The following is a 72,089-nucleotide window of genomic DNA, read 5'->3' as shown; positions in this document are numbered from 1 at the left end:
AAATTATCATTTCAAACGAAAATTTTAGGTTAAATTATACAATTGGTCCCTTTTTTTTTGTTTTGAGCAAATTTTTTTTTTCTTTTATGATAAAGAGGTGGAGAAGGGAGAAGTAGAAGAGAATGGAAAATGAAGAGAAAAAAAAAAGAAAGTTGAAAGAACATAAAAAAAAATTAAATTACTCAAAATGAAAAATATGGAGACCAATTGTACAATTTAACCTAAATTTTATATTTGAAATGATTATTTAACGTGTCATATCAACTTATCATTAAACTGTTAATGGAAATTAATGGCTTAATGACTAAAATACAACATGAGATAAACAAAAGTAACTATTTTGATAGTTTATCTTAATATATATATATATATATATATAGTTATCTACCATCGACGTGAATGTCAGCTATAACTTTCCTCAACATCCCTGGAAGAAGATTTTCTAACCTAAGTGTTTCATTAATCACCTGAAAATAGCAAAAAAAAAAAAAAAAAAAAACATGAACAAACATGGCCTAAATTTATTTATTAAAAAAGTTAGCATAATCAATCAATTAACTCACGTAACGAGTGAACGTCATGGATTTGTATTCCTCCCATACAAGTCCAGAATTGGCATCTTCTCTGTTCTTTAGAATTTTCTCATGCTCCTCCTGGTTCATTTCTTAAAAACTAACATATTAATATCCAAATTTTTTCAAAGAAATTTTTTCTCATTTTATCTCAACATACAATCTCAATCAATTAGTACGTGACACACAGCATACGTGACACACATAACATGTTCTTACCAAATATTGTATAAATAAATTAAGATGAAATTGAACAGCATACGAGACACACATAACATGTTCTTACCAAATATTGTACAAATAAATTAAGATGAAATTGAAGATACCATTTTTTTTTTAAAACAAAACTCTCTAAATAACTAAGTGAGGAAAACGATATTGATTGGGGCTAATTTTATAGTTAAGACCTACAAAAATTGCATATATTCATGTACACTCATATAAAATCCGAATATATAACATAACCCCAAAACTCAGATTATATTATTAAAAATTATATAAATAAACCCTCCAATTATCTAAAATATTCACCTGGCAAAAAGAAATATAAATGCTTAAGTATATATTAATTTAATTAAAAGCAATAATAGTAAGTTAAAATCATATAAAGGAAGGAACAAACTGTTAATTGTTGCAAAGCCGATGGGTTGTCCAGTAGATACATGGTGGCCAAAGTGATAGTGGGTGAAATCGTCTCGACAGTAGCAAGGAGTAGCCCAAACAGAAGGAAAGGCACGAATTCCTTCGTCAAGAATGCTTCTTTCCCAATGTCTCCTACTATTTCATCCAAATAATCTCCCTTTTTATTGCAACCTTCTGCTGAATTATCACAAGAGTACCCCTTCATTCTCTCTTCTACAACCCTACTTGTCAGCTTTATTGCTTTTCTTTTCTTCTGCAGTCAAAGATATAGTCATTAGTGTTTACCCTAGAAGGATTCATGATGAAATTCATATCTAATGGCATGTTTTTACCTGTATACATTTGTAGAAAGTGGTCCCAGGGATATATAAAGGAAATGTCATAATTGATTGCAACATGTTGTTTAAATCTTCACCTAAATTTTCTTCTGGTTTATGGCTCATCAGGATCTGTGACGCTAAATCAAATAACATCTGCAAATACCCAAACCAACAAGCTATATTTATCTTTATTACAATATTTCATTCTTGGATCATCTGGTTATGTATATGCTATAATTGCTTACGGGAACAGTTTGGCGTTTTACATCGACCTCTGGCAGATTGGTCCACTTATGTAATTCATGGTTTATTACATCCTCAAACTCAGACAACAGCTTACGTTTGAGTGGCTCATGTCCGAAATGACTGAGAATGGAGCGCCGTAGATACCTGTGGAAGTAGCCACCCACGTTACTCATGTTATCGTGGTGTACCATCTGTGAAAAGGAATCCATGTAATAGAGTTCGAGGAGTTTCCCTTCTTGTTGCAGCAAGAAGTAGTTGAATTCGGGATCTGATGACACCGCCACCGGTCGACCCGCTATGTTTGTCTTGAACAACGGACCGTATCTGAAACCATATTTGAAAAAATGAGATAATGGACTGACCTACGCAGATGAAACGGAATTTAAAGGGTTATTTTATTACCTTTTCAATCTTTCATTAATGAAAGGATGCATGTCAATGGAGTTGGAAGTGGCAAAAAAGCTAAGGGTCTCGCCTATAAGAGGGAATCCCATGGAACCAGGAGGGAGTTTGCCCTTGCATTTAGGGTTTCTCCACCTATAAATCCAGTTGCCTACACTTACACTCAAAAAAGATATTATGAAAACCCAAACATACCATATTTCCATTATTATTGGACCAACAATGAAATGGGGAAGGAGTTTAAAAGCAGAATTTGATTTCTTTCTTTAATGTTGCTTCCTTATATAGAAGCTTTAATAAATAGTCAACTGGATAATAAATATTAATTCGACTGTGTTTTTATCTTTTCAAATTTTTCAATTTTTAATAAAATAATATGACGTTGACTTTTGAACTTTAAATATATTAATTTTAAGATTTAATTGGATTTTATAATAAAATTTTTTCTCACATCGTGAATGTGTCATAATTTAGTATAAGATAATATTGTTATTTGAGTTATATGTCACAAATTAACTTGACTTATTATATATGTGTTATTAATAGTTTCAAATTATACGAATTGTTATTTAATGGTTTTCACACAAATATACGTATAATAGAATTACTAATATGTATATAACAGTTTAAATTATATTAACAAGGTTTTAAATAACTATTATTTTAACAAAATATCATTTTAAATATTTATTAAATAACATATTTATATTCAATTTTCCGTGAGCTTTAACTTTATCACCAAACCAAAGTCTCATGTGCCAAACTTAACAAGGGTTAAAGGGTGGTTATGTATGTAAGATGTTATTTATGACACTAAAAAATTTGTATAATATGATATGAATTGTAAATTAAAGATAAGAATTTAATATAAGTCAATAGTAACCTTTTGGCCTAGTGACAAGTATATTGTGTTATAGGTATTAGAATTTGGGATCAATCCTAAGCAATTACACTCCTCATCTTTGATTCTAAAAAAGATTAAGCATAATGAATTATTTGGCCCTTCACCTTCATAATATAAAGTTGTTTATTTTTTCATTTATTTTTTCATCTTTTTAGCTCTTGAATTTGCATGATTTGTCAAATCACCAAAAAATAATAAAAAAATTAATATTTATTAATGTTTTAATTGATTTCCAACTGTTTAATACTTAAATGCCTTTTTTATCATATAATAAAAATAGAGAGGAAGGTTTTTTTACCTAAATAATATAAAACAAATAAATAATTACCAATGTAGGATAGGAGAAATTAATTACTAAAATAGGCATTTGCTATAGTAATCCGTTGGTGTCGCCTGACCAACTAGCGGCACCACTCCCGCTTTCCCCAATCATTGCGGCATGATTAATTTTTTTAAAATAAAAAGAATTTTTTTGTGCCGCTAATGTGTCAAGTGACACCAGTAAAATATTTTTTTAGTTGATAAATTAATAATTTAGCTTTTTTACTTTTATCATTGAGTTCCAGTGAGTTACTAATCATGCTGCAATAATTGATGGACGTGGGTTGGTGCCACTAGTGAATTAGTGTAGCAAATGTCTATTTTGATAATTAATTTTTTTTAGTTAGTGGTTTAAATTTGTATTATAGATTTTTACTTATATATAATGCCTTGTTTGTACTAGTTGAAATACACTAAATTAATAAATCTACTAATAATTATATATATGTATGTGAATAAAATTTTAGCCTAAAATTGAATACATATAGTTTCTGGTTACAACTACCTCATCAGACCATTTATGATTGACTGCTATAATAATGTCAAAAGTAATCTTCATTACGTTTGGTCCCTGACAACCGGATAGGATGAAGATAAACCTTCATATATTTATAATTTGATATTTGTAATGATTCAATTTTTTTTGGTAATGAAAAAAAATTAAATTTTGAGGTCGAAATCTTAAACTAAGCTTTTCCAAGAGAAAAATAAATTGAGAGATTTTCAAGATGAATATGAAAATAGAGAAGAGAATTATAAAGTAAATTATCAGAGAAGTTAATAATTAATGCATAATGACTAAATTATAAAGTAATTGGATTAGAAGGATTAGATAAGGGATTTAACTAAGGACATGTGAGTAATTAAATCAAAACCAAGTTAGAATAACATTAAAATTATAATTATAGATTAATTATAATTGATAATTAAGTGAATTAATAAAAGAGAGCCAGTGGAGATTGATGGGTAACATGTTAAGTAGATGATAATGGAGCATTGAGATGGGTTGATATAATCATATTTAGAATAACATTTTATTAGATAATTGCAAGTTAGGTGGTCAAGCAAATAAAAAGTGAATATGTTATGTGTGTGAATTAAGAAAAAGATGTTCATATGTGCATGTAAAAGTTATTGCTATTAAGCAAATAAAAGATAATTGAATTTTTGCTATTGTGATTAATTGTTTGTATTAATGAATTATTCTATATGCTTATTGTAGTATTAATGTTATTTAGAATAATATTTTTGTTCATTTTGTATTAAATTGATAAAAAATGAATGGTAAGTAAATAAATTCAATTTGGTATTTAGTAAGTTATTCACATAGTTTAACGTATTTATTTTAAACACATAGGTAAAAGGTAAAAACATGAAAGATTTTAAGATTTCTACTTCAGTTTGAATCACATCACTCCTCAAGTTATAAGTTCAAACTTCTTAATATATAATTATGAACTTAGAAATGGAATGTACATAGGGTGATTATAGTCTTTATATGTATAGAAAAGTTGAGAACTATGAAAATTTTAGTTTATTTTGTTGGGACAAGTTTTGATTTTATGATATTATATGTGATATTTAGAGATGTTTAATGATTTAAAATGATCTTCAAAATATTATGTAAAAATAAAACATCGGTAATGACAATATATCGCAAAGAAAAGAGAAATAAAAATAAAGAACACACAGATTTTTTACGTGGAAACCCTTTCGGGAAAAAAATCACGGGCAGAGGAGAAGGAAATTCACCATGTCAAATTCGAATGATTACAAGAGGAGTTTCGACTACATCTATTTATAAGTTGAAAAAACCTAATTCTAATCAAAGTCAAATATATTATGTTAATAAATGTTAAATATATTATATTCATAAGTCATAAATACTAAATCTTCTAGAAAGAAGATATATTTTGTAACACCCCAAACTCGACCCAGACGTTATAGCTGAATCTAGCGATGTCATATGTTATGGAGTTTGAAATCGGAGTTGACGAGTTAAAACTGTTCTAGTTACTTAATCTTTGTTTTACCACGAAGTAGAAATACATGGTTTTTGTTGTGATTAAAACGTAACTCTTTTACGCAGAAGCTTTAGAATCATTCTATTTTACGAAAAATCGTTTTTTATTTAAGAAAACCTTAATTTTTAGGAAAACCGAGTTTTGATGAGTTGCAGTTTAAATAATCATAAAATCGTATAAAGTCCCGAGTTAAAACTAAACAGTCCAAGTCCAGAATTACATCAAAACCCTAAATAAATAATAAAAACTGGAAGTAAACGTTAAGTCAATCTAAAATTTTATGTGTCGCCACTGTCGAGCCCTCCGCTACATCGATCCGTCAAGACTGGGGATTACGTGTGCAGATTAAACAAAAAAGGGTGAGTTTTCGCAAACTCAGTATGTAAACCCCACAAAAATATACAAAATAATCATCAGATGTCATAAATAAACAGTCTGGGGCCGAAGCCCATTACAGAATCAATACGGGCCTTAGCCCATTCAGATGCAGAATTAGATATAAATTAGGGCTTTAGCCCAATCAGATACAGATACAGGATAGAATATCAGAATCCTACCCGCCAGCCTCTACACACCATCTCCGTCCAGCCCTACACACAATGTGGGGATAAAATCGACCCACCCATCCCTACACATCACACTGTACCGTAATACAGTATATAATCAGATAATTGTAGCTGAGCTATCAGATATCAGGCTTAAGAGCCTTTCAGAACACTTCTTCCAAATAACATCATCCTACCCCGATGCAATGCAACATACAAAGATGACATGCTAATATGCAATTTATCAGATTATCCAAACAGTTCAAATTTACATGCTGAGTATTACATACTTGAGTCACGAAATTAGGGGTCAAGTAACTCTTACCGACCATACAGTAGGTCCCAGTCGACTTGGGCGACCCGAGCAACCTTTTCAAAGTATTTCAAAAAATTGGGCTGACACGCCTATGTGGCCCACACTGCCCAAATTGGCCTTGGTCGTGTAGATCACAGGCTTGGCCCAGAATTTCACACGCCAGTGTTTCACCCGTATAGGCCCACACGACCTAATAGGTTGCGCCCATGTGTCACACATGGCCTCTTCGGTCATCACGCGACCATGTTATACGCCTGTGTCTTGTGCGCACGGCCTGGCTCGTCGAATAGACGCCCGTGTACTGCCACACGGCCTACCACACGGGTAACCACATGCCCGTGTGGCGTCTACAGATTCATTTTTTGGCTTTCGTCGATTCTTGATTTTTGTGGTTTCGAGTACACACCTGGTTCTGATTCGATGCTAAGGCAATCACGAACACTCTAGAACCTAAAAATTGTCAAATTAACACTTAGAAACTGTTTCCATACACAATTAAACACAAATCTATGGAACCCACAACTAAAATAACACTTACTCTACAACCTCAACTATTCTGATTACGATTCCGTGCGAAGAGAACCCCTTTCTTCCTAATTCACAGCTTCCAAAATAGTTTTTACAAGACTCCAATCAATACTTTAAAAATCGAATTAACAAAATGCTAAAATCACTTACTATTATCAGAGGAAAAACGTGCGGACTCCAGAAAAGTAACGAGATTAAAGGAAAAGGTGAATTGAGAGGAAAATAAGGCAGAAAAACTAAAATTCAGTGAAGGTTCGACAGCAAAAGAGAAAGAAAGATATTCGGTAGGAAACGTAGATGAATAGAAAGGGAAAATGCCAAAAAAATTGGGAGAGTGAGAGGGGAGAGTCGAAATTTGCAACCTAGGGTCACTCAATAACTCCCCAAATCCCTTATTTTTCTCCCCATATCCCCACTACACTCAACCACTCAGAATCCAGTTCCCTTCAAACTCTTAACTGACGCACATTGCAAAAATAAACCATTGCTTATGTAGAGACTCGAACACAAGACCTCTAACACAACCAACACACCCTTTAACCACTAAACCAGCAGACCCATTCTGATATATTTTCACAACAATAAAATATAAGCTTAATGGACCAAGTTCAAGCTTTATTCATAAAAATACCAATATTTTCCTAAGTCATGGCTTGAATATGGAACCTCTTACACACACCCAGAACACTTAACCATTGAAGCAGATACAGATTTGTGTCACACATTTGCAAAAACAAAATTTTAAAAATTTGGGGCATTACAACTCTACCCCCTAAAAGAAAATTTCGGCCTCGAAAATTACCTAATTAGAAAATGTGAGGATATTGCTGACGCATCGAATCCTCCGGCTCTCACGTGGCCTCCTAAGTGCTATGATTTCGCCATAGCACCTTCACTAAGGGAATAGACTTCTTTCACAGAATCTTAACGTCGCGATCCAGAATCTACATTGGCTTCTCCTCAAACGTCAGATCTAGCCTAACTTCAATGTCTCAATCGAAACAATGTATGTGGGATAAGAGGAGTAGCGTCTCAATATAGAGACGTGGAACAGGTCATGAATCCGATCCAACTTCGGATGTAGCTCTAACTGATAGGCGACTGGCCCTACTCGTTTGAAAATCTGATACGGCTCAATAAATCTAGAGCTCAGCTTACCCTTGCGACCGAACCTCAAAATCTTCTTCCATAGTGAAACCTTGAGAAAAACGAAGTCCCCTATAAAATACTCTATCTTTTGACATTTCAGATCTGCATAAGACTAATGCCTATCAGAAGCTGCTTTCAGTCGATCCCGAATCAATCTAACTTTATCCTCAATTTCAGAAACCAATTTCAGACCCAAAACACGCCGCTCATCCAACTCAGTCAAATACAAGAGAGTGCGACACATAGACCATACAGAGCCTCATAAAGTGCCATCTGTATACTAGATTGATAAGCAAACTCCGCTAAAGGCAAGTACTCCTCCCAACTGCTTCGAATCGATAACACAGCTTCTCAACATATCTTTCGTACTTGATTCACTCTCTCCGACTGACCATCTGTCTGAGGATGGAAAGTAGTACTGAAGTCTAACCTCAAACTTAAAGCCTCATGAAGTTTCTTCTAGAATCGAGACGTGAAACGTGGATCCCTATTAGAAATGATCGAGACAGGTACCCCATGCAACCTCACTATTTCAGAAATGTAGAGTTTAGCCAATTTTTGTAGAGAGAAGTTTGTCCTAACTAGGATAAAGTGAGCAGACTTGGTCAATCGATCCACGATGACCCAGACAGAATCCTTCTTAGTAGGCGTTAGAGGCAACCCACTAACGAAGTCCATCATTACTCGCTCCCATTTTCACATTGGTATCTTAACCGACTGCAGAAAACTCGAAGGTAATTGATGTTCAGCCTTAACTTGCTGACAAGTCAAACAACGAGCAACGAAGTCAGTAAACTCAAGCTTCAACCCTCGTCATAAGTATAATTCTCGCAGATCTCGGTATATCTTGTTCCTTTCGGGGTACGTAGCATAAGGACTACTATGCTTTTCCCTCAGGATCAACTGTCTTAAGTCCTCATCATTCAGTACACAAATTCGACCGTAGAAGCACAATACCCTATCGTTATTAATCCCAAAATCCGTAGAAACACCACTCTCAACTTAACGGAAATACAACTTTAGAGACTTGTCCCCCAACTGTTTATCTCTGATCTGATCAATCCATGTCGGTTTAACCTGAAGTTTTGCCAAAAGACTCCTATCGAGACTCAGTCAAGCGAACATCGCTCTCAGATCGGTCATAGCCCTACGGCTTAACGCATTGGGCACCATATTGGCCTTACCAGGATAGTACTCGATAGTGCAGTCGTAATCCTTAAGCAGTTCAACCCATCTACGTTGCCTAAAGTTTAAGTCCTTCTGAGTAAAGAGATATTTGAGGCTTTTGTGATCAGTGTAGATAACTTCTTACCGTACAGGTAATGCCTCTAGATTTTCAGAGCGAAAACAACTGCTGCCAACTCCAAATGGTGTGTAGGATAGTTAGCCTCATGAGTCTTGAGCTGTCGAGATGCGTAAGTAACTACCTTCTCGTCTTGCATTAGAACACAATCCAGACCCACATGTGGCACATTGCTATATACCACAAAGCCCTTACCAAGCTCAGTCTGTATCAGAACAGGAGCTTGAGTCAGAACAGTCTTAAGCTTATCAAAACTCTCCTGCTGTACATCAATCCAAATGAAGGAAACTCCCTTACACAGTAGCTTAGTCATCGGAGCCACGATCAAAGAGAACACTTCTACAAAAAGTCAATAATATCCCGTCAGCCCCAGAAAACTACGGATCTCAGACACATGCTTTGGCCGCTTCCAATCCAACAATGCCTCAATCTTACGAGGATCAACTCGTATCCCCTCGGTAGAAACTACATGTCCCAGAAATGTCACTTCTCGAAGCTAGAACTCACACTTGTTGAATTTTACATACAACTGTTTCTCACGAAAAATCTGTAAAACCACTCTAAGATACTCATCGTGCTAATCTTCTACCACCACAAATTGATCCAAATAAGGCTGGAACACACGGTTCGTCAAGTCCATAAATACTGCTGGTGCATTAGTCAAACCAAAAAGCATAATTAGGAACTCGTAATGTCCATATCGAGTCCTAAATGTCGTCTTAAGCATGTCAACCTCCTTAACTCTCAACTGATGGTAACCCGATCGTATATCGATCTTAGAAAATACAGAAGCTCCTCTGAACTGGTCGAATAAATCATCTATTCTCGGAAATGGGTACTTATTCTTAATCGTTAGCTTGTTTAGCTGTTGATAATCGATGCATATCCTCATCATTCCATCTTTCTTCTTTACAAATAAAATAGGTGCTCCCCACGGAGACACACTAGGATAAATGAATCCACAGTCTAGCAGTTCTTGAATCCGAACCTTCAGCTCTGTAAGCTCCTTCGATGCCATTTGGTAGGAAGCAATAGACACTGGAGCTGTACCCGGAATTAGTTTAATCCAAAATTCTACCTCTCAATTCAGAGGTAAACCCGGTAGTTCATCAGGAAAGACATCTAAATTTTTTTTTACCATTTTGATTTCCTTTACAGTAGAGTCCACAGAAGCAGAAACACTTACGTAGGCCAGATATGCCTTACAACCTTTTCGAACCAACTTTTCCACAATCAACGCAAAAATCACATTACTTATAAAATCCTGAATTCCCCAATCACAATTACCTCGTCATCCCCCTCGGTTCTCAAAACAACCCTCTTAGATGTACAATCCAGACTCACTCGGTGCTTGACCAACCAATCCATCCACAGAATCAAGTCGAACTCCCCAAATGGAAGCTCCATCACATAAGCTATAAATATTGTCCCTTGAACCTCTAACAGTACTTCTCTATACAACCTATTAACCCAGATAAATTACCCTGAAGAACTCATAACAGTCACCTCACTAGGAGTATTCTCAACCGAAATCCTCAAAGTTTTCGACATAGTGCTAGCATGTAAGAGTGTGTAGAACCTATGCCTATCAGTGCAAGATAAGGTACATTATAAATTAAGAACGTACCCGTGATGACGTCCAGTGCATCTCGGTCCTCACGGCGGCGAGCAGTGTCGTAACCATTTTTATATTTCAAAAAACGGGGATCGACTTTTAAAATAAAATGTGGAGTCACCACCAATATTTTTGTTTAGGTGTGATTGGATCACCTACTAAAATATTTTGTTCCATTTAAATCAATTTTGGTCCACGTAAATTTAAAAATGGGTTCGGGAGCCGATTACGTATGAGGAAGGGTTAGCACCATCACTACGCCCAAAAACTGGTACCAGATTGTTAGTCTAGGTTTTTTTTTAAAACAATTTAAATATGGTTCCTTTTAAAACATTTGAGTGGTTCAAGTGGGTCGTCAAAACTCTTTTGTTTCAAAGGTATACAGCATCACATCCAGCACGATAGGACATGATCCTTTATACCTTTGAAAACATGATTGATTTTTGACTTCCAAAAGCTCTTAGTCAAAAATTACAAAAGGATGTTCAAATATTTAGTCCAATGAAAAATCGAAACACAGCACAGTAGGGCACGATTTTCTGAATTTCCAAATATTGAACATTGCCTTGTTTTTTAAAAAAATTAAAATAAATGATTATAAACTAGCTAAAAAATGCCTTAATCTTATTTGAAATAAAATGAAATAATTGATTTTAAAGAGTTGAAAATTATAAAGTGATCATTTGTAAATCAAAAGAAAAATAATAAACATGAGATAATATGTACACATAAAATACAATACTTGATGAATGCAGATAATATAACCTTGTTTAACCAACTAGCAAAACAAACAATCAACTATAACTAATCCAAAATATAACCAAATTCATAGGCATGGGTGAACAACAATGAATTTAATAATACATAGAAAAATGAATAAATATGGTGTAACTAATATATATGAAATAGCATAAAAACCATTAACACATGAGATGCCAAACAACATAAAACTAATATGACACAAAACAATTTCTGAAAAATATGGTACATTGATGAGCACGTAACACATGCTAGAACTTGAAATAATTTATAAAGGAAAACTAATAATAGACATATAAATACTTTAAAGTAGATGTTGCACAAAGAAGACGTTTAAATCAGATAACATGCAAAGTGTTAAAAACATTTGTTGAAATACATACAATAAAGGAAAATTTAAATAATATATAAAACATGAAAGGATAGCAAAAATACATAATAAAATATAATCCTAAGAAATACACATAATAGGTTTACAAAACATATATCTACATAAATAGATTTAGAAGTAATTATTTGTAAAAAATAGCATGAGATTAATAATATATATAAAATTAAATTAATTTTTCCATAAATTATATAGGTAATGATTTTAAAAATATAATTATGTATACAAAGAAAAAACTATATGTATTAAATACATAAATTTAGTGATGTATATAGATCAAACATATGTTCCAATATATATATGTATGTGTAAAAAGAATTTTGAAATAAATAATGTATAAAATAATTTTACATGAAACAAATTGATTTGGATTAATGATACATATAGATAATATATACATAAAGATAATAATATATGAAAGTGTATAAAATAAGTAAATTGTACAATTTAAAATAGGGTCATTAAAAGAAACACATTGTACACATAAATAAATTTAAAGGAAAATATATATACATACATAGAAAAATATTTACATAGAATAATATGAAATCAATAACGTGTACTATAGTAAAAATAATTTAATATAATTTATGTATATGCATAATAGTATGAGGTTAAATATCATATAAATCTTCAAACGTAAAAATATATAAGAAAATTTTAAATTTATAAATTGTAGATAGAACAAATTAAAATATATACATATATGTATACAATAATGAAAGTGCTTGAACAATGCAAGATTAATGAAACAATCCATGATAATATGTTAAAAGATGAGTAACAAATGAATTTTAAAAATAAAAAATTACAAAGAATAAAAACATAAGCTGAAATACAAAAACAAATATACTCAATTGAAGCAAAAATAAAACTAAAAGGACAATTTACAAATAAATAAAGCAATAAAACAGATTTAAGGATTAAAGCTTGACGGGCACAAATGTCCGAGGATTAAAGAGGCAATTATCGCAAATTCAAAAGCGTAGCGTTTTAATATTGGTTAAATTAAAACTATGTACAAATCTTAGGAACAAATTTAAAAAACGAAAGAAAATAAAAAGGATACAATCGAATAATAGTACGAATAGGAAGAACTTATCTTGAAAATATTCCCTCTCCGCATAAACACGTGGATCCCAGGGGTGATCGGGTCGGGTCGAATTGGGTCACTCTATGCGACGTCGTTCTGAGGCCACGGAAGAAGGCCCTAAACAGCGTCGTTTCTTTCGTCTTATAAATATAACATTTAAAGAAAAAAATGAAACAATCAGCCCCCTTTTTCTAAAGAAACCCTAGCCCCCCATTCTGTTTCCCTCATCCGAACCCGAAATTCCCCTCCTAAGCGCTAATCCGCCACCATAAACGGTGACCAGCAAACTTGAGCCTTGGAGTTACTCTTCTTTTAGCCTTAAGATCCCCTTATACTTCGATTTCAACGAAGGAGAAGGAAGCTTATGGCATCAAAAACGCAGATAAGTCCTTTTTATTATTATGCAATAAAAAGAATCATGAAGAAAGTAAATGAAAACCAAATCGAAAGAAAAACTAAAAATCACCTTTTAGGATTTGTTTTTTCACCTTTTCGGATTTGCTTTTGAAATGCTTTTTTTTTATGTATTCAGTGTGCGTAAGTCCAAATTACAAAGTACAAGCAAGGGCTTTTTATAGCCCAAATTTACAGAGTAAATAGCGAAAAATAAAATATTTTCCTACTGTCATTTTGTGCATTATGTTAGTCTATTTCTTCTCGTGCATTCTTTTGCAGGAACAATCGTACAGAGGAACGAGGGGAGGCGCGCGTTAAGGAGGCCGTGCGGGGGGAAACCGTTCGTGGGAGCCCGACCCTCTGGCGCTATTCTGGCATATTCCAAAAGTTTCTGGTGTTCTCGTCTGCTGAGTTTCTTTGAGTCCTGTTGGGTCTCGGGTTTGGGCTATTGGAATCGGGTCTAGGGTTTGGGTTTATTCAATTGGGTCATGTTGGAACTCACGCCTCCTGGCATCAATGTAGCTGGCCCCTACATACTTACCCTGGAACTCTGTCTTAAAATAGTTCCAAACCAATCCGTCAGGATGAGTTTCCTCCTTAACCGTCAGCCACCACTGAAATGCCTCATCGCGAAGTAGTGAAATAGCCCCCTTAAGCTTTTACTCAGCGGTACAATCTAGATCGTCCATAATTCTCTCCTTGACTTCCATCTAATACTCGGCCACGTTAAGGGTGACTTCAGCGACACCTCTGAATAACTCAGCCTCATTGGACTGGAGACGTTTAGTAGCCGACCTTTTGCCTCCAATTCCGGTATTGGCCTTAGTAACCCTCTCTAATATCCTGAGCATAGACTGGGACAGTGCGTCATCCCTAGCCATGCAGTCCTTAGACCCAGTCTCAGCAGCAGGTGACACTGGCGTCTCACTCGTGTCCAAATTCGGTATATTATCTATGAAAGAGAACTCAACTCGAACCCCTCTACGACCTCTACCTCGGCCTCTAATACCACATCCGCGGATACCTCGTGCGCTCATTGTCTAATTGAATTTATTTGTATTACAAATTTTATAGATCAGTTACGGTTTCAGTATTTATTAACGAATGTTTTATGCAAAACAGTATCAAAAGTTCAAAGTTTGTTTTCGTAAATCACAGTCTCACTACAGTTTTTAATACGGTTTACTACCTATAGTAGTTTCAGAATATACTATCTATAGTATTGTGAAATAAATAATAAAAATTTCAGAAAACTTACAGAATCGGCGCTAGAGACTCTGAGAACCACACACTTAACTAGAATATTTTGAAATAATTTCTTCAAAAACAAATTTTAGAACCCAGAAATCACAACTGAGTTTTAAACCTTGCTTTGATACCACTAAATGTAACACCCCAAACCCGGCCCATACATTATGGTCGAATCTGGCAATGTCACATGTTATGGAGTTTGAAATTGATTTTGATGAGTTAAAACCGTTACAGTTACTTAATCTTTATTTTACCACAGAGTAGAAATACATGGTCTTTGTTGTGATTAAATTGTAACTCTTTTACGCAAAAGTTTTAGAATCATTCTATTTTAGGAAAAACCTTTTTTTATTTACAAAAACCTTAATTTTTAAGAAAATCAAGTTTTGATGAGTTGCAATTTAAATAATCATCAAATCGTATAAAGTCTCGAGTTAAAACCAAATAGTCCAAGTCCAGAATTATATCAAAACCCCAAATAAATATTACAAAATGGAAGTAAACGGAAAGTCAGCCTAAAATTTTAAGTGTGGCCACCGTCGAGCCCTCCGCTACACCGATCCATCAAGATTGGGGATTACCTGAGTAGATTAAACAGAAAAAGGTGAGTTTTCGCAAACTCAGTATATAAACCCCACAAAAACATACAAAATAATCATTAGAAGTCATAAATAAACAGCCTGGGGCAGGAGCTCATTACAGAATCAGTACGGGCCTTAGCCTATTCAGATACAGAATCAGACGTAAATTAGGGCTTTAGCCCAACCAGATACAGATGCAGAACAGAATATCAGAATCCTACCCACCAACCTCAACACACCATCTCCGTTCAACCCTACACACCATATGGGGATAAAATCGACCCACCCATCCCTATATAATATGTTGTACCGTAATGCGGCACATAATCAGATAGCTGCAGCTGAGCTGCCAGATATCAGGCTTAAGAGTCTTTCAGAAAACTTCCTTCAATAACATCATCCCACCCCGATGCAGTGCAACATACAAAGATGACATGCTAATATGCAATTTATCAGATTATCCAAAGAGTTCAGATTTACATGCTGAGTATTACATGCTTAAATCAGACATCACATAATCAAATCATTAAATTAAGGGTCAAGAAACTCTTACTGACCCTATAGTAGGTCCTAGTCGACTTAGGCGACCCAAGCAACCTTTTTAGAGTATTTTAAAAAATGAGGCTAATACACCCATGTGGCCTGCTCGTGTGGGCTCACACGCCTGTGTGGCCCACATGGCCTAATAGGTCAATTTCGTGTGTCGCACACAATCTCTTCGGCTATCACACTGCCGTGTCATGCGCCCATGTCTTGTTCATACGGCCTGGCTCGTCCATCACACGCCTATTTACTGTCACATGGCCTACCACACGACAACCACATGCCCGTGTGGCATCGACGGATTCATGTTTCGGCTTTCATAGATTCTCGATTTCTATTTTTCGGGTACAGTTTTGATTCGATGCTAAGGCAATCACGAACACTCCAGAACCTAAAAATCGTCAAATTAACGCTTAGAAATTGTTTCTATACACAATTAAACACAAACTTACGGAACCCACGACTAAAATAGCACTTACTCTATAGCCCCAACGACTTTGATTACAGTTTCGTGCGAAGAGAACCCCTTTATTCCAGATTCAAGGTTACTAAAACAATTTTCACAAGACTCCAATCAATACCTTAAAAATCAAATTAACAGAATGCTAAAATCACTTACTATTACCGAAGGAAAAACATGCGGACTCCGGAAAAGTATCTAGATTAAATGAGAAGGTGAATTGAGAGGAAAACAAGGCACAAAAACTGAAATTCAGTTAAGGTTCGATAGCAAAAGAGAGAAAGAGATATTCGGTAGGAAATACAGATGAACAGAAGGGGAAAATGCCAGAAAAATTGAGAGAGTAGGAGGGGAGAACCGAACGTGTGGCCCACACGGCCCAAATTGGCCTTAACCGTATGGATCACACGACTTGGCCTAGAATTTGACAAGCCCGAGTGGTTCACCCGTATGGGCCCACAAGCCTGTGTGGCCCACACGGCCTAATAGGTCAAGCCCGTGTGTCGCACACTGCCATGACATGCACTTGTGTCTTGTGCGCACGGCCTGGCTCGTCAATCACACACCCGTGTAGTGCCACACGGCCTACCACACCCCTTAACTACAAGACCAATATACCTATTCTGATATATTTTCACAACAATAAAATATAAGCCTAATAGACCAAGTTCAAGCTTTATTCATAAAAATACCAGTATTTGCCCAAGTCATGGCTTGAACTTGGAACCTCACACACACATCTAGAACACTTAACTATTGAAGTAAATACACATTTGTGTCACACATTTACAAAAACAAGATTTTGAAAATTTAGGATGTTACATATTTTGTTTAACTTGACTTGCAAGCAATCTCTTAGAATTTGGGTCACACAACTCTAAGAATCTCCACTTTGACACAAATTCTCAACGAACAAGTTTTTCACCTCTTTCATAAAACCCCTTAAGAGTTTAACTTCAACAATGAACACCAACCAATTCTAAGCAATGCTCAAACTTGGTTATAGGAAGTGACTTAGTCATCATATCTGCAGGATTTTTATGAGTATTAATTTTGCTCACAATAATATCACCACGAGCAATAATATCGTGAACAAAATGATACTAAACATTAATGTGTTTTGTTGTCTCATGAAACATTTGATCTTTTGTAAGGAATATGGCACTCTGATTGTCACAAAATACTGTACTAATTTGAAGGTCTTTATTGAGTTCACTAAAGAGTTCCTTTAACCAAATAACTTCTTTACAAGCCTCAGTAATTGCCATGTACTCAGCTTCAGTGGTAGACAAAGTGACTGTAGTTTACAAAGTGGCTTTCCAACTGATTGTATAACCTTCGATTGTAAAGATATAACCTATGAGAGATCTTATTCTATCAAGGTCTACAGTAAAATCAACATCAACATACCCAATGACTCTATCTCTAGTTCTTCCAAATTGTAAGGAAACATCAATAGTACCTCATAAGTATCTTAAAATCCACTGAACTGCTTTCCAATATTCTGTACCGAGATTCACCATGTATCTGCTAACTGCACTGACTACATATGATAAATCTGGATGTGAACAAACCATAGCATACATAAGAGATCCCACTGCACTAGATGATGGATCATGTGACATGTACTCAATCTCATCATCTGATTGTGGAGACAAAGCCGATGAAAGTCTGAAATGGGCTGCTAAAGGAGCACTAACTAGCTTAGCACTCTGCATATTGAACCTGTAAATAACTTTCTCAATGTACCCTTTCTGACTTAGATAAATGTACTTGTTTTTCTATCTCTAAGGATCTCCATACCAAGTATCTTCTTTGTTGGTCCCAAATCTTTCATCTCAAATTCTTCACTTAGTTGGGCTTTGACCTTTCTTATCTCTCATTTATCTTTTGCTGCTATCAACATATTAACAACATAAAGGAGTTGATACATAAAAGAACCATAATTATTTTTCTTACAGTAAAAACAACTGCCAAAACTACTTTTTTTTAAAATCATGAGAATCATAAAGGAATCAAACCTCTTGTACCACTGTCTTGGTGACTGTTTCAAACTGTAAAGGGACTTTTTCAGCAAGTAAACATAGTCCTCTTTTTATGAGACTGTAAAACCCTCTGGTTGTTGCATGTAAATATCTTTCTCAAGTTCTCCATACAAAAATACAATTTTTACATCTAACTGCTCAAGCTCCAAACATGTATGGCCCCAATACCAAGCAAATCTCAAATCAAACTATACTTCACAACTGGGGAGAACATATCTGTGAAGTCCACTCCTGGAATTTGACTATAACCCTTTATAACAAGCCTTGTTATATATCTGAATTCTTCAACTTCTAGAGTCCCTTCATTCTTTTTAAACACTCATTTACAACAAACAACCTTATTACGTTTCGGAAGTTTCACAAAATCTCATGTTCTGTTTTTGTCGAGTGATTCCATCTCCTCTTACATAGCAAACATCCACTTTTCTAAGTCTTCACAACTAACCACCTCAGAATAATTATATGGCTCTTGGTTTGCATCTATATCTTTAGCCAAATTTAAAGCATAAGCAATTAGATCAACCTCGGCATACTTCTTTGGAGGTTTAATTTCTCTTCTAGTTCTTTTTTTGACTATAGAGGATTGCGGTAAAAAACAAATCTATTCTGAATTTTTGTACTGGCTTGAGAAGTCGACTTTGTTGTAGATTCTAGATTAATCTGATGCTCCACCTACTTTCGATTTTCTTTATTAGAAGAGTCTTTAAGAGATAAGTTAGGTAGCATAGCAGTTTTCATCAAAAACATCTCTGCTAATCACAACTTTTCTATTTTCAGGACACCATAACTTATACTCTTTTACACTAGCTTTATAACCAAGAAAAACACATTTAATGGATCTCGATTCTAATTTTTCATTATCAACATGAGCATACGTAGGACACCTAAAGATCTTTAAATCAGAATAGTCAGCAGGATTACCAGACCATACCTCTTGTGGAGTCTTTTTCTCAATGTCAATGGATGGAGATCGGTTGATAAAAAAACATGCAGTAGAGGCTGCTTCGGCCCAAAACGACTTTAGTAGATTGACATTTGACAACATATATCAAACCTTCTTCATGATCGTTATGTTCATTTGTTCTGAACGCCATTTTATTGTGGAGTATGATGAACTGTCAAGTGTCTCACGTTCTCTTTTGACTTGCATAGTTTATTAAACTCATCAGAACATAACTCTAAGCCATTGTCTGTGCGAAGGTATTTTATTTATTGTCCCGTCTGTTTTTCAATCATAGTTTTTCAAGACTTAAATGTAGAAAACACATCATTTTTCTACTTCAAGAAGAACGCCCAAACATTTTTGGAAAAATCATCAATAAAAGTTTAGCACATAATTAACTCTACCTCTCGAAGGCACTCTGGATGGCCTCCACGGATCAGAATAAATATACTCTAACATTCCCTTCGTGTTATGGATTCCTCTAGTGAATCGAACTCTCTTTTGCTTCTCAAAAACGCAGTGCTCACATAATTTTACTTTGCAAATTTCTTGCCCATCAAAAAGTCCTCTTTTATTCAATTCTGCCATGCCATTCTCACTCATATACCCTAGGCGCAATGCCAAAGTTTAGAAATATCATCATATGACAAGGAAGAGGAAGCGACAGTTGCATCACCAGTAACAGTAGAACCCTGTAAACCATATAACTTGGCATTCTTTCTCTGCCCTTTCATCACAATAAGAGAACCTTTAAAAATCTTCAAAACCCCACTTTCAACTGTGTATCTGTACCCTTTTGAATCAAGAGAGCTCAACGAAATTAAATTTCTTTTCAATTCTAGAACATGTCGCATGTTACTAAGTGTTCTGGTAACTTTGTTAAACATCTTAACTTTAACCATTCCAACACCTGAAATTTTATATGAAGCATTATTTCCCATCAAAATAACACCTTCAGACATTGTCTCGTAAGCTGTAAACCAATCCCGATTGGTACTCATCTGGAAAGTGCAACCTAAGTCAATGATCCATTCATTGCTCACTTTAGAATTGTTGACAGTAGCAACTAGAAGTTCACTATCGCTGTAATCTTCTACAACATCAGCTTCAGCAGAATTTTCTGGTTATTTTCCCTTTTGATTTGTAACCTCCCTTTTGATTTTGTTCTGTAGCTTATAGCACTTAGATTTGATGTACCCTTTCTTCTTGCAGAAGTTACAAGTTTCAATTACCTCTATTTGAAGACTTTGATCTACCCTTAGATTTACCACGAGGATTTCGTTCTTGTGTCATTCCACGGTCATCATCAGCATTCCGTTCTTGTCTTCCACGAATAATGAGACTTTCTCTCTTAGAGTCGAGTTTAACCACAAGATGCTTCATCTTATCATACGAGGTCAAAGAATCATAAATCTCATCAATTGTGAGAGGCTCATGGTTATATAAAATCGTGTCTCTAAAGGTTGAATAAGACGGGGGCAACTGATGTTCACTAAACTAACTAAAATTACGACAAAGGCAAGCGCACCTATTGAATAATAGTATAGCTATAGTGAGTCAGGGATATCGTATCCACGAAAACTAAAAGTACTAGTACTGACTATTTTTCTATTATCTAGCCGATAAATTGAATGAATTATTTTTAATCTAAAATTAACTAAACTAATTACTAAGAACGCAACAAAGAATTAATTAGGAAAAATAATCGAATAAAACCAATGAGATAGGCAATACCCAGGAAAGAATTCACTTAGACTTCACTTATTATTTTGAATCTGAATTAAATGATTTATTCACTTGTGCCTTGATTAGTAGAAATCCCTAAATTATGTTAATAACTCTTTCGAGAGTAAAAACAACTGACTCTAGGTTGATTAATTGAAATCTCTTTTTAATTAAAACCCCTATTGTCGCATTAACTCAATCTATGGATTCCCCTATTAGATTTGACTCTAGTCCGGTAGATTTATGTCGTCCTATTTCTAGGATTGCATGCAACTCCACTCAATTATGCTAGATCTACTCTTAAACAGGGACTTTTGGTCCACTAAAATAAGCACATTAAGCATGAATTAATATCCTGAAAATATTAAAACATGAAATAAGCATACATAATTGAGAACAATAATCAAGTATAAATCATGTAATTCAGAAATCAAATACTAAGATTCATATAGGTTTCATCTTCCCTAGGTATCTAGGGAATTTAGTTCATAATATAGAATAACATCATCTCAAAGTTAGGAAAACAACAAGATATAAAGAAACCCAATAAAACTTCTAAAGAAATTGAATGAAGATTTTCAATCTTGAAGGAGATATACTTATGAAATGAATCCAATGGCGTTCTTCGAGTCTTTTCTTCATTCTTCTCTGCATGACCCCTTAGGTCATCTTCCACTATGTATTTATAAACTTTAGAATGCTCAGAATCCCTAAAAATTGGCTTTTTCTGCGTAAAAGAGAAATAGAGTGTAAAATCGACACAGGCTAGCACAAGGGCGTGTGACTAGCCTGTGTGGAAAAGCTCAGGTCGTATGGATCCTGAAAACAAATCTTTTTATCTGATTTTGGCCCTTTTTTCGCTCATTTCACTTCCCTATGCTCACCTAAGTATAGAAACATGAATTTCAAGGATTAAAAGCATCAAATTCACTAAAGGCACTGCTTCATATGTGTAATAGCCCAAATTTTAGCGATGTAGGAAATAGTGGTTCGAGACCACCAAATCTGGAAAATGAACTCGTAAATTATATTAATTAATATTTATGAGCCAAATGTAGCTTTTAAAAGACTTTTGAAATAGTAAACTGTATTTTATAAAGATTTATTTGGTTAAGAAATTGAGAAAAAGAGGTATTGAGATCTTGGTGTTATAAACCGAGCCATAAACATTTTTATAATATTTACAGACTGTCAATAAGGTAGTATTAAAATTTCATCAGAAAATTTTAACGTTTCGGTAGTCAATTAGATAAAAAAGGACTAAATTAAAAAGGTGTAAAACTTTGTAAAGTGATTAAATAGCTTGACCATTAAATAAGCAAGGACCAAAAGGGAAAATAGACCATTTTAAGATGGCTGAGACGGCATAGCGTAAAAAAAATCAAAGATTCTTATGTGAAAAGGACAAAATTGGAATTTTAATAAAAGTTACATGGCCAAAGTTGATTTTAATGATTTCTAGGCCATTTCTTCTTCAATTTTCTATTAAAAACAGCCATCAAAGAGGGTTTTTAGCTTGTATTTCATATTTTAGCTTCAAGTAAGTTCAATTCTTACTTTTTCCTTGAAATTTTTATATTTTTGGACTTTTACAATTAGGTCCAACTTAGTATTCTATTAGTTTTTGATTTTGTTGAAAATTTTGGAAGTTACCATTGATAAGTTCATATTATTTTTGTTATTTGATGATGAAACTGAGATGTTAATGGATGTTTAAAGGTGTTTTATTAAAGAATTTTGGATGAAAAACATATTTTAGGGGTTAAATTGAAAAGTGTTGAATTTATGGAAAATTCTAAAATTCCATGGAATTCATGGGCTGTGATTGGTATGTATGAGAACAATTAGGCTTGGAATAAGGATTAAATTGTAAGAATTTTATTTTCCGAGCCTAGGGACGAAATCATCATGTATTAAAAGTTTAAAGGAAAAAATGGTAATTAATATTTTGCACTAAAACAGTTTTAGACAGCAACAGTAGTCTAACTTTGAAAAATCACCAAAATTGTGGGAATCAATTTATAGGATAAATAAAATATGAAATTAAAGCTTATTGAGTCTAGTTTCTAATAGAACAAACGGTGTAAGAAATGGAATTGTAAATCTTGTGATATAATAAATTTTGTGAGACAAGGTCAAAATGATTTCGGGTTCCCCTTTTCTGAATTTGAAAAATCATCAAAAATTGGAGAAAAATAATTAGGGGCTTAAATTTATATGTTTAAATTCTTAATGAGTCTATTTTCAAGAAAAACAAAGGGGAATATCATCCAAATTCTATGTTAAGCGAGAACTAATTTTTAGTAAGCAAAAGTCAAAGCTGTCAAACAGCAGAACAGGGATAAATTTGAAGATTGTACTGTATTAATTGGCTAAACTATAAATTCTAAATTTTTTTATGGTAAAAGGATATATGAATCTAGTTTCAAAAACATCAAGCGGATCTTAATTTGGAGTTCTGTAGCTCAAGATAAAAATAATTTAGTGACTATGACACAGATGGACAGCTTTGAATATTCATATAAGTAAATAATGAAATTATAGATAATGTTACTTATAAGCGTGATATATACATTAAGGATGTGGGATGGAGAGGAGGAGGAAAATATATGAATGACTTGTGTATAAATTGATCACATGCCCGATTATAATCAATAAATGTTGAATTAGAAATGATATAATGTTTTATTTCAAATATTTATTATGAAATTAATTTATCGCTACGGTATAAAAATCGAATTGTAAGTTTGTGTAACTTGAATTGTATTCTTAAATGTTTGAAATGTATGTTTATGTGATGAAAATTTGATTTGAATGCTCAATGTATGATTATTGATGAAATGTTGATAATATTCAATAAAAAGGGAAATAAATCCCGGTTGAATAGAATGGAATTCGATGGATCACTGAAAAAGATTTGACGATAAAAAGGATCTAGCCCGGACGGGTGATCCTGATATAAGCCTTCTTGAATAATATGTATGAAAAGGATCTAGCCCAGAAGGGTGATCCTGATATAAGCCCTCCCGAAGAATATATGTGAAATGGATTTAGCCCGGAAGGGTAATCCAAAGTAAATGTGAGTCTAGATTTAGCCTGGACTGATAATCCAGACAAAGCTCTATAGAGTATTTGTCATTGCAGGGGATTTAGCCTGGACTGGTAATCCCGATGTAAGAAATGAGGTTTGCGAGAGGGTGCTCTCTTACAAGGGATTTAGCCTGGACTGGTAATCCTGCTGTAAGAAATGAGGTTCGCGAGAGTGTGCTATCTGAAAAGGACTTATGTATATATGTGTACGAATTGATAGTTAATGAAATTGTACACCATGAGTATACTACAGGAAATCCATCGAAATTCTGAAAAATTCAACTAGTTAAATATAGAAAACGGTAAATACATGGAATTATGAAATTGATGAGCTTATTCACAAGAATTTGTCATTTGAAATTGTGATTGACAGGAAGAAATAGCAAATTGCATACTTATGTATGGTTACAAGTATTTATTTGAAATACAAGAAAATGATGGTTATTGATAGATGGAGACATGAGGCTATGATATATGAACATGGAATATGTTTGATAAATATGTTCATTCATAATTATGGAATTATGTACCTCATGTGTACTATTTGCATAAAGATGATATTTCAAATACTTTGATGAGTAAAGCTCAAATATAAGATAGTATGAAATCAAGACAAGTTGTTATGAAAATGTTTTTAAAATATAGAGATATGGTTGCTATATGTTATATGATTACATAATGTGAAATTGTCTATATATATGAGAAATTTAATGAGAATTGAGCCCATACATATTTCTTGGTATTTATATAAAGTGTACGACTAATAAGGGTGATGAGGTTATGTGTTAGGGCTCATGATCAAGATGATTGAATATGTCTTGTATGTTTATATTAAATTTAAATGAGTGAATTTTCAGAAACTCATTGGTTAAGAAGCTCGACGGAGATCACTCACACTATCCATCGGCCTATTTTGGTATGTATGGTAAATGAACTATGGTTATAATGGCATGTATAGGTTAATTAGTCAATGTTCGCTTATAAATGATCTAACTGTAACTAGCCATTGGTATGGTTTGTATTTAGTAAGTTTTGAGTTACATATAATTATGATTTTATCATATTTGATATGGGTTTAAAATGAACAAATGATGAGATGGAATAAGTATAGGGATGAAGATGATGGTTAAGAATGCTATAAAAATTTATGAATACGTCTATATATATATATATATATATATGAATAGTTGATTGATAAATTTAGATATTTAACCATATAAATTGAATCTTGAACATATTTAAATGTTGGTGTAAGTAAAAGACCAATTGGGTGAGAAATGAGGCTTGGATATAGCTTTGTTTTTCTCCACATGGGTAGACACACGGGCATGTGATACGACCGTGTGAATCTTGCACCTAATTTGAAAATAAAAATTAACCACAAGGCCTAGTAACACGGGCGTGTGCCTTGGTCATGTGAGATCAATTTGTTCATGAGTTGCAAGTCAGAGAGTTACAAGACCTAGAGACACGGGCGGGTCTCTATAGCACATAGGAGTGTGACCTCTGTAATAGAGAAAAAAAATTTGGGATTATGCGAAAAATTCCCTATGATCTTGATTTACTCCTGAATCGTTTCTAATGTATGTTTTGGGCTTCAAGAGCCCAATAGAGGGACATTATAATTACGTTCGGAATATGAACAGTAAAATGACTCAATTTAATGAAAATGGTTCTATAAACTCCAGTAATGCCTCGTACCTTATTCTGGCGGCGGATACAAGTAAGGGGTGTTACAATATACAACTTGCTGGTTAGAGTTTTTTGATAGAAGTCAAGATTCAATTGATGCGTCGTATAACACGGAATTGTTCATGACTTTAGTATGAGAAATTAAAGAGCTAAATATTAAACATAGCCTGAGTAAAAGTTCTTCAGCAATGATTATGAGATAGTGGAGTTTATGTGAAAACCGAACCACTCTTCTGGTAAGATTTTCGGGGACGAAAATCCCTGAAGGGGGAGAGAGTTGTAACATCCCGAATTATGGCCTAGTCAGAATAGTGGTTTCAGGACCACAAATCCGATACAGTAATTTTTTTTATTATATTTTTATGGTTTAAAATTTCATGGGATGATTTTGTGAAAATTTCGTTCGAAAATTTTGACGTTTGGGCACTCAATTTGGTCAAAGGGACTAAATTGTAAAAGTGCAAAAGTTGAGTTCTACATGTTAAAGGTGTCTAATTGTTATGAAATTTTAAATTGGAGGCCGTTAAAGGGTAATAGACTGTTGGATAATTTTTTGGACAAAAATAGACATGAAATGGGTGAAATAGAATATTTTTAAGTTAGGGGCATTTTGGTAATCTAGTAATTAAAATGAATTAAAAACAAAATTAAAAGCCAATTTTTGTCCATCTTCTACCCATGGCTGAAACTTGCATGGAGAAGACATAGTTAGGGTTTTTCAAGCTTCCAAGCTCGATTTTAAGTCCATTTTAGCCCCATTTTTAATGATTTTTACGTTTTTGAAATCCTCGTAACAAGATCTACTCATTTCTACTCATATTTTGAGCTAGGGTTTGTGTTTAAAAATTTACCCATGGATGAAATACATGTGTTTTGATGTCTAATGGTAGAAAATGAATGCTCAGTGTGTAATAAACGGCTTTTACTAAGTGATTTTCGGTGAAATTGTCAAAAAGGATCGTTTTGCATTACAAAATTTGTCATAAAAGTGTGACTTAGTGGAAATTAGGGGCTGCTATAGTTATGAAAATGATTCGTCTAGACTTAAAATGCAAGGAAATTGGATAAAAGTGATCTTACGAGCCTTGGGGAAAAAGTGAAAATATGTGAAAGTTTAGGGGTCAAAATGAAAATTTGTAAAAATATGATTTTTAGACCCATATGAATAATGTGACTAATTAGTAAGCTAAATATGATATTATAGATCAAAGACAATGCGATTCGGGCATATATTGGAAATGAATGAGATTATGGACTAAATCGAAATATATAGCCGTGCTCGCATTCGATGTAAGTTCGTGTGTCAATAATATTGTAATGCTATGTTTGAATTGAAAATTATATATTATTATTGCACGAATGACATGATTTAATATATTGAAAAGTGATGAAAGAATGGTATATAAAAATTGTAAGAACAATGATATATAACTAGTAGCATATAAAATGTTGGATGGTTCAATTATTGATGGCTTGCTATATGATAGCTGAATATATTGAGAATTTGATATAGTATGATGTTTTATTAAGTTGGATAACTTGTGAAAGAGTGAAAAGGAAGGTAAGTTTGTATGTAAATAATATATCGTTTTTATTTATGTTATAATATTTTGCATTATATGAGATGTGGTTGCATATTGAGTGATCACTTGATCTAAATTATGAATTGAAATTGATTATGAATGAATTAACAAAAGGTTGAAAAGTGAGGAATTTCCCGGTTGGACCTTCGGAATAGAAAAGATACGAATAATCCATTGTGAGAACACATGTGTAGTACTATGTGCAGGCTACTATGCTTTTAAAATGGTTTTAGGTCACGTGTGTAGTACTAAGTGCAGGCTACAACGTGTACCAAATTGTTAGGTCACATGTGTAGTACTAGGTGTAGGCTACTATGCGTACCAAATAGCTTCGATCACGTGTGTAGTATTAAGTGTAGGCTACTACGTGTATTCGATGGTTAGGTCACGTGTGTAGTACTGAGTACAGGCTACTACGTATACCAGATTGTTAGGTCGCATGTGTAGTACTAAGTGCAGGCTACTATGCGTACCAGAGAGCTTCGGTTACAAGGGTGGTAATATGTACAGGCCACCGGGTATCTGCTATTATTCCGATGAGTTCAACGGGAAATTTACTAAGTGAAAATACATATGAACATGACTATGTGATGAATAAGTGAAGGTATGTGTCTGTAAACTTATAAGCAATGTGTTCGATATGTAATCGAACTTTGGTAAGATTGATATGAAGTAAGTGTTACAATGAAAGTTACTACAAAGAAAACATGAAAGAGTGAAATTTAGTAATAAAACAATTTTGGATAGCAGTAGTTGTGTGACTTTGAAAAATTACAAAAAATGATGGAAATCAAATTAGAAGTTGAATAAGATATTAAATAAAATCTTATTGAGTCTATTTTCATATAAATGAAACAGTGTAAGCAAAAGAATTTCATATTATGAGATATTTGAATTCTTGTGAGACAGAGTCAGAATGAGTTTAGAATCCCCTGTTCTGAATTGTGAAAATCACTAGAAATTGTAAAAAAGTAATCATGGGTTATAAATTATATGCTTAAAATCCTTAATGGGTCTATTTTCAAAGGAAATAGACGGGAGCATCATCCGAGTCTCGTATTATGAGATAATTAATTCGTAGTGAAGAGAGACGGGAACTATCAGACAGAAAAATAGGGGTGACTTTAAAGAATAAATTGTACTTATTGGATAGACCAAAAATTCTAAAAATTTTATGGTAAGAAGATATGTGAGTCTAGTTTCTTGAAAAATTAGCGGTTCTTAATTTGGAGTCCCGTAGCTCTAGATATAAATAATTTAGTGACTATGACTCGAGAAAATAACTTAATTGGACTTTGAATAAATAGAGAGGAATTGAAAAATTGCATGTTAATACATTGCTTATTATTTTTCATGCGAGCTTACTAAGAGTAAAGCTTACTCCCTCTTTTCCATTTCTTTTAGTGTTGTCAGGTCAGCTCAGTGTTGGAGATCGTCAAAGGCAGCATCACACTATCAAGCCAATACCTTTGGAGTATTGATACATATGTTAGAAATATCAAGTGAGTGGCATGTATAGGGACCTAGTTCTATGACATGTATTATTATGATTTGGCTAAATGTATTGGCCTATATCGAGCTATTGTATATGGCCATAAGAGGTGGCTCATATTGATTATGGTTTGTAAGTTTAGCTAATCATGTTACGTTTTAATGCATATGATGTGATGATATGAATATGTTTGTTTGCCATGCATGGTTGGTAATATGTCATGTGTGTTGAATGCATGTTTTATGACCAATTGAGATGGTCATGACCATGAATTAAATGTGTAATATGGTAATAAGATGATAGTGCCTTGAACATGGATGTTTGATGTATAAGTTAGTAACCATAGTTTAATGGTATAAGTGATTAATGAGATGACAAGGTCAAATGAATGTGTAATAATGTGGCTAGACTAGTTTATCATAAATAGGTGGAACATATGTATAATGACGAGTTAATGTTGAATGTGTCTTATAAAGGGTGTTTAATCACTAAAATGATTTCATGAGTTGTTAGTTTGATGTGTATAAGGTTGTAAGGGTTTATGGGAAACATGAAGGCTTGGAAAATAGCCTAAGTGTTAGCCACACGTGCAGAAACACAACCATGTGTCTCAGCCGTGTGGAGGACACGACCTAGCACACGGGCGTGTGGCCTGGCCGTGTGGTTCAAATTGTTTTACTGATGTCACAAACAGAGAGTTACACGGGCTGAGGACACGGGCGTGTCCCAAGTCACACGGGCGTGTGTGACCACACAGTTCAATACACACAGTTGTGTGACTCTCCAAAGCAAGAAATTTGCTAAGTTGTCCAAAATTTATCGAAAGTTCTCGGTTTAGTCCCAAACCACCCCGATGTATGTTTTAGGCCTCGAAGGCCCGTATAAGGGACGATATACATGTGTTTGAAAAGTTTTAATTTGGATGAAAATTTTATAGCCCGGTTTTGCATGTTTGTGAATGTTTAAGTCCGGTAACACCTCGAATCCTGTCCCGACTTCGGTTATGGTAAGGGGTGTTACATTTAGTGTCATATTTGTTTCGGCCTCTTCCAAAATACACGGTCTTCTCCTTCATCTCATCCTGTAAAATTTCGTTAGACAAATGCAGATGTAATTATGTTAACGCCATTTGATCCTTACGCTTCTTCTCTTCATCTGTTAATGTCGAAGGCATCTTATCTATCCCTAGCAGAGCATCTTCCAGATCCATCTATGCAAGAACTGATTGCATCTTAATCTGCCATAACGCAAATCTGGTGTTGCGATCTAACAACGGAATTTCATACTTCAAAGACGCCATTACGGTAATCGAGGTGAACAACCCGGAAGCTCAGATACCAATTTGCAAAAATAAAACGTTGGTAATGACAATATATCACAAAGAAAAGAGAAATAAAAATAAAGAACACACAGATTTTTACGTAGAAACCCTTTCAGGAAAAAAAATCGCGGGCAGAGGAGAAGAAAATTCACTATGTCAAATTCGAATGATTACAAGAGGAGTTTCGACTACATCTATTTATAGGTTGAAAAAACTTAATTCTAATCAAAGTCAAATATATTATGTTAATAAATGCTAAATATATTATAACCATAAATACTAAATCTTCTAGAAAAAGATATATTTTGTTTAACTTGATTTGCAAGTAATCTCTTAAAATTTGAGTTACACAACTCTAACATATTAAAATAAAATGTCGAATGTGAATTGATCCTTGAAATAACTTAGTGGTCAAATGTAATACTCATTACTCAAGTAATCGGTTTAACCCAAGTAAGAGGTGTTACACATTTATAAATATTTTATCATAAATTTTTAAAAGTGAAAGATTATTATTTTGTCAATATTTTAATCAACCATAAATATATAAATATAAATATAAGTATAAAATTGTTGATACGAAAAATTAACAAAGAAAAAAAATAAACGATTAACTTTTATAGGAAGAGAGTCATAAAAAATAGACATATATAAGTTTTAATAGACTTCACATTATAATCAAATTGTATATATAAAAAAACTATTATTTTATTATTATTAAATAATAGAATAAATTATTTCAACTATTTAGATTTAGACCGAGATTAAAATAATTTTAAAATTAAATTAAGATGTGACAAAGGATAACCATACATTATATTAGTGAGACATGCCATTATATAGGACAAAGTCATACATGGATGAAGTCGAATAAATCCTATTAAATCATTGAAAATGATTAAGCAATTTTGTCAGTGGTTTAATCGATAATAACTAATATACTTAAAGATTTGTTTGAATGAACATGAGGGCCTCCTGGATTCGCTCTAGGTGCATGTTGGGCGTGTCCCTGTCCCCTCACTTGATTTTTCTGTCACGTGCTTATGTAGAGAAATTCTTTTTTTTTTAATATTTAAATTATCATTTTATTTTGAAATTTCTTTGCATTTGATAAAAATTTACCACGTGGAAATAAATTATTATTTTCATCTCTTTGGAAACTTTTATTATTTGAAATATATTAAGACAAAATAATAATTTAAAATTTTAAAATAAAACAAAAAAATTTAAAAACCATAATGATAAAACTAAGTATAATTGGTCATATTCTAACCTTTAATATCTCCAACTGTAACTGACAAGGAAGTCGAAGAATTTAAGTAACTGAAATGTACGCAAGAGTCAATCAACTTGTTTTTAATTTTGGATATTTATGGTGTGCCATAGAGTTCAGTCGAAAAGTCTTTTATGGTGTGCCATAGAGTTCTGTTATTATATTTTAGTTATTTAATTTTTAAAATTATAAAATAGTTATTAATTTTTTTAATGTTTTCATTTAAGTAACTGAATAGTTATGTTTTTTTTCTTTTAAAGTCTGGTTAGTGAGTTTTGAGTAATGATCAGTGAAAAAATATTTGTTAAGTGTTTTTGTATGTTTGTCCTTTAAAGGGAGTTAAATTCTTTATTTATATAATGCGTCCCTATTTCTAGATGTGACATCCTAAATAAGTTTTCATGCATGTCAATACGTACCTTTTAAGATTAATATGTCTTCTCTAGGTGAAAGTTTGCCTGTATGGTGGTGCGAACCCACCCCATGTGAGTTCATGAGAGGTTGCAAACTTATCGTGTGCAAACCCAAGTGTGCAAACTATTTAGGCTATATATGGATCAATCCCAGTCGGGTAACCGAGTAGCAGGTCAGCAATGGTGAATACCAGTACAATACTCATTGATGAGTAAGACATATCTCAGATCCAAGCTAATTTGATAGTTAGTGTTGAAGATTGAAGAAAAAAATTATTTAGACTTTGGCTCACGTATTGATAATATTTAAAGTTGTTTTTATAAAAAACAAAAAAACTAAACTATGAAAATGAAAGAAAAGTTTACCCTTTTAAGTAGTGTCGTAGGTGAGAATAAAAAAAACCATACATGAACGATTTTATTAAATCAGTAACTATAATGAAAAAATTGCCATAATATATCTTGAATTCCAACTCAATTATTTACTTAGTCCAATTAAGTTTCAATTTTTTTCTAAATAACTTATGAAATACAAATATTTCATTTATGTGGAATATAGGTTATAATTAAATGTGTGGGAATCCCTTTATAGTATATCATGTAGCATTTATCTAAAAGTTTGGAAATAAATTTTAATTATCCAAAATATATATTTATTCTGCAATTAAATTTAAAAATAAGTTTAATGTAACATTTTATCTTTAAATTTTCTTTTTCTTTTTCTAATTTGATATTTAGACTTTTTTAGTCCAATTTGGTACTCGACCCTTTTTTAAATTTTGTAATTGGGTTTGATATTTTTTAATTTGATATTTAATTTTTTATTTCAATTTGATATTTAAATTTAGCTCTTTTCTTAATTTGATACCTAATCTTTTTTAGCAAAAATAATTGATGTATAATAGACATGTGACATGTGACATGTGAAAAATAATATAATATTTCTTTTTATATATTAAATGTTTAATTATTTTTGGTTTAATTTATTTATTTCATTTTATCAATTTAAAATAATGAATTTATTTTATTTTGGGTTTTAGAACTCTTTTTTTAGTATAGCTCAATGCATAATTTTTAATATTAATTTTCTCTAATACTGATGATATTTTTGTAGCATAACACGAATTTTTAACACCATTAATATTTTGAAGTAATTCGCATATTATTTAATAAGTTTAAGTATCAAATTGAACATAAAAAATTAGCTATCAAATTAAAAAAATAAAATTAAGATATCAAGTAAAAATCAAATTAAGAAAAAGTGTTTAGTTAAAATATTTTAAAATATAAATATTATCGGTTCGTAACTTTAGAAATAATTTTTTTTATCACATCACATAATTGAGTATATATGTCAATGTCAGGCAAGTTGAGAGCCAACCAGCGAGGGACCCCACGGCCCGCTGTTTTTAAAGGGCGACAGCGACAAATTGAGATTTCATCACCAATGCCGCAATTTTAGTTGGTTGGACTATTATTGACACAGAAAATTTAAAGAAAATTAATATTTTTACCTAGATTAAAATCGTAAAATGGATATAATAAAAATAAAAAGTGTGTTAAAAATATTATTGAATATTAATTTAAATAAATTTAATGTTTTAATAGTTTTTTAAAAGTCTTTATTAAAATTTTTTAGGTAAATTATAACTTTAAATACTTAAATATAAATTATATTTTGATTACTAAATTTTGAAAATGAAATTACAATATCGTCACTATTAATTTATCATTTTCTTGTCACTTAGTTGTTGCCCTCCCTAATGGTGCGATGGAAATCTCATGTGCCAATAAAATTGTCATTTAATACATATATGGAATTTACTTAAACTGCTAAGTAGATTATTTCTAAATACAAATTAGTAATTTGAGAAAAGCCCCCTAGACTGATCCAAATCTAGGGAATAATGGTAGGAGGAGACTCAAAAAATTGTAACTCAATATTATCATAAGCAATCGCTTTCGCCAAACAATCAGCTACTTTATTTTGCTCTCTTGGAATGAACCGCAAAACCTATAAATTCTCCTGGGTCAAAATATTCTGGATTCGTCGAATCAACGCAGAGTTTGATGTTCCTATGGTACTTCCTTGTAAGGCCCGAATAGCGTCCAGGCAATTCGAGAGAATTATTATAGTATCATATCCTCTTTGTTGAGCAATCTTGAGTCCTTCAAAAATAGCCCAAAGTTTAGCGTCAAATATCGAGCATTTCCCAAGATAACGATTAAAACCAAATAGCCATTGCCCATGTTCATCTCTCGCAACCCCCCCAGCTGAAGCATATCCTGTATCCAAACAAACTGCTCTATCAGTATTGAGCAGAATCTTAGACTCCGAAACTTGCGCTGTCAAAGGAGATCTCATGTCTTCATCTGTAGTCACTCTGGGTGGTGAAAGACACAAGTTAGCCCAGCAAAGGGAGTTATTGATGATTTCTCTCGCACTCCAAGTTCTGCCTTGAAAAATAAAGAGATTACGGTTCTTCCAGAGGCGCCAAATAAGAATTCCAAAAAGGCAAGCCCAGCTCATTACATTCTCCGAAACCACAGAGACATCCTGCACATTACAAAGAATCCAATCTTGTAAGTTAAGAGAAAAAAAAATTGTTAAGCGTTTACCTGTTAAAACCTGGTCCCACACATCCTTGGCAGCAGTACATAAATGATTTTTTTTTTGACAAGCGAGATTTCTATCACACTATTAACGGGTAAGAATTTAATAATCAAAATATAACAAATGATTTGTGGTCATATTGTAACTTTTAAAATTCAATAATTCAAATGCAATTTAAATCGTACGTAAATAATTAAATTTATAATTTATCTTTTTTTTCTAAAGTTATAACTACGTCAACAACTCCAATCAAAATCAACTTTTAAAAACATTAAGTTACATAACTAACTAAACAAACAAACTAAACTAAAATCATTTAATTAAAATAAATCTAAAGAAAAATCGATACATTTAAATAAGATGGACTCAAGTATAATATCTTAAGGTTTTCATAATTTTGAACCTTGTGTATTGGCACGATGGTTAATGTATTCACCACTGGGTTCAAATCACACTAATCGCATTGTTGTTAGAGCTTTACTCTTCTTTTATAATCCAAAAAAAAAAAATCATAACCTTTAACAAATTCAAGTCCTCATTAGTAGTATGCATTAAAGTTAGTTTAAATATGTAATGTCTACTTAAAATGAACATGATATATTGAAAATATATATTAATCTAAAAATTATTAAATATTTATATTTTAAAATTCTAAAATTCAAAAATAATAAAATAATAATAGTTCTGGCCATTAATTCCAACATAAAACTCTCTAATTTTATTATTCACTTATTATATAAAAATAACTCTCATAAAATAATTCAATAATTAATTAAATTCTCAATTGAAAATGACACTCAATTGAGCCTTTAATTAAATATTAACAATCAATTAATTCTTCAAAAGTCAATTCACCATGTAAGCCCCAGACATCCATTAACTTCGTCAAGTAGCACTTTAGGGTTATGCCGCATGGTGAAATATGATAATTTCCTTAATTTTGTTTAAAAATAATTAAAAATTCAAAAATATAAAAATATAAGGAATTTCAAAAAAATTATAATTATAATTACCACTTTTTCAATTATTAATTTTATTTTAAAATTAGAACAATTTTTATATCAAAAGTTTTAATCATTAATTTTAATTGGAGCAATTTTTAAAATTATATTTATCATAAAAAGAGTTTTATTAAAGTAATAATTGTATTTTTAAATTAGCAGAACTTTTTAACTAATAATTAAAAATTAATTATAATTTTTAATATGTAATTAGTACAACTTCTATTAACTTATAATTAGTTTTAAAATATAATTATTGTAACATCTATTTACTTCAATTTTAACTAATAATTATAAATTAAATATTATAATAATATGATAAAAATAAAATTTATCGATTCAAAAGATTTTTCAAACTTATACTTTAAATATATTTTTTATTATTTAACATTACAATAACACTAAAAATCGATTAGGTTTAATAAATTTAATTGAGAGATATTAAGAAAAACATACTATTAATAATTTAAAGTCAGTAGGTAGAATATGAAATAAAATAAGCGAACGTAAAGAAATTGTGTGGAATGGGAGAGTGGTAGATGAGATTATAATTTAAGACAAGGACAGAACCCAGGAGTGGACTGTCGGATATTTTTAATGTGTTCTTCTTTTATCATATTAATTATCATTTATTTTATATTGAAACGGACGTCTTCCAAAGTCAGATATGAACATAGAAGACCTCAACTTCTTCACTGTGAGGAGTCGGAGGTCATCACAATTTGATTCCGACATGTCATGATCTGATCAGCTCACGTACGATTTGTGCCGTGAGAGTATAAGTCTAAATTGGATCTTATAAGTTTCCAAGATTTGGTTACATTATAACATAAATGGGTGCGTTTTAGACTACAAATGATCGGCCTACGCTATGCATGTGTTGTGATCATGTCATGACCTAATACGATGAATGTTATTTCTTTTTATTCTATGAATGATGATTGGATTGAATTCAAATGCAGTGTGAGATATTACTTTTTGATCATGAAGACATTATAGTATGTAAAATTCGTTTTTTAAAAAATATGACATCTCATAAGTTTGTTAAAAGTTTAGTTTAATTTGGAATTTTTTCAAATTATCATTGGATAGATTTTTTATCATTATAATATTGGAGGAGGGAAAAATGATAAAATTTGAATATGTGTCGTCAAGACTCTAGAAAAATAAAATAAAATAGGTTTTTTTTTAGAAATCTAACTTTATAAATTTAAAAAATTATAAAAATAATCCAATTTCAATATTAATTGTGACAATGACCTGATTTCTATAGTAGAGTTGGGTGCCGCCACTTTTTTAGGTGACACAACCCTAAAAATCTCTTCAATCATGCTTTAATCATTATAAAAAAATAGTTTGGCAGGGAAAAAATGGACCTAATGAAAAAAATATCCAATCATGTTTTGAAACGTGCAAGAGAAAAATATTTAAGGATTTGATGAAGTAATTACCTTTTTCAAATTGGATGAAAAAAAGTATCGCATGAGAATATGGAGGCCCCAAATTAAAACATTTGATCTATTTGGATGTTAGATTTGTTCCTTTTAAAATTAAATTTAAATAATCCTTAGAAGATATAAGAATAATAAAATAAACTCTTCTCGTTTTTTTAAAACAATAAAATTTAAAATTATATAAAATTATTATTTAAATTACCCAATATGTCTTAAAAATTTCCTCAAGTTTCTCTAAATTCAAATATGCTAGCGAATGAATTGTAAATGTTTAAATTTAGATAAACTTGAGGAAATTTTTAAAGGATATATTTGGGTAATTTAAATAAGATATATATATATATATATATATTAACTTTGTTGTTTTTTAAATATAAAAAGGAGAAAGGTTTATTTTGTTATTCTTATATCTTTTAAGGGCTATTTAAATTTAATTTTAAAAGGTAATAGACCTAACATGCAAATAGACTAAAAATTTAATTTGGTACAGTTATTCTTTTTCGCGAATCTAAAAGGGTAATTAATTCATTAAGTTCCTGAAAGTTTGCATGCTTTAGTTCAGTGCCGCCAATTTGTTAGGCGGCATAATTTTTTAAAATTTTTATAATAATTAAAGCATAATTGTAAGGATTTTTAAGGTGATTCTGCCTTGAAAAATGACAGCACCTAACTTTACTATAAAAATAAAACTATTTTTATAATTAATTTTGAAGTTGAATATTTTTATAATTTTTAAATTTATAGGATGAAATTCCTAAAATCCAACAGCAATGAGATAATGCATTAAATTGGGAAGCAAATTAATTATAATAATATAAAACATGTTAGTAGTGTCCTTCGCCATTCATTTCACCCTGAATGATATAATATAATATTAATATCACCAACTCTTACCGGCTAGAATGTTGAAAGTTTTACCAAATTTAATTTGGTTAGTGGTTGAATCTTTCAGCTGAAAAGTCTTTCCCATTTTAAGTTCATTTCTTGTTGTCATAATAGGAATAAGGGTGGAATCGAGTAAAGTTGACTTTTAAGTTTGAATTTTAATTTTAATAATTTTAATTAATTTAAATTTTTAAATGCTCGAGTCCTACTTAAGTAGAAAGATGGAATTGCTTAAGCTCATTCGATTAGGCTGGTTAAGTTTAACATTGTTTTTAAAAATTATCATAAAAATTATTTTTTAAAATTTAGTTTGAAATTTAAGTTTTAGTATTATTGTCAATAAAAATATTTTGAAAAAATAAAATATTAATTTTAATTATAATATTATAAAGTAAAACATTAATAGTATGATATTTTAATAAAATATTAAAAATTGTAAACTCTTTATAATATTTTGATATGTGAAATATAAATTTTAAATATTTTAAACAATTACTATTAATTATTTTTAAAATTTAATTTGAATATATATAAAATACATTTTAAATATTAAAATATAAACGTTACAAATTTAAATTTATATTTTTATATATTTGAAATAAAATTTAATAGTGAAATAAACATATACTCAATATAAATATTATTACACTAAATTATAAATAAGGTTAAAAACGTATTTAACTCCAAAATTCAAAAATAAAAGTTAGAAAGTATAGCTTCTACTTTTCGGGTTAAAAACATTTTGAGTAGAAAATTATTTTGACTCAAAAATAATTTTTTCAATTCGGTCTATGAATTTGAATTTTATTAAAGTGTAATGATGTGACATTTTGAAATTATATCATGTTATCGCCTAAAATTTAAAAATATATATATAATCTAAAAATACAAAAAAAGTAAATTAAAATTAAAAAAAATTTAAGTAATGATGTGACACGATCTCAAAAGACCATGTTATCATACCTTAATAGAATTGGAAGAAGCTACCAAATTTCAGGATTAATGTGGACAAAATAAATTTAGGGATTAAAGTGAAAAAAATTTACCAAATCTAGGGACTAAATGTTACTTATATCTCTTTACATAACAACACAATGTTGAGTTTTTTCAACTGAACACTTATTTTTCAACCGAAGGTAAAAGAGTCCTGCAGATTCACTAGACACTCTATTCAACAATATTAATTTGGTTTATTTACCTTAAAAATTTTTTTCCTTTTTATCCTTCATCCTTAGTGGTTTGTTTCTATTCTCATTTCATCCCACAATTGTGCTTAAATCTAAACATATATCTTATTATTGATTTTAATAATATTATTACAATATTATTCTCATCACTAAATAATAAATTTTACCGTCACTATTACTTTTAATCATATCGAAACTAATTCATTTAATAAATAAATAAATAAATAAAAAGAGCTCTACTCTCATGTTAAATTTCAAGCTAAACTTCAATACTAATTAAAGAGGAAGACAAGAGTAAGGCATTGGAGATTTTGAGGCCTTAAGTTTGGTTCTTGATATAAAGATGTAATGATCATCATTGTAGTTTTTATATAGTTGTAATTTAAAAAAAAAAACTTGAAATATAGATATTAAAATGGAAATTATCTCATGCATCGTTTGTGAAATTTTTTAAATTTTACAAGCGAGTTTAGTGTTTGACAAGTGTGTTATAGGGTGTAGTAAAAAAATAAATAAATATATAAATAAATGCGATACTCATCACACCCTTTGTCTACTTGTGGAGTACGTTACTAAAAAACTTGATTAAGCCCATGAAGTATTTGAATTAAGAGTTAGAATATTTGAATTTTACTTGTTCAATAGTTAGAGTTTGAATAAACAATGACAAAATTGAATTTGAGTTTAATTTTGTTTAAACTAAACTTGAATAGCTTATATCTACAAGATATATACCAGCAAATAGTTGAAAGAAGTGGAAGTGGACTTTTTTCATGAGTATTTGAACCAAGTTTGAATCTTGGAGTCAACATTGTTAAGAGAGTTTTACTTGAATATTACCCTTAATCCGATCGATAAGACCATATACCAAAAAAGAAAAATCTATCACATATATAATTCATTTCTGTACAATGCACAAGTTTATCGTACAATGGCAATTTCTTTTACTAAATTAGTGATCCTAACTTAACTTGAATGGATTGTGGAAGATGAAACTTCCTTTTAAAATTGTGAGTTTTCTTTAGAAAATGACAATAATATATAGGACGCTTCCTACTAGAGTAGTGCTAAATAAACATGGGATATCGGTGAAATCTATTTGCCCATTATGCTAAAATGAGGAGGAGCATGTGGATAATTTGTTTCTTAATTAAATGCTCATTTGCCCGAGCTGTTTGGTTTGAAACACCATTATGGATCAAAATGGAGAAAAAAAACTTTATCAATGTTAAGAGTTAGATGTTGAGTTGGAGACAGTAGAAGGAGACAGATAATCCAAATTTGATGTGTATTAGAAAATGAGAAATGAAGTGATAATTAAAAATGCAAAGCTAGATCCATATAAAAAGAGGTGATAAGGATGGTAAGGGCACAACGATAGGATCGACATCCAATTTGTTTGGGACTAAAGAAAACCGAATTAAAGCAGATTTTCCCTAACTTGGCAAGAAAATAAGTTGAAATGCAAGAACAAGCCAAATAAGAAATAGGACAATTCGATAGTAAGCGAAAACTAATGAAATTATTGAAAAATATCCTAAATTTTGGAATAAATAATATAAAACCTCGTAAATATAATATTGAGTTCATATATAATCAAAATTATGCTTTAAAGTCGAATTTAATATCATTTAAACTTGAATTAAAGCCTGAAATTCGTAATTTTCGTAATAATCTTGTTTAGAAATTCTGTTTGCGTAATCTTCACCAAAATAGTCATAACTTGACTTCTCAAACTCAAAATTAATTGGGTGATTCAAAGTATATTTTTAAGCAAAGAGATAACTCTTCGATCAATATGAAAACATTTAAACTCAGAATTTTTTTTATCCCAAACAAAAACTTGTCATAAATTGATTGATCTTTTGAGCTTGAAAAACAACAACTTCAATAAATTTAAATTAATAAAATTTACCCCATGGACACATGAATCACAGCTCTAAACTAGGAATGTTCTAAGGAGGGACTTCCAAAACTATTACGAAAGTGAATTACAGTTGAATCTCATGAAATAATAGCTATTATCGTATCTAGGGATATTTTTTTCATTTCAAATTATGTGAAATTTAGAAAATGCATTTGATGGGATTTACAGTGTAATTTTTAATTTCTTTATTCAACTAAGTCATTATTTAATTTTTAAATCAATTTTTATAAATATATTTATTTTTCACTTACATTATGGGTGTGTCATAATTTAGTTTATTTATTTTAAGTATTTTGCGAATTGGTATTCTAGATTAATCGAACACCAATTTAATTATGAAATGATGTAAGAGTAATTTAATTTTTTCTCGATTTTTATTTTATTTTCTTATTTCTATAAATATTAAATAGTTAATCATTAATTAACTCCCCTCACAAAGTAAATGGGTATCCAAGTTTTTGGTTTGGTGTTTGGGGAGCATTTAGCTAACAAATAGGTTTTTTTCCCTTTTCAATATTAAACAGTTAATCATCTTAAGCTTCTTTGTCCCTTATATGCCAATCATAAGTGTGGGCACCCAAATTTACCCGGCCCATTAATACTCAACTAACCCCAAAAACCAATTAGATCCAAAACCCAAACTAATCAAAATAAACCCAACAGAAACCCAAATCCCCTAGCCCAATAACATAGCCTAAATTAGAAAACACAAAAAAAAAAAGAAAAAACCCAACCCTAGCCTCAACTTTCTGCGCCACTTTCTGACACCAGTCACCAGCACCATCCCCTAGCGCCGCCTTCTCCACCAGTCACTTCCATTGACCACCAACTGACCTGCAAGATCGAACAAACACGTAATGAACAGTAGAATAGATTAAAAAACATTGTAAAATGGCTATAAAAGCCATCACATTTCGAATGTAAAAAGAGATTTTTTTTTTTGGGAATAAGAAAAAGAGATTTTGGATTGGAGAAAATACATACATTATTTTAAAAACAAAAAAATAGTAGATCAATACCCTAGATCGTTTGAATACCAAAACCAAGACCGAAAGTAAAAAAAGATGATTAAATTTTATTTTTTCTTCTTTGTTTATCGAATCTATTTCTTTTTTTCCTTTTTTCTTTTCTATTCAAACACATATCCATATCCATATATATATATATATATATATATATATATATATATCATATATTTTAACTAAAAAAAAGGGTTTTTACCTTTTCCGGCCACCGTCCACGATGGCCGACGACGGCGGCGCACGGCGGTCCGGTGACTGGACGGCGACCGACCTTGTGGCCGAAAATCGCCTCCTCTTCTTCCCTCCCTCTTTTTTTTTCTTTGCTCTGGAAAAAAATGAATTTTTTTGAAGATTTTGACTTTTTTATAGCTTCCCAAAACGACGTCGTTTTGCCCTGGATCGAGTCGACCCGACCCTACCCACTCAGGATCCGCGTGTTTTTGCTCTTAGGGGCTAATTGCGCGCGCGGTCCTTTCTCTTTTTCTATAATTTTCAATCAGGTTTTTTAAGTATTTTAAGTTGGCCTTATAATTTGTTACACTTTCCAATTTGGTCCTCAATGCTGCTGCTCGTTTTGGGTTGAGGGGTTTATTTCATTTTTGGTCCCTCCACTATTTGTGCGCGTTGAAATAGGTCCCCTTCTCTTCTTTTTATTTCAATTTCGCTTGAGCCTTTTATTCTTAATTCGATTCGATCCCTTTTTTAATTACTTTATTATTAAAATTAATTATTCTAGTATTATTATTATTATTAGTACTATTCATGTACATATATATTATCATTGTTGTTACTATTACTATTATTAATCTTCGTATTATTACTATTATTTTTTTTTTTTATTTTATATATTATATTATTAGTTTTACTATTGTTAGTATTAGTTTTAGCTTTAATTAATATTTTTAACATGCATATATATATACTTTTATGTAATATTATTAATAATTATTTTTAAACATTATTATTATTTTTAATACGTGCATATATATTATGTGTATATAGTTGTTTTAATATTTTGGTTATTTCTAATATGTATGTATTATGTATTTACCTCTAATACTATATATTGTATATTTCTAATACTATTATGCTATTACCATTACTATTATTACTATTATTATTATTATTATTATTATTATTATTATTATTATTATTATTATTATTATATTTTAATCTATATTTATTTTATCTAGTTCTACTTATTTATTTATGTTTATGTTATTATTATATTTCATGTATTACCTATATTTATATTTACGTATGAATGCTACTATTTTACTATTGCTTTTCTTATATTATTTTCATTGACATTTTCTTTTCATCATTTTGTATTATTATTATTATTATTATTATTATTATTATTATTATTATTATTATTATCTTTTAGCTATGTTACTATTATTTTTATATTTATTCTTACTATTATCATTATTACCACCACTATTATTTTTATTATCATATTATTGTTATTTTTTTACCATATTATTATTTCCTATCCTTTATATATTATTATTGTTATTAACATACATTATTATTATCAATTTACTATTAATTTCACTTTTATTATTATTACTATATTATCATTGTTATTATTATTTTCCAGTGTTATTAATACTAATATTAATTTTCTTATTATTACTATTATTAGTATCATAGGTATTATATTATTATTATTATTATTATTATTATTATTATTATTATTATTATTATTATTGTCTTTTATATTATCCTTTTACCACTATTTTTATTATCAATATTATTAATATTATCATTATCATTATCATTGCCATTTTTATTTTGTCATTGTTTTATATTTATTCATTTATTTATGTATGTATTTGCTTATTCCATTTTCCCTAACGCGTTTGTTTTATATTTTACTAACCTTGTTTTTATTTCATCTTTTTTGCTCATACTATTGTATTTGACACTATCGCACTTATCATTATGTTATTATATGTGTTAATATCATAATTTACTTTTATATTTTACTATAAATTGCATTATATTTTTTGCTCGATACCTCAAAATAATCCTTTCATAAAAGTAATATTCCGTATTTGGTAATTCGAGACAATCGTGCCCTAATTTACTGGGTTTCGATTTTTCTCATTTAACCTAAATAACAGAATACTCTTTTAAATCACAATACGAGTTTTGAAAAATGCTTATCCTCGGAGGTACGAGGTGTTGTGCCCTAACTTACCGAGTATGACATTTTGTTACCTCGAAATAAGATTTTTGCAAGTAAAGGCAATATTCGGTATTTGGAAGTTCGAGAGATCGTGCCCTAACTTACTGGGTTTCGATTTTCCTCTTTTACCCTAAATAGTCAAATATCCTTTTAAAAGGAGTTAAAATACACAAATTTTACATAAAAGGCAAACTCACTCTCAAAAGCTCGAGATGTCGTGTCCAAACTTATTGGATGTGACATTTTATCACTTCGAGATGAGAAGGTCTTTAATATTCGAGTTTTTTTACAAAGAGAAGGATCGTATTTCAAAGTATTTTAAGTTTGCAATTTTCGACACTAAGACACTAATTAATCAACTAGGTACCAATTTTTGAGCGTATCGAGGGTGCTAATCCTTCCTCGTGCGTAACTGACTCCCGAACTCATTTTCTGATTTTCGTAAACCAAAAATTATCGTTTTAGTAAATCTTAACTTTTATTAAAATGATTAATTTGAGGTGACCCGATCACATCTCATCAAAAAAGATTGGTGGCTACTTCTCTATTCATTTTCATTTTCAAAATCTAAGTCGATTCCCCTTTTTTCAAAAAAAATAGTTACGACAATAAGTACAAACAAAAAAAATGAACCATGAACCCACTAATTTTGTTGAATAAGTGGTGAAAATTTTGGTGTTTTTAAATTAAGATTGCGAGTTGGGATCTTATTTATAGAAAAACGTTGGTAAATTTTTCTTTTATTAGGAATTTGATTTTGAGGTTTTTATATTAGTAGTTAAATTGTATTTTATTTTTTATTTAAAAATAAATAGATTAGACTTTATATATTAGAATAAAGAGTAAATTGGTCATTCGGTTAAAATTTCATCCATTTATACTATTAAAAATTGGTCTTTGTATGTCAACATAAGGAACTAATGGCACGTCACTATCTAGTTATTCCATCAACCACCCAGTTTTTATCAGTACAAATATATATATTTTTTAACAAAAAAAATCAATTTGCTCTTTAATCTAATGTACATGGATTACTTTACTTTTTTTTTTAATAGAGAAGACAAAATACAATCCAACTCCTAATATAAAGCTACATACTTTTATCGATTCTACTGTGAATCTGTAATTTAATTGGTTCTACAGTGAATCTGTAATTTAATTGGAATCTAGTGAAATATAAAAAAGATTTCAAAAGAAAACCCACAAACGAGAGCATTATGATATTGTGAAAAGGAGTTTAATGATGAAGGTTGGGATAAGGTTTCCCTAATGCAAATATTTAAAATTCTTAATTGGGTTAGAAGGTGAAGACCATAATGGGAAGTTGGAAACCAATCCATAATTAAATAAACCAATTCCTTTAATTAGTTGGTAAATTTCTGATAGAAAAGAGTCCATAATATGAACTAAACCCCAAAAGGAAGACCAGAGAGCCTAATAAGAATAATAATAACAACAACAACTATCTGCTAAATCCCTTTCCTCAATGAATTTAAAGCAAATCCATGTATGCATACAGATTTTGCATTAAGTATATAGGTAGATGGGTGAGTAAAAAAAATTGATAAATAACAATAATAATGAAAAAAATTAAAAAGAAAAGAAAAGATTATTTAGTTTCTAGCTTTGTAACATCTAAACCACAAAATAACTAAACCAAGCACTCTGTACCCAACTATGAAGCCCAACATGACACCTACATTGGTCCATTTCTGTGAATCTTTCAGGTCTTGCTGTCTTAAGAACGAACTCCCATACAACCTACATTCACCATTCTCAATTTCGATGCACTTCCTTTCCCCTTGTTCCCCTCCATACTCATTTATCATAAAGCATTCAAATGGGTACTTAAACAAGCTCAAATAATGCATGAAAACCCAGTAACTTGGTATCTTATCTTTAGCTATAAAATAGCCTGAAAACAGGAAGAAAGACCCCATTAGACCTGCAATCACTGAGTTCCCCATTATGAAGTTTGGGACAAGTGCACTGAAACATGCCACGAATGAATTGGCCATCAAAAGTACCATCCATACCACCAAGGAGAAGTAAAGGAACCCATCAATGGTGTCTTTTCTCAATCCAACAAGCCAGTAAACTGGTGAAGTGAAGAGGATGCCTATCATTAAAAGAAATGGGAGGAAAACAATGGTATTGGACAAGACATAGGAGGAGACTCTGTATGCTCCTCTTGATGTTTCTCTCATTAGGATCCTTCTTTCTTGTAAGAAAATTGGTAGTCCTTCAGTGGTTGAAGATAGTAAGAATGTGAGGGTGAAAGCGAAGAACCCTGTTTGGGTTTGTAAAGCTATCTTTCCTTTGTCATTTCCTACGTTGAAATATATGGTTCCAAGTATAAAACCTGCTACCAAGGCTTGTATGACCCTTGTGGCAAAGAGTTGTTTGGTTCTGAATATGTTGCTGCAGAATCTTTGTCCTAATATCAGGACCTCGTCGAACCGGGAATTTGGGTAGACGAGCAGCTTTCTTTCGAAGCGGATTGGGGTTGTAATTTTACGGTCTTCCCGGTTTATGTTACTTAGAGTGCCTGGATTTGGGACGGGTAAAGTTTCTATAACATCGATTGCGAATTCAAGAACATTGACATGTCGAGGGATTCGATGATCAGCAAACTTTAGTCTTTCTTCGAGAAGGTTTAGCCCTCCGTTATGGACGACAAATCCGTTTGAAAGCAAAACGATGCGATCAAACAGTTCGAGGATCCGAAAACCAGGTTGGTGGATGGTTAAAACAATAGTCTTACCTTGATTAACTGCCATTGATTTCAGTAGTGTCACTGCATGAAGAGCTGAAGCAGAATCCAACCCTGAAGTTGGTTCATCAATCAAGATAACAGCAGGGTCATGAACCAAATCGACACCGATCGATACTCTTCGCCTTTCTCCACCCGAAATGCCGTTGTTCGATCCCTCACGGATCCTGGAACCCGCCACATGTTCCAATCCTAGCTCCTTCATTAGCTCTTTCACTCTAGAACCAGCTTCCTTCCTCCCTCCTGGTAGCCTCAAAAGTGCACTATACATCAACGTTTCTTCGACTGTCAGCAACGGAAATAGCGTGTCGTCTTGCGTAACATACCCCGAAACTCTCCGAAAAACTTTAACATCAATAGGCTTGCCATTGACAAGAACTTCCCCTGATGACACTTCACAAGGTGGTATCTTCCCAGCAAGAATATCTAGCAATGTAGTTTTGCCTGCACCACTTGGTCCAGCTATTGCAGTAACCTGTCCAGGCCTAGCTTCACAGTTCACACCCTTCAAAATGAACTTAGCAGCAGCTCTACCTTCATTTCCACCACAAAAATCACACCTGAAATAGTCTTCAAATTTGGTGCTCAACTTGTAAGACAGATCCCTAGTTTCCAATCTGTACGGATATTTCCGGCCACCAGAATCCGGGGACTTAACAGGCAATTCCATGAGAGAAAGAAAATGTGAGAAAGTTTGAGAGGAAAAACTGGGGATACCTGAAGTTATGTGAAGAAAAGAATATAAAAGGAGATGAACCAACACAACAAACTGGGTATCCCTTCAACAAGCAACAACAAGAAATAAATGAATAGCTAAGTTTTGCATGCATGTAAATTTAGCCTGTTTTGGATTATTGGACTTTAATTGACTTTATTTATTATAGTTTTTGGTGGGGTTTGGGTGAATAAGATATTTAGTTTACAAGAAACCCAAAGTGCAAAGAAGAAAGAAATAAATGTCACAAATTAAATTTAAGTGATTGGCTAATGTTGAAAGTTCTACTTATTTCAGGTGAGCTACCCAAACCCATAAGAGGTATGTTGTTGGCCTTACCCTATCTTCCCTACTCTTGACAGCTAAAAAAAAAATAAGGTAGTTGGGAGAAAACTAAAACAATTGGCTATATAAACTAAGAAATTCCATTTTGGGGGGCTATGTATTAATGGAACAACACAATTAATCCCAAGTTGGGTCATCCAATTTAAACTTATAGAACCCTAATCTTGATTTTTTGAAGTATAAAATTAGGGCCAACTTTAATCTGGTTATGTTTATCAAACCAAGCTATCATTTTTTTTATGGTTTCCTTTGATTTAACGAAATAGTTTCTTAAATGTTTTTGGTTTGAAGATTATGCTTAACAGATATCTTTGGGAAAGGTGTGCTTAATGTAATGTGCCACGCAAAACTTTACCTTGGTATTATCTTTAATTAAGATTTTATCTTTCACCCTAAGTGCTTAATATAAATATGTTGTTTAATAATATTAAATGCTGAATATTAAAATATTTTATATTTTTAATTTTATTCTCATCCTATTATTTGAATAAAATCATTTTTATGGATTCATCATCTTCAACATTGAAATATAAATTGTTAAAATTCTAAAATATAAGTCATCCAATCATAAAAAAGAAGAAGTCAATTGAATCTTAATTCGATTGACATAAGTATTATTGTTAATGTAGGAGGATATGGGTTTGAGTGTGCTGAAACGCATTATTCTTCTATTTATGGGTTTGAGTGTGCTAAAACGCATTATCCTTCTATTTTTTCTAATTTTTTTATGTTTTATTATTCCTTTAAGACAAATTGGTGGAAGCTAAATTATTTATAGATTTGAATTTGTTTTTTTTCTTTTGGATTTAAACATAAAACATCTTTATTGAGTTTGTGTTCCAATTTAATTAAAATTTATTTTAATGCCCTTTTATTATTAAAATAAATATATTATTTGAGGTATTTTAGTCTTTTATTAAAAAAGATAATTAAAATATCCATACGATGAAATTTAAACTTATGCCGACTAAGTTCGCAAAATTTTAAATTTATCATTCAATCAAAGTTTTATTTTAATACTTCTATACATTTTAATTTTAGGTTTATTATAAGAAACCTCCTTGAATACAATTTAATAACCAATTGAGCCATCAATTAAAAATAGCACTCAATTGAGCCCTCTATCGATTTAAGCACTCAATTGAACCTTCAATTAAATTTAAGCAATCAATTAAGCTCTTGTCCTTTGAAGAGGGTGCTGAGATACATCAAAGGAACAACTAATTTTGGTGTTTGGTTCGCAATGGCAACTCCTTGAAACTTATTGGGTACATTGACAATGACTAGATTTGATCAACGGATGACATGTGAAGTACCTTTGAATATTTCTTTTCGCTTGGATTTGGGGTATTCTCATGGAGTTTGAAGAAGCAATCAACAATTACTCAATCCACAGCTGAGGTTGAGTATGCAACTGCAATAACAACAGTCAACCAAGTGATTTGGTTGAGAAGAATTTTATTTAATTTGAACCGTGAGCAGATTGAAGCAATTCAATTTTTTTGTGACAACCAATCAGCCATAGCAATTGCGAAGAATCCAATCTTTCATAGAAAGATAAAACATTTTAAAATCAAGTACTACTTTGTGATAAAAATAAAGAAGTGACTGTAATCCGTTGTAGTTCAAAAGATCAACTTATAGACATATTGACTAAATTACTCAATAAGTTAAGGTTTGAAGAGTAAATGAATAAAATTAATTTTCGCAGCACAAAAGTCAAGGAAGAGAGTAGAAAAGTGATCATCCATGCGAGCTCACTAAAATATGTGAGCTCACCAAGATTACAAGCTCATCAAATGTGCAAATTCATCAAGATTAGCGAATCCTCTGAGTATGGCGAGCTATTCCAAATAAACACATGCTATCACAAAGTGACGAGCTCCTTAATTTGAAAGTGTGAAACAATCGGAATTTAAGAGCTTATGTGGAAGTTTTGTTTAATATATATTCTTATTAGTATTTATTAGTATAATATATTTAATATTTAATAGCAAAAAATCTTAGTCGGCGTGAAAAGAGTGAATTCAATAAAAGCTTTTAACAGAGGAGTTTGTACCTCTTCTCCGCAGGTTTCCTTTCTTGTCGTTGTAGTCTCAACAAACCCCTTCCAAAACCCTCGTAACATTTTCGTGAACCGTCTAATCACTTCGCTGCCTCCACTAATGGCGACCCAAGCCCTCTCTCGCGCTCTCCTCTCGAAACCCAAAGCCGTATCTTCCTTCCTCTTCCCCTCCTCCCGCTCTTTCTCTTCCTTTTCCTCCTCCTCCTCCGCCGCTTCCTCCACCAAAACTCTTATCACCCCATCGCCAACCCCTTCTCTCTCCTTACTCCGTCGCCTTCGTGCCCCGCCTTGCTACTCACTCCTTCGTGACTCACTTTCCCCAGCTGTTAAATCGTTCTCCACTCGAGCAGCCAGGTCCTCCCTCAATGACCCCAATCCTAACTACTCGAACCGGCCCCCAAAAGAGACCATCTTGCTCGACGGATGTGATTTTGAGCATTGGCTTGTTGTGGTGGAGCCGCCTAAAGAGGATGCTACTAGGGATGATATTATTGATAGTTATATCAAAACCCTAGCTCAAGTAGTGGGCAGGTATTCTTTTTCGGCTATTTTTTTTTTGCTTATTTACAATGGGTTTCTTTTTGGTTTTTTTTTTTTAAATATTAAGCTATTTGCAGTTAAATTTTTTTGGAATCAGTAACAATGAAAGGACTGATTTTTTTTTTGTTTTGTTTTGTTTATATGGCATTGAAGTTGTAATTTTATTACATTCAGTTACAATCAACTCTGGCTTTTTCTACTTTATTTTACATGGTAGCAACTTTTGAGGAAACTAAGCCTTATTTTTCATTTTTTTTTTCTTGTTTGCTAATGGATGTTGAGGAAAGTGGCGACTATATATAGTTTGATTGTTATGTTTCACGATTTTTTCTTTTTCATGTTTGTATTCGGATGTTATTTTAATTTTCACACGAGCAGATACTTGTATCATTCCTACACTTTTTTAATTGTTAGCACAAGATGAGTATGGTAACTCAGATAGGAGAGTATCTGCATATTAACTCCAGTCTTTGAAATAAATTTATTCATCTTTGAGATGGAACTATGTGATGCATAATTCTTTTGTCATTGTAGCTTTTTTATTGTTAACGCATCGAGTATGTGGATTAAGATGTAACTGGATAGAAGAATCTCTGCACATTGACTATGGTCATTGAAACAACTTTTTTCTGTCTTTGTATTGCAAGTATGCAATGCTTGTTCTACAAGGGATTTTAGATCTGATCTATATTCATTCAACATGTTATACTATTAGTTGTGGCAAAAGATCCATTTATCTATGTGATGATTGTTGTATTTTTTAAGTGCTGGGATTTCCTTGTTTGTAGTGATGTTTTTTACAATTACTTGCTTGTTTTTATTCCTCCAGAACAAGTGATGTATTGTGATTATTGTTTATTTCCTGTGTATTGTATATGCAGTGAGGACGAAGCAAGAATGAAGATATACTCAGTTTCAACCAGACATTACTATGCATTTGGTGCTTTGGTGTCTGAAGAGGTCTCATATAAGCTCAAAGGTGCATGACCTCTTTTCTTATTGTTTTGCCACTTCAATGCTATTTGTTACCTATGTCTCATAATTTTTTATTTTTTCTTCAGAACTTCCTGGAGTTCGGTGGGTTCTTCCAGATTCCTATCTAGATGTCAAGAACAAGGATTATGGAGGTAAATATTCATTTTTAATCTTGAATATTTATTTATTTGGTGTCTCTTTGTTTTAAGCTATTAATTCTAGAAAGCGTACTTTATTGATTTTCAGGGGAACCTTTCATTAATGGGCAAGCTGTGCCTTATGACCCAAAATACCATGAGGAATGGGTGAGAAATAATGCTAGAGCAAATGAGAGAAATAGGCGCAATGACAGGCCACGCAATTATGATAGATCAAGGAACTATGAGCGGAGAAGGGAGAACATGAATACTAGAGATAATCAGACGCCTCCTCCAAATCAGGGCATGCAGAATGTCGCTCCAAATACTGCTGGAATGCCTCCCCACAACATGGGAGGGATGCCTCCCCACAACATGGGAGGGATGCCTCCCCACAACATGGGAGGGATGCCTCCCAACAACATGGGAGGGATGCCTCCCAACAACATGGGAGGGATGCCACCCAACAACATGGGAAGGATGCCACCCAACAACATGGGAGGAATGACACCGAATCAAGGATGGTCCGGTAAGATGCCTGGAAACGCTCCAAACTTCCAAACTGGCCCCAACTATGGAAACGCTCCTGGAAATGCGCAGAACTTCCAACCCGGTCCTGGTCCTGGTCCTAACTATGGAAACGCTCCTGGAAATGCACAGAACTTCCAACCTGGTCCTGGTCCTAACTATGGAAACACACCTTACCAAGGTGCTACACCCAATGCTCAATATCACCAGAATAACTATCCTCCAAATGTTGGTGGAGGAAACATGCCTGGTGGGAACTACCAATCTTAAATCTTTGTTCTAAGATGAATTCAGTTTCTCTTGTAGCTTTTAGGCATTGTTGTAGATAAAGAGAATATGCATAGACTTATGGTTATTGGCTACTAAAGAATTGCTATTGAATATGTTGGGCAACTTATAACAGATTCTTTTGTTTGCATCATGTAGCACAATAAATTTTGTTGGATGTTTAGCAGGTTGATAAAATTGATGGTGCTGGGTAAATTTCTATGAGTGTCATGAACTGATTGATCTCTTTGAATGATATTTCTTTTGTTCATAGTCGCTCTTAGACCTTGCAATTCCATGTATCATATCTTTGATAGTGATTAGTGACATGTCCAATGGTGTGGTTTACTCAATAAGCGTGGCCTGTATGGTTGGATTTAGTATAAAGCTTTTCTAAGTTCAGGTTGGCTTGGCTTGGCCAAAATTATTATTGAACTTTGGACATAGTTTTGCATTGAAAAGATTTGTTAAAATTGGTCACTGAATGCGAATGATTCAATAGATTGGTCTAATTCTCATTGTATTAGTCTTTTTAATTTGTTCTCCATGGAGAATACAAGGGTCCTATCTAATCCAATGGTCCTTTAAAACTCCATTTGTATTTTCCAGTATTAATAACCCCTTGTGCCACTGCCCATAGAACAAAGTGAAAAACCTTGAAGAAAAACATTAAAAATCATGGAATAATTACCCAGAAAAACCTTGTACAATTCGTGTTTTCATTGCCTACTTGCGTAATCTAAGCAACAATTGACTTTTCCTTAGACTTTGCCCTTTATATATGCTTATGTTTGTCCATTGCTTTGCCCATTGAAAATTTTAAAGCAAACTAAGCAATGGCCAGTAACACCGAGACAAGCAAGACCACTGCTGAGTACATAGCTGTTTCCCCCACCTTCGAGCCCCCTCTTGAGGCTGCCCTAGTTGTGCAGTCAAAGAACAAGAACAAGAACAAGAACAAGAAGAACAGAAGATGTATGTTCTTGTGTTTCTCTAACATGCAGTTCGAGAACGAGGAAGAAAAGGCGAAGGCCTTGCCGTTTTTGAACAGTGGGGAAACCAAAGTTGGGATGGTGATGTGTTGTTCCAATTTCCAAATCGGTTCTGAGCATGAAGACGCCCCTCCCAAAATTCCCAAGTGATGTCACCATTCATGAACTGCCATTTGGTAGCATAAATTACAAATAAAAGAACTTCCAATGTTTGTAAAATAAATAAATATTGTATCATGGTGTGTAGAATCGTGTTGTTCTATCGATAGTATAGTTTTATTGTAATAAAAAAATTTTCTGTTCTTTTAGTTCTAGCTATGGTATTGTAATAAACGAATTGTGAACTGTAATTTTGTTTGATTTCAATGGAGTGATTTTTTGTGGTATTTTATTGTTTTGGGTAAAGTACAATAATGGTAACTGAACTACTGACTTCATTCTAGTTCGGTCATTGAACTATTAATTTTTTTTATTTAATCACTGAATCAAATTTTTTGCTCACTCTCCCGATAGCTATTAGATGAGTGATGGGAAACTGATATATGGTTTTCTTTATTGGTCTAATAACAGATTTAGCTCTCTAATATTTAGACATTCTATCAATTTAATCCTGAATATAAAATATTTAACAAATTTAGCCTTCAATATTTATACAAATTTGTCATACACCTATAACCAAATCTAGTTGCAATAATCAATCTTTTCTTCTTCTTTTTAACTGTCAAAATAATCCAATCAATAAACCCAAATCCTGCTAACAAACACAACTCATTCACGGCTGCTAGATTTTCATTGTTTCTATACCCATTATCAAAGGGTGAGCTAAAAGGGCTAAAAATGATTTCTTTCTTAATATTGTTTTGTGAAATTTTTAGAGTTAGAACTAAATTGCATAAATCTTGTAAATTTTGAGGGCTAAATTTTGTTGAATTTATTAGAATTTGAATTAAAAAGGACAAATTTTGTAAAAATTGAGGGCTAAATTTGTTGAATATTTTATATTTAGGATTAAAGCGATAGAATATCTAAACATTGAAGGGTTAAATTTGTTACTAGAATAGAAAAGCCCCACTTCAGCTTTCCGTCACTTATCTAACGACAACTAACGGGAGAGTAATCAAAATATTTGATTTCGAAAAGTTAAGTAACTAAATAGAAAAATTTAATAATTCAGTGACCAAAATAGAATGAAAACAATAATTTAGAGACCATTTATGTAGTTTACCTATTATTTTTTATCCTTCGATGCTAAGTTATGGTATAAGTATTTAAAAGTAAGGCCTTGAAAGCAATCTTGAAATTGTAAAGATTATGTAAATGTATGAATAATTCTGCAATTGTGATTGGACAATAAAGAAACTTATACATCAACTTCTGTCTATGTCACTAGATGGTCCATGCAATAATTTTCTATTAAGCAAGTTCTACAATTTTCAGTAAGCAATGATGTAAATGCATTTGATAATAGCTTCAACTAAATAGGAAAATTAGATTATTATTATTATTTTTTAAAATCTACTCCTATTTTGAGATTCCATTTGAAGAGTTGAAATAAAAAATAATATGGAGACCCTAAATATATATTTAAGCTCTTATCCATTCTGCCAATTGGTAACAAACCTGAAACAATTTTGATGGTAAGTGATGATCATGCGATACAATGAAAATACAAACGTCAAAGACAGTGTCACCGTGCCCCCTAAGGAACTCGAAGCTGTTCCGGAAGTTCCGGCCCTTGATCTCACCGTTGACCACGGCTCGATGTCTGAAAAGAATGATAATAAGAACAGGAAGAGAAGTTGTTTCCTGTTATGTTTCTCAAATGTTGAGCTTGGAAATGAAGATGGCAAAAGGAAAGCCTTTTCTTTCCTTGAGAATCGTAACAGGTGCTGCGTGGCCGTATGTTTTTCCAATTTCGAAGTTGGACCGAAGATGAAAGGATGATTTCAGGGCTTATCGTGTATCCTGTTCGTAGTTCGTGTATCCATATCATGTTTGTGTTATTATGTTGTAAGAAAATTGAATTTCCGAGTTTGGATAGTTCGTATGGATGTTTTAAATTATGCACAGGACTGAAACATACCCCAGCTAACAAGCTTGCCATTAAAATTGTCCGCAACATCAATGTAAACCTTGGACTGTTTATATGCCTTTGCAAGCTCTTGTTTCCTAAAGTTCAGATCATCCTCTAACCTGGAGATCCTCATAGCTAGATCCTTCAGCTTCTGACGTTCGATTTGACCGATGTAAGCGCAAGCGATTTTCTTCAAATGTTCCATGGCGAAATCCACCTTGAAACTGATACGTAAAGCGTCCTTGATCGCGTCCCTCCACTTCAATATCCTATCCTCGGTGATTTCCTCGAGTCGTAGATCGTTCATCTCTTTGACACTAGCGCAGAACATTATGTATACCATCTCGGTGATGCTCGGGTTCATCTTACTTGTTGCGGAAATATCGCCACAAGCACCAATGATTGTCTCGAGGGTAGGGACCAGAGAGTGTGGGAAACTATATTTCCCATGCTTTATGCGATCCCCATCTAAGCCATTGAAGTCTGAAAACTTCCCCTTGCTCTCTTCATCGGCTTCGATTTTCGTAAGTAGGTCACTAATGGGCATTTCATCGTTACAGCATGTTGCTGCTTTGGGTTTTGTCGGGTTGAGATCCGCATTAACCAGGATCATCTGTAGCAGGTTTTGAAACTCATTCATGTCCACATCCATGAGCTGAAAACATTACCAAACATTGAATTGTAAACCAAACACAGAGGAAATTGTACATGAGCTTTGGATTGAATAAATACTTACGTCTTTAAGAGGAAATGCCTCAATGGCGGGGTTCGTTCTTGGATTGATTGCGGCAAGCTCCAATGACAAGAACTGCAACTGCAACATAAGTAGGTATATATAAATGTAAAATATATACAGTCATGTTATTATAAATGTTGAGGGACTCGAGTTTCTTTCCGGAGAAATCTTCACATATTGTCTATTTAGAGCTGATCGGCCCTTAATGGGCTGGTATTGTACTCAAGTTGAGTCGGAGTATGTGGAGTGAGAATGCCTTGTTGGATTGGTCGTACGTAATGTACGGGCCACCTAATAAGAGGATGTAAGCACCTCGTGCTAGATAGAGTTTGAACCCCTAATTTGTACCATCTTTTCCCTCAAATGATCTATATCCTATATAGGTCAAGAATTGAAACCTTACCGAGCACAAGACACTCACATCCCTTCAGTAGGTGGCCCGTGCATTAGGCACGGCCCGGTCTAATGTGGCACTCCTACTTTGCATACCCCGCCTCAAGCTCGAGCTCTCAACAGAGTCGGAAGACAAAATCCCAGTTTGACCCGGAGACAATACTGACCTATCAAAGGCTCCAACTCAGGACAGATAATACTTAAAAGACTTCTCCTGTCCGAACTCCACTCAACAAATAAACAAACAGAAGGATCCACACCTCGATCTCACGTTGCAGTGATTGAATGTAACTAAAAATCTCATCAAGCAAAAGCGCCCCCTGAACCTGAATCCAGAAGTGGCTTATATTATGCCATAAGTACTGAAAATATTCGTATCCATTAGCATACCTTATTGCAAGCAGGGATCAGATCCTTAAGAATTTTGGTACTTTCACTTATTTGTTCTCTCATAGCCTGCCAATAACAAGGTTCAGATCAGTGGAAACATATTCAAAGCCTGCAACTAGGTCACAAGTTTGCAAAAACTCCATGAATTATATATCAAATTACCCTGTGACCATCAGTGGCTTGAGCTCTTCTTGCTCCTAAATTGCTGTAATCTTGTTTAGCCTTTTGCTCCATTGGCTTGCCTGAACCTGAACTAGGTTCTGCTTCAGCTTTAGAATCACCATAGGAGAGCAGCAATTCCAGTTTTGATTTTAACAGTCTATTCTCAGCAATCAACCCTTCATTTTCCTCTGTCAAATGCTTGTTCTCCGCTGACAGTTCATCTGCTGTTATCTGCACTAAGACATGTTGACATCAAAGAAGACGCATCTCCAGCAGACCATGGCAATCCTTAAAGTTCTTTTAGTGTTACATAAAATTTGACAAACTTTGTTATGTTTTATATATATGTTTACCTTGCGCTTTTGCCTATACCTGTAATCACTTAGTCTTTTGTTTTCTCTTTTCTGAGCTAAACTAAGTTTAGGTCTTCCCCCTTCAGATTTCGTTCGGTATGAACCTTCGGATGTTCCTACTTGATTCAACTGGTCTTGATCTGTTAAAGACTGAGTGAGTCCACCATTTACAGCAGAGATCTCAGTTTTGTCCTCCACGAAACCAACCAGCTCCATCCATTGACCATCAACTGGTTTCTTTAAAGTGAAAAATGAACTGGACCCATCTGATGAATAACCCTCCATGCTCACCAGATAAAACTCTTTAATTTTGATTTTGTAGCCAACAAAACACAAAGACCAATGATGTTTAAGCTAAGCCCATCCCATTCATATATGAAACAATGTTCGGAAACAACAAGGTTTGTATTTCCTTTGTTTTCTTACATCTTTCCTTCAAGATTGTCGTCACAATAACTTGTCACCTATTTCAATCATTCTTATAAGAATCTACTTAGAAATTGATTTGAACACTATTATTGTTTGACGGAGAATGTTAAATGTCTGTGTTATATTGAGTAAAAATATTTAATTTGAATACAAGGATAGATGATTCAGGATTTAACAAATGTGAAATGCTACAACTTCAATGGTTTTTGTTTGAGCAGGTTTGTAAGACTTATAGAACCTTTTCTTTTGATATACAATTCTGAGAAATGCTTATGAATTTCAAAACAATCATTTGAGGTAACAATCAGTATATGAATCTAATAAAATATCATCAAAAAATCCCTGTCTACGGTACCCGAATTAAGAAAAAAGTAGGATACAAGCATACATCCGGTATGAGTATCTATGTAGACCAGATGTGTCACATAAGGATAGTTTGAAGAAAACAAAGATTCCAAGTGAGTAAGTTTCTATAAGCTGCAAAATGTGACAGTAGTACAGAGACTACGTAGATTGGTGTGATATAAACACAAACTATATGGTAGATCTCTCAATCCTTTTTAGGACTTTTTCCCATCATCCTTGTATCCTGTTCCCAGTCTCAATTCTAAAGCCAGTCCAATTGTTTTCAGCTTTCTTCACTGCTTGTGCATTTGATTTTGCTCAATGTGCCTCAAACCAAATTAACAAACCATAAGGGAACAAGGCCCCAATATTTGAGCCACCACCAACGATGTTTAGGTGGGTAGTTTGAGCATCAATAGCTGATAAAGAAAGCCTTTTGGTGAAGCTCATTGGAGTCTGGAGTTGCATTTCATCAAACAGATAAAAATAGAAGTGGCGGTTTCGATGCTGATACAGGATATGCTTGGGGGAAAATCCAAGTGTTCTCATTTGGGTCAGTCCAAAAATTTAAGGGGTAAAGTCGATAACAATGGCGAGTATTACTTGAACAAATAAGAATACCATACAGAAAGATTGTGTCAACCTTTTGGAGGAGCAAGATATCAGGTAAAATGGTATACCAGTTTCATATGATGGGATTTTTCTGCAGTATAAGTTTCAAGAATGGTATCTCATTTTCAGCCATGCATAATTCTATTGGAAGAAGACCAAGGAAATAAACCTGTGCTGACAGGAACTCCAATGAAGTTCTCAACAGCATCGATACTCATCTTGAACTCCTCATATATCTCAGCACGTTTCTTCTTCCAGTCATTCACCTCAGCCTCTAATGTTGAGATCTTTGAATCAATTTCATGGAGCAATTTGCACCCTGGTTGACCAAAGTAAGCACAGACAACTTTCTTCAAATGCTCCATGGCAAATGCCACATTGAAACCAAGGCGTAAAGCATCCTTGATCACATCTCTCCACTTCAGCAATATGTCCTCAGTAACTTCCTCAAGCCGTAGATGTTCCATCTCTCTGATCACAGCACAAAATAAAACATAGACTGTGGCAGAAACACTGGGACTTACTAGACTTGTTGCAGAAATATCACTGTAGACACTGTTTATTCTCTCAACAGTTGGAATCAGAGACAATGGGAAACTGAATCTCCCAAATCTTCTCTGCTCCCCCTCTAAGCCTGTGAAATCTGAGAGGTCTACATTGCTCGCAACTTCTGTATGAAGTTCCATAAGGAACTTAGGCAACTTGATCTTAGCCACTTCAGCAGAACATGAACCACTCTGAGCACTCTCTTGATGTTCAGTAGCAGGCTCATTGACAGCAGCTCTTGCATTTGGAGTCCTCTCTTTATTATTTGTAAGATTCTGACTGATAGCCACACCTCCATCATTTGAACTAATCTTCTGCTGATCTTGGATGCGTTGATGCTTTTGGATACTACTGGACTGAAACAATATGTTGGGAGGTAAAAAAAAACTCATGATAACAGAAAAAGAAGCTTACACAAAAGTCGATTTGGTTTGAGACAATTAAGATGACTTTATTGAACATTCTATTTTCTTCCCAGTAATTGAGGAGTGTAAAAATTTAGACATGCAAGGTTACTCATGCTCAAACCAAATAAATGAATAGCATATGCTAATACAGTCAAAAAGATTTTAAAGAGCTGTCGTAAATGGTCTAACAGGGAAAAAAAGATAGAGAGATAAAAGAGTTTGTTGGGAGAGAAGAGAGATATAAGAGTTTGTTGGGATAGAAAAGGCTGGGGAGGGGGGATTCTTTTTGTCAAAAGATTGAGTGCAGGTATACTGCCAAGCCAATGTTCAAGCCCATAAACACCACTATTACCGCAACATGTTAAATCTATGGAATATTATTTTTACCGTTTACATAAATTCTTATTTGATTGAGACGATAGAACATACAATGACATAAGCATTCCAAATTTGACCAATCAAAGTACAAAAGGATATTGAAAGAGTAAGACAAAATTTAAAGGAATCTTGCTATGCATGGCATTTATTCTGTCAAAGATGAGACTATGCAAAATAACACTTAAGTTTTTGACATCGTTCTAAGAAAATAAAACTGAGAAGAGATTATTGTGACTCCGTATGCTAAAACTCATCAGAAGCAAACGGTTGTTACCTTTGAGACCTCTTCTGTTTGATCATCATGCCACTGGCTGGTTGCTTGAGAAAAACAACATTCTACCTTATCTAGATCTAGGGCTAGAAGACTCTGATTGGTACGCAGCTGTGAAAGCTCCTCTTCATACCGTCTTATCTCATTCTTCAGCCTCTCCATTTCCATCTGCAAAATAAAAAGCAACATCAACGAATAATGTATTTGACAGCCAAGCTTCTTTTAATCTTGTGCAAAGTTAAAATTTTAACCTCAAGATCACTAGTCATTAATATCTTTGTTTCAATCGCAACACCTCCATATTCTCAGCAATATACCATAAAGATGAGCTATAGATAAGCGTTTTCAATACTACTTACAGAAGACACTAAGAAGAAAGGTGTGACATGCACAGGCATAGATATTAGTTACTATGAATAGACAGTTTTCTTCTCATAACTTCATAGTATGTACCTTTTGCAAATGAAATTTTTTTCTATTCAAGCAGCATGAACAAAAGAGATGAACTTTATACAATTGAATTTTGAATAGATACCTCAATTGTCAGTTCAAAAATTTCTAGTTTTATAAAATTGTCTTTTAAACTTGAAGGATGTAATCCTAACTTTCTCCCATAAACAATGGGAAGAATGATAAAAGGAAGACACGCAAATTCTTTACCTTCTTCCTCTCTAAGTACCGCCGATCCGCAAGCACTTTTCTTTCCATAACACTAAATCTACGTTTGAGAAATCTTCTGTTGTTATCGGCTAAACATTTAGATGTTCCTGATTCAACCAATTGGGGTTCAACACTTGTAATCAGCTCAGTCTTCAAATACTTCGACTGATCAGCTTCATTATTCTTAAATGGACTGGTAACCTCAGACGGAGAAAGGTCCATGTTTCCGTGAAACAGTATCTGCCTGATTAAATTGCAAATAATTCTGAGGAAAATGAAAACAGTAACCAAATTAAAAGATCAAAACAATCAGAAGAAAAGATTCTTTCTTTAGCCGGTAAACAATCATTAATTCCGAATTTAACCTACCAGTCATAGACAGATCTATATGACCAAAAGTCAACTCTGCCAATCAAACAAAGAGATGAATTAATGAGAAAATCCGCTTCAGTATTGACAGGATCCGCCCTTCTTTCTTTTCCTTGAAACCTGAAAATTTCAGCATAACATAGTTATAATTACTTATAAAACTCGGCGAGGTTGAGAGCGAAACTGAACGGAGTCGATGATGGAACTTCGATTTGGTTGCAAAGTGATGAGAGTTAAGCGTAAAATAGAAGAATTTCCAGATTTCTATGACCTAGGATTAAAGGAAGGGATGGAATTGTTACAAAGCTGATCCCACCTACTCGTAACATTTTGGCTTTTTTTCTTTTGGGCAAACTACACCCAAGTATTATTTTTAAGTTTTTATTTTGTCACTTAATCTCAAAAAATTTCAAAGTAGTTAATGTATTATTCAAAAGTTTTTATTAAAATCCCTGAACTATCGAATCGGTTTGAAAACAATGAAATAGTACCCACCACGAGACCATTTATACCTATATTTTGTACGAGGTGGACTAAATGAGCTAGAAACTAAAACCAAATAAATTAATTGAGAGAGGAGATTAATATCTCATGCCTACAATATAATACTTTTGTCATTGGTCACAAGATTGACGGGTTATTATTATTATCACATAATAATACTAATAAATTATTATTTTAATATCAAATTAATAATATAATTAATAATGAATGGTATTTTCAAAACAATTTTTTAAAGCAGTGCTTTTATATAGTATAGATGAATTCTAAAACTACAAGAGAAGCAAGAAAAATGTATAATTTGGACCTATAATTTTATAAAAAAATTATTTTAGCTCTTCATTTAACTTTTTATTTTTTTAACTCTTAAACTTGTGTTTCTTGTCAAATTATCCCAAATGAAAGGTAAAGTTAACTTTTCTTTTTTAACTTTGTTGACGTGACGTACATTTGATTTGTCATGTGGATGACACGTCAACATTTAGTTAATTTTTTAAAATTCTAAAAATTTAAAAAAAGTTATAAAATTTATAATTTTTTATAATATTTTAAAAATTATTTAACTATTGACATATCATCCACGTGATGCCAAGTCAACAAAGTTAACAAATGTTAATTTTTCTATCCATTTTGGAATTTGACACAAAAAAAATAAATTTAAAGACTAAAGAAAATGAAAAATAAAATGAAAGGCTAAAATGATTTTTTTATGTTAAAGGGCAAAAAATAATTATGTCCAAAGAAAAGACATTTGAGCAGGGTTCGCCTGATTCAAAAGGAAAAATTTCAAGCTAGACCCATTTTCGAGCCAGCCCAACTTACCAAAAAGTTCATTTTACCATTTAAAAATAAGTAAAATATTAAAAATTTAATTATATTTTATATTTTTATAATTAAATCTAAATATAAAATTAACGGTAATTATTATCTTTAGAATTTTATGATTTAAAAAGTATGATTATAATTTTAAAATAAATTATGAGTTTTAATATTTTATTTATAATTTTCTAATGTTTATAATTTCTTTTAATTTTATTAAAATTATTGGTAAAAAATTCTAACAGTATCATAAAGATATTTTAATTATAGTTTATGTGTCAAATTAGTTATTGAATTAACTTATTATGTCATCATTTAGGGAAATGGAAATTAAAAGACTAATAAAGAAAATGTAATAACTTGATAACATTAATGACTATTATATAACATTCAAAAATTAGATGATTAAAATATAACTTTAAATAAAATTTAAGTACTATTATTATATTTTAACCTACGATAAATATGAATTAAAATGATTGAATTTGTAAAATCCTTTCTCAGTGCATAGTACTTAATTAAAAATTAGAGTAAATTACACCAACGGTCACTTAACTTTGAGATAGCTAACAAAACAGTCAACTAGGTTTCATTTCAGTCACTCAACTTTTGAAAAATAACAAAACAGTCACTAACGTTATAAAAAAGTGACAAAACAGTCATTGATTAACAGTTTTCGTTAGTGTTTTAACAGAACTGCTGATGTGGCAAGTTAACTAATTGATGTGGCCAGTTAACTTGCCACGTAGGGTGTCCACATCAGAAATTAAAAAAAAACCTAAAAAACCCTTAACAGAGAAGAAGAAGAAACAACAGCAGAAGAAAACTATAAAAAAAAGTCTTATTTACCTAATTTGTCAGGGTCTGGTTCTTTGTCATTGAAACACCATGTCTTTGCTCTTTTTCTTCTTCTTCTTGGCTCTCTACCTCTGTGACTCTGTAACCTTCTGCCATTTTTGGCGAGGTCTTATGATTTTTCCAGATTGGGATGTGGTTTACTGTTCGAATCCCATGTGACCAGAAGGCGGCTACAAAAGTACATTGGGGCGCCTTTTCTTCAAGACCAATGACATGGTTCAGGCTGTTGAAACTCCTGACTCTGTACGAAACAAAGTCTCCTTATCTATTTTTGGGTTTCTTGATAGAGAGGTCTCCTTGAAAGGTAAGGTCACTCCCACCCTACGTTAACCTCACTAGTCATCACTTGATATAAGGTCGGCATGTTTATCTTTAACTGGTAGTACCATGTTGCCACATTGTAATTTTATGACAAATAACCAAAATTGACTTATGGGTTGGTTCATGCATTAGCGCCTAGAATCCAATTTATTCATCTTTTCTGTGAAACTCAATTAATGTGATGTAAGATTGTGGATGTCATCTCCACTGATACATGTTCCTTCATGCATTGTGTAGGAAAGCTGAAGGTCTTGGATCATCAATGGATTCAAGTTATTTTTGAGCCATCTGAATTCTTTATACTGAACTCTTTCATGCATAATTTGTTGTCCATTGTATCTATTTCAGTACAATCATTGGTTTATTTTATGGAAGGAAGGCTCATGTTTCTTTTCTCTGAATTTTCATGTTCGAATCTCAAATATAAGGTACAATTATCAAGTGGCGAACGTTACCCTGTACCAGACAAAGCAACTCCAGTTTACATCACTGTCAGAGATGGTGGAAATCGAGGAAGTCTAGCTGGAAGGTTAGTTTGATTGCATATTGCAACAAATACAAAAATGATATTTAGCTACGTGTTTACAGTTAATCTGTTACAAACTAAATACCTTGCTAAATTAAGCAAATGGTTTTTTGATTATACAGATTTTTAGATCCCCAACCAGAGTATTTTGCATTCCGAGAAGCTAGTTATGGTCATTTGACACTGGAAATCCAAAATAGGACCCATGCATTCTACCATTGGAACAGCAATAATGATGGGAAAAAAGTGGCAACTAACTCATTTGTATTTCACAATCAGTACTGGTGAGTACAATCAACCTTAATCTACATAAGATTGTATGTTAAATGAGGAAGCATCAAAGTCTGCAGTGAAACAACTAATGATATGTGACAGCCCTAATTTGGCCCTAGTCGGAAAGTGGTTTCGGGATCACAAAACCGAGTCACAAAAATAATTAGATGTTATATTTTGTGTTTGTTTCATGTGAAAGTGCATGTGTGAAAATTTCATGCTTTGATTTTGTCAATTGTGAGTGAAATTATGAAATAGAACTTATGTGAAAATTTCTGAAAATGCTATAGGCTAATTTGTAGTGGTCAAATAATTTGTAGAGCAAAATAGGAGGATTTGCATGTCAAACCTCCCATTTTATGTGTAGTGGCCGACCATCATCTTGGTGATAGACAACATGTGCACTTGATAATAATAAATTAAGACATGAAGTTATGGTACTAATTGATATGTGTCATTTTATGTTATAAATAAAGAGTAATAAAATAACAAAAGGAAGTGAAGGACAAAGTTTTGTTCATTTTTGTTCATCATAGCCGAAAATAGGAGAGCAAGAGAGGAGAAAGCTCTTGACAAATTCGGTCACTAGGGGGAAGAAGGTGTAAGGTAAGTTCATGGTAGTTTGCTTCTATCTTGATGTTCATGAGTTCTTCTTGATTCTACCTTAAATCATGAAGCATATTTTGATTTTTTGGTTGTGTTGTGAGCATTCGGTCATGAATTGAAATGAGGGAAATGGTTGTTGTTTCATGTTTTTTTGATGAAAAATGGAAAATAGGTGAAGTTGAGCCAAGCAAATGAGCATGCATGTGCCTTAGATGCTAATAGGGAAAATCGGCATAACATGTTGTGTGTATTATGTCCGAATGTGAACTTGGATAATATTGAGTAATGTTTGTGCTTTAAAATGATGAAATAAAGTTTATGCTTAAGTGAAATCATAGGTATGTGATGATTGATTTGTGATATGCATGTTTAAATAACATGCATGCAAGGTATGTGTGAAAGAGTGATTTGGTAACAAATCTGCTTGGGACAGCAACAGTAATGTGATTTTGGAAAATCACCATAAATTGTGGGAGATGAGTTAGAAGCATAATAATTATGTAAATAAATCTTAATGAGTCTAGTTTCTTATAAAAGAAACCGTGTAAGCAAAAGAATTTCCGATAATGAGATATTTGAAGTGATGTGGGACAGGGTCAAAATGACTTCTAGATCCTCTGTTCTGTTTTTATAAAATCATTATAAATTGTAAAAAAATGGTTATAAGATAAAGTTTATATGCTTAGACTCCTTAATGAGTCTAGTTTCAAATGAAATAAATGAGAACATATTTTGAATTCTGTACAATGAGAAATTCAATTCGTAGTGAAGAGTAGTTAGATTAGTCAAATAGTGAAACAAGGGAAACTTTAAGAAAAATCTGGTATTGATTGGCCAAACCAAAAATTCTGAAATTTTTATGGATGGAAGATATATGAGTATATTTTCAGGGAAAATTAACGGAAATTGATTTGGGGTTCCGTAACTCCAGTTATAAATGATTTAGTGACTGTTGCTTAGAGCTAATCATGGGTCAAGCCCTGCCCTACCAAGGCCCGATCCAAAAATGGGAGGTTTGGGTAAAAATATAGGCCGAAAAATAGGTTTGGGCAAAAAACGAGGCCCGTTTAGAAAGCGGGCCGGCCTCGAGTAAGAGTTTTTGGCCTACCAAATATGGGCCTAAAATTTTGCCCAAGTCCTACGAAATAAAATTACTAAGCTCGAGCCTGCCCGGCCCATATTAAATTTTTTATTTCATTAAATAAAAAATTTGTATGGGCTTGGCTCAAACTTCCGACCCTACCATGATCACCTCTACTATTGCTCGGAAGATAACTTACGGTGAAATTTTGATTATGTGGTAAACATTGACAAAAATTTGTTAATGAGTTGCTTATTGATTTCTTATAAGCTTACTGCTCAAACCCGGCCCGGCCCGGCCCATGATCACCTCTACTATTGCTCAGGAAGATAACTTACAGTGAAATTTTGATTATGTGGTAAACATTGACAAAAATTTGTTAATGAGTTGCTTATTGATTTCTTATAAGCTTACTATGATCTGTAGGTGTGGAAGTCGAATATATATATAATATATTTTGAAAGTGATGCTTGAATAGTCGAATAATGACTAAGTTTAAAATTGTTGACTTTAAGCTCAAGAGCATAGAGGGACAAATTCGGATAAGGGAAAAGAGAAAGTAATCGAATAGCCGTTGTAATCATTCGGCAACATTCGAGGTAAGTTCTTAAGTGTTTAAGCTTGATTCCTTTTTATATGCCTAAGAGTTAAATTAATATGGCAAAGAGAATTTAAATTTTATTTAGTTAATGTGCCGAATATGTAATGATTTAAGGCTATAAGCCGATTATGGCTATTATGCTTAAGTTGAATTGGATTTGGAAATTTGATGCACTAAATGAGCGTTACAATGAATAAACTATGCCGTATATGTGCTGGTAGAGATATTACGATATGTGGATTCGTTCCGTAAAGTAAATTATTCAGGTATGAACAACCTAATTAAGTACATGTGAATTAAATGAATTTGATGATTGATGTGAATCGAACATATAAGAAATGGTTTCATGTTTATGTTCAACTATGAGACCTTGTGTTAAATCGACAATCGATTTCGTTCAATACATTAAGTTGGTCAGGTATGCGATATGTACTTATGCATGTTAAATTGATTGGAATTGAATTATGAATGTGAATTGAGAAGCATAGGTGAAAATGCCTATGTCATATAGGTGAGTAAGGGTAAAACCATCGTAAATTATCGATAAGGATGGGCTATGTGTGGAACCATCTTATAATTGCTAATTTGAATGGTTGCGTGCGAATCAGTGAGCAAGATGTATTGTATTGAGATGATGCTTGGTGAAAATATACATATGTTCTTTGTGTTGAATGAACATTAAATTTAAGTTATGAGTAGTATGTGACTAGCATATCTAGTCGAATTTGATACTATTAACTGATGTACTAAGATATGTGTTCCAATGTGAAATTAAACCCTATGTGGTTGAAATGATGAAAATCTTTGTTCATAGATTTGTGTTTCAGTTATACATGATTAAAGTATAAGTTATGAAAGAGGGAAAGAACAGGTGAATTGTTTATCGAAATACGATATCCGAGTTAAATCCATGAGCTTCGTCTGCTGGTATTATATCCGGTTAAATCCTGCAGCTTCGTCTTTGGTAATATATCCGGTTAAATCCATGAGCTTCGTCTTTGGTATTATATCTGGGTTAAATCCCGCAGGCCTAGTGCTGGTATTATATTCGGGCCTTTGAGCCTAACAGACTATTATGACAGTGAGACATTATTCGGGCCTTTCGAGCCTAGCAGGCTATAATGTCGGTGAAATGATATCGGGCCTCGAGCCTAGCAGGCGAAATGCCGGTGAATGAATAAAAGTCTAAGGTTAAGGCACCTCGTATTAGTTTGACAAATGAATACATTCAATACGTTAAGTGGGCTAGGTACGCACTATGTACTCATATGTAAGTTCGATTTGAATGGAATCACGAGTGTATAATGTAATACATATGTGAATAAATGTTATAACTATATCTATGACCATGATACATTCGGTCAAGGTGTGAAAGTATTTGACTTATTTATGTTATATGAATTCAGATTAAATGTTATAAGAATGCTGAATGTGTATTATGTGCTTGTGTATATTCGGCCAAATGGTAATATACCTAGAAAATGGCCTTTTGAGAAATTGAATAATCGAAGTATAATTGCATTTAATTGTTTGCACAGCTTAAAACTTACTAAGCTTATGAAAGCTTACTCCGTTTGTTATGTTCTCTGTTTTATAGATTGTTGGCTCCAGTTACTTGCTCGGGTTGGAGTTCGCCGGAAATATTATCACACTGTCGAGCTCACGCTATTGGTGTAAGTAAATCTTAGTATTTCGAGTCTATGGCATGTATAGGGTTTTAATGTTGAGTATATGATATTATAATTTAGCCAAAGGTGGTGGCTTGTATTGATAAAGTGTTTTGGCCATGTAAATAGGCCTATGTTGGCTAGTAATTTTTTGGGCCTCGTAAGCCCATATATGGACAGATTACATGTGAAAAGAAAAGTTGTAAATTGATTGAAATTTTTCGACATGGTTTTTGTGTGATTGACTGAGTTTAAGTTGGGTAACACCTCGAACCCTGTTCCGGCGAGGGATACGGGCGATGGGTGTTACATGATAATTTCCAATAATTTTGCTAAAATTACCCCAGTGCACGAAGCATTTTTAGAGTGTTTGAATGATATTATTAGCAAACTTTTTAGAACAAAATATGCAGTGAGTGGTATATGTTGTAGGAGAATGTGATATCTCGAATTAGGGCCTAAACGGAATAGTGATTTCGAAACCACAATTCTGAAGTAGAAAAATTTATTCTGATTAATTTTTGTAATTTATTGAGTGATTAGATGCATGTGTTAGAATATCGATAGAAAATTTCATGAATTGCATGTCTAATTTGCCTATTAGGACTTAATTGCAAAAGTTGATAAATATGAGTTTTAGATGTTAAAGGATTTAATTGAAGAGCATAATTGAAGTAGAGGTCCTTAAATGGTAATTATACCGTTAGGTTTTCTTGGACAAAAATGGACATACATGGTAGAAATAACCAAAGTTTTTAATGAATGGTATTTTAGTCATTTGGTAATTAAAAGATTAAAAAAAGGAAAAAGATGGAAAAATATGTCCATCTTCTTCATTAGGACGAAATTTCAAGGGTTCTCCATATCTAGGGTTTATTTCAAGCTTCCAAGCTCCATAGTAAGTGATTCCCAGCCCCGTTTTTAATGTTCTTTACGTTTTTGGAGTCCCGATAACTTGATTAGCTTATTCTAGCAATAATTTAACCTAGGGTTTATATTTGGAAAAATACCCATAGGTGAAATACGTTTATTTTGATATTTTATGGTATAATATGAAGCTTGAAATTATGTTAAACAACTTTTGCTAAACGATTTTACGTGAAAACGAGTAAAATGACATAATCGATAAAAATACCTAATGTTTATAACTACATGTTAGAGTGAGAATTTGATGTTTCCATAGAAGGGAAAAATGATCATAATTTCATAAAACATAAGAATTTTGGAAAAAAAATTTAATTTTCGAGCTTTGGGGCAAAAGTGTAAATATGCAAAAGTTTAGGGGTAAAATTGTAATTTTACAAAATTTAGAGTTAAGGACTATTTTGATAAATGTGAGTATTAAATCAGCTAAATATGTTATTTTAGACCAAGAAAGACGTGGAATCGACCTTGATCGGGAAAAGGAAAAAGTTCGGGATTAATAGATTTTTGTACACGAACAAGTATCAAGGTAAGTTCATGTAACTTAAATTATATTCTTAAATGCTTGAAATGTATGTTATTGATGTGAATATGATTTGAATGTTCATTGTATGAAAATTGATGAAACATTGATATATTTGATAAAAAGGGGAAGAAATCTCGGTTGAATGAAAGGAAATTTCGATGGATCTCTGAAAAGGAATTGACGGTAAAAAGGATCTAGCCCAGACGGGTGATCCTATCCTGATATAGCCCTCCGAAGAATATGTGTAAAATGGATTTAGCCGGACGGGTAATCCGAATTAGGGTCTCAATTTAGCTTGATGGTAATTCGGATCCAAGCTCATTAGAGTAATTATCATTACAGGATTTAGCTTTGGGTGGTAATCCCGACAATACTCTATGAGTTTATATTACAGGGGATTTAGCCTGGACTGGTAATCCCGTTGTAAGGATGAGGTTCGCGGGAGTGTGCTCTCTGAAATGGAAATGTGTGCACATGTATATGAATTGACGGACTCGGAAATTGTACACTAAAAGTGTACCTCTGAAAATCCATCGAAAATTCCAAGAAATTCAACGGGATAAATATGGAAAAATAATAAGGGAATGGAAATCATGGTATTGATGAATTTATCAATCATGGTATATATTATTGGTACATGGAAATTGTTGTACTAACTTGAATGTTGAGTTTGTGCATGTTAGGGTAATAATGCATTGAATGGATATAGGAATGTTTATTGTATTGTATTGAAAATATTAGGTAAGTATAATTCTTGTTATATGAGCTTACTAAGCACAAAGTGCTTACCCTGTTTTATTTTCCCCTGTTTTGTAGTGTTAAGAGCTCGGAGGTCGAATTTGGTCGGAGACACATCACACTATCAACCTCAGGATTTCGGTATATAAAGAAACTTTATTTTGGAAATAAATGGCTTGTATAAGCTAATAAAGTAAATGATTCTGTGAAATGAATGTAAGGTCAGCCATTAGTATGACTGACAAATCTTGGTTTTGGTATGTGATGAGGTTATCTTATAAATATGCATTAATCTATCTTGAAAATATGTTGAATTGGATTGGTTGATGTGGATTGGTCTCAGTTTAAAATTGCAGGGAAGGTTAAATATCTGTAAAGAGATTAAATTAAGTTTTCAAAAAAAAAATTAAAATTAATTCTTAAACTTCGAAAATGCCTCGTACATTGTTCTGGCAACGAATACGGGTAGGTGTGTTACAAAGAATTGATTCACTTGAAGATATGGTTGTGTTTCGTTGAAGGTCAAGCAATTTGAGATGAAGGAAACCAAAGAGGCATCATTTGAGTAGCGTGCTTAAGTGTACTACTTCTTATTGAGAAGATGAACTTTCGACTAAAGCATTTCATCTTTGGTACAGATTTGGTTGATTAAATTTCAATAAGAAGATGAAAATGCCAAAATTAATTAAATCCAGTAAGCAAAGATACAAATTCCTTAGCATGAAGCTTCCCTTTGGTGTATCTTTTTCTTCGAAATCATGCTTTTTTTTGGCTAAACCACAAGACCCCGCCAATAATGGCGGAAGGTTATAGAGTTACAGAGGAAGAGAGCCGAGAAGAAGAAGAAGAAGAGCAAAGACATGGTATTTCAATGGCAAAGAATTAGACCCCGACAAATTAGTCAAATAAGACTTTTTTTTACAGACTTTTTTTTTACAGTCTTCTTCTACTGCTGCTTCTTTTTCTT

General features: G+C 32.6%; 7 protein-coding genes across 9 annotated transcripts in view; 2 read left to right on the top strand and 5 right to left on the bottom strand.

The window, feature by feature from the left end:
• Nucleotides 1–2,468, bottom strand: part of LOC108481826 (beta-amyrin 16-alpha-hydroxylase CYP87D16-like) — a 3,452-nt gene extending 984 nt beyond the window's left edge. The window contains exons 1-6 of the mRNA XM_053030915.1: nt 2,183–2,468; nt 1,780–2,104; nt 1,547–1,687; nt 1,195–1,467; nt 564–653; nt 389–467 (exon numbers count right to left, since the gene is read on the bottom strand). Coding sequence (XP_052886875.1) covers nt 389–467; nt 564–653; nt 1,195–1,467; nt 1,547–1,687; nt 1,780–2,104; nt 2,183–2,388 — 1,114 coding nt within the window. The 5' untranslated portion in view covers nt 2,389–2,468. The remainder of the gene's footprint in view (nt 1–388; nt 468–563; nt 654–1,194; nt 1,468–1,546; nt 1,688–1,779; nt 2,105–2,182) is intronic.
• Nucleotides 2,469–45,697: 43,229 nt separating this feature from the next.
• LOC108482744 (ABC transporter G family member 10) lies at nt 45,698–47,829 on the bottom strand. The gene has a single exon (XM_017785861.2). It carries the CDS (start codon nt 47,660–47,662, stop codon nt 45,833–45,835), a length of 1,830 nt encoding a protein of 609 aa, XP_017641350.1. The 5' UTR covers nt 47,663–47,829; the 3' UTR covers nt 45,698–45,832.
• Nucleotides 47,830–49,773: 1,944 nt separating this feature from the next.
• LOC108480189 (multiple organellar RNA editing factor 8, chloroplastic/mitochondrial-like) lies at nt 49,774–52,762 on the top strand. Its single transcript, XM_017783092.2, has 4 exons — nt 49,774–50,648; nt 51,539–51,636; nt 51,719–51,784; nt 51,879–52,762. Exons 1-4 carry the CDS (start codon nt 50,218–50,220, stop codon nt 52,565–52,567), a joined length of 1,284 nt encoding a protein of 427 aa, XP_017638581.1. The 5' UTR covers nt 49,774–50,217; the 3' UTR covers nt 52,568–52,762.
• A 2,566-nt stretch (nt 52,763–55,328) lies between these two features.
• Nucleotides 55,329–56,453, bottom strand: LOC128280796 (uncharacterized). The gene is made up of 2 exons (XM_053019270.1): nt 56,367–56,453; nt 55,329–56,285 (listed from the first exon to the last, which is right to left on the bottom strand). The coding sequence occupies exons 1-2, from the start codon at nt 56,451–56,453 to the stop codon at nt 55,617–55,619; spliced, it is 756 nt and encodes a 251-aa protein (XP_052875230.1). The 3' UTR covers nt 55,329–55,616.
• Nucleotides 56,454–56,793: 340 nt separating this feature from the next.
• Nucleotides 56,794–58,107, bottom strand: LOC108481827 (transcription factor bHLH63-like). Its single transcript, XM_053019263.1, has 5 exons — nt 57,665–58,107; nt 57,312–57,542; nt 57,150–57,215; nt 57,006–57,085; nt 56,794–56,926 (listed from the first exon to the last, which is right to left on the bottom strand). Exons 1-5 carry the CDS (start codon nt 57,947–57,949, stop codon nt 56,794–56,796), a joined length of 795 nt encoding a protein of 264 aa, XP_052875223.1. The 5' UTR covers nt 57,950–58,107.
• A 277-nt stretch (nt 58,108–58,384) lies between these two features.
• On the bottom strand, nt 58,385–62,151 carry LOC108483792 (uncharacterized). 3 transcript variants are annotated; one of them, XM_053030909.1, is made up of 5 exons: nt 61,998–62,151; nt 61,682–61,801; nt 61,313–61,577; nt 60,656–60,820; nt 58,385–59,952 (listed from the first exon to the last, which is right to left on the bottom strand). In XM_053030909.1, the coding sequence occupies exons 3-5, from the start codon at nt 61,532–61,534 to the stop codon at nt 59,176–59,178; spliced, it is 1,164 nt and encodes a 387-aa protein (XP_052886869.1). In that variant the 5' UTR covers nt 61,535–61,577; nt 61,682–61,801; nt 61,998–62,151; the 3' UTR covers nt 58,385–59,175. The 3 variants fall into 3 exon arrangements, with proteins under 3 accessions (XP_052886869.1, XP_052886870.1, XP_017642863.1); XM_053030910.1 differs by having other exon boundaries at nt 62,002–62,149; XM_017787374.2 differs by having other exon boundaries at nt 61,313–61,556; nt 61,682–62,151.
• Nucleotides 62,152–64,072: 1,921 nt separating this feature from the next.
• LOC108481828 (bifunctional purple acid phosphatase 26-like) lies at nt 64,073–64,994 on the top strand. Its single transcript, XM_017784906.1, has 3 exons — nt 64,073–64,163; nt 64,418–64,709; nt 64,829–64,994. The coding sequence occupies exons 1-3, from the start codon at nt 64,073–64,075 to the stop codon at nt 64,992–64,994; spliced, it is 549 nt and encodes a 182-aa protein (XP_017640395.1).
• The last annotated feature ends 7,095 nt before the right edge of the window (nt 64,995–72,089 follow it).

Source organism: Gossypium arboreum, chromosome 1, assembly GCF_025698485.1.
Source record: "Gossypium arboreum isolate Shixiya-1 chromosome 1, ASM2569848v2, whole genome shotgun sequence".
NCBI lineage: Eukaryota > Viridiplantae > Streptophyta > Magnoliopsida > Malvales > Malvaceae > Gossypium > Gossypium arboreum.
This window is presented reverse-complemented; position numbering and strand designations above follow the sequence as displayed.

What these genes read in the sequence shown, in the direction of transcription:
- LOC108482744 (XM_017785861.2), bottom strand. Translation starts at nt 47,662, where the DNA reads ATGGAATTGCCTGTTAAGTCCCCGGATTCTGGTGGCCGGAAATATCCG.
- LOC108480189 (XM_017783092.2), top strand. Translation starts at nt 50,218, where the DNA reads ATGGCGACCCAAGCCCTCTCTCGCGCTCTCCTCTCGAAACCCAAAGCC. An exon ending in GGTCTCATATAAGCTCAAAG is followed by an intron (nt 51,637 to 51,718) that starts GTGCATGACCTC and finishes TTTTTTCTTCAG; the next exon opens with AACTTCCTGGAGTTCGGTGG. An exon ending in CAAGAACAAGGATTATGGAG is followed by an intron (nt 51,785 to 51,878) that starts GTAAATATTCAT and finishes ATTGATTTTCAG; the next exon opens with GGGAACCTTTCATTAATGGG.
- LOC128280796 (XM_053019270.1), bottom strand. Translation starts at nt 56,453, where the DNA reads ATGTTGCAGTTGCAGTTCTTGTCATTGGAGCTTGCCGCAATCAATCCA. An exon ending in AGGCATTTCCTCTTAAAGAC is followed by an intron (nt 56,286 to 56,366) that starts GTAAGTATTTAT and finishes TAATGTTTTCAG; the next exon opens with CTCATGGATGTGGACATGAA.
- LOC108481827 (XM_053019263.1), bottom strand. Translation starts at nt 57,949, where the DNA reads ATGGAGGGTTATTCATCAGATGGGTCCAGTTCATTTTTCACTTTAAAG. An exon ending in TGATCCCTGCTTGCAATAAG is followed by an intron (nt 57,086 to 57,149) that starts GTATGCTAATGG and finishes TTCTGGATTCAG; the next exon opens with GTTCAGGGGGCGCTTTTGCT. An exon ending in ATCGAGGTGTGGATCCTTCT is followed by an intron (nt 56,927 to 57,005) that starts GTTTGTTTATTT and finishes AGCCTTTGATAG; the next exon opens with GTCAGTATTGTCTCCGGGTC.
- LOC108483792 (XM_017787374.2), bottom strand. Translation starts at nt 61,534, where the DNA reads ATGGACCTTTCTCCGTCTGAGGTTACCAGTCCATTTAAGAATAATGAA. An exon ending in GGTACTTAGAGAGGAAGAAG is followed by an intron (nt 60,821 to 61,312) that starts GTAAAGAATTTG and finishes TTTATTTTGCAG; the next exon opens with ATGGAAATGGAGAGGCTGAA. An exon ending in AAACAGAAGAGGTCTCAAAG is followed by an intron (nt 59,953 to 60,655) that starts GTAACAACCGTT and finishes ATATTGTTTCAG; the next exon opens with TCCAGTAGTATCCAAAAGCA.
- LOC108481828 (XM_017784906.1), top strand. Translation starts at nt 64,073, where the DNA reads ATGGTTCAGGCTGTTGAAACTCCTGACTCTGTACGAAACAAAGTCTCC. An exon ending in TAGAGAGGTCTCCTTGAAAG is followed by an intron (nt 64,164 to 64,417) that starts GTAAGGTCACTC and finishes TGCATTGTGTAG; the next exon opens with GAAAGCTGAAGGTCTTGGAT. An exon ending in CGAGGAAGTCTAGCTGGAAG is followed by an intron (nt 64,710 to 64,828) that starts GTTAGTTTGATT and finishes TTGATTATACAG; the next exon opens with ATTTTTAGATCCCCAACCAG.